At 39.8% G+C, this 72,089-nt stretch overlaps 1 protein-coding gene across 3 annotated transcripts; it reads left to right on the top strand.

Moving 5' to 3' along the window:
- The first annotated feature begins 21,194 nt into the window (after positions 1-21,194).
- Positions 21,195-70,371, top strand: znf462 (zinc finger protein 462). 3 transcript variants are annotated; one of them, XM_078271399.1, is made up of 14 exons: positions 21,195-21,990; positions 26,340-26,566; positions 46,944-47,194; positions 47,484-52,717; positions 53,311-53,445; positions 55,752-56,182; positions 57,372-57,490; positions 59,204-59,401; positions 61,683-61,941; positions 62,176-62,333; positions 63,426-63,649; positions 65,834-66,134; positions 66,413-66,545; positions 66,915-70,371. In XM_078271399.1, exons 3-14 carry the CDS (start codon positions 46,984-46,986, stop codon positions 67,129-67,131), a joined length of 7,620 nt encoding a protein of 2,539 aa, XP_078127525.1. In that variant the 5' UTR covers positions 21,195-21,990; positions 26,340-26,566; positions 46,944-46,983; the 3' UTR covers positions 67,132-70,371. The 3 variants fall into 3 exon arrangements, with proteins under 3 accessions (XP_078127525.1, XP_078127523.1, XP_078127526.1); XM_078271397.1 differs by lacking the exon at positions 26,340-26,566; XM_078271400.1 differs by lacking the exons at positions 21,195-21,990; positions 26,340-26,566 and adding an exon at positions 23,119-23,336.
- Positions 70,372-72,089: the final 1,718 nt, after the last annotated feature.

Below are 72,089 nucleotides of genomic sequence, written 5' to 3'. Positions count from 1 at the left end.
TTTTGGTTGTCCCAATGTCGAATTTCAAAGGGTGTGAGGTTTTGAGTACACACTTACCGAGTCCTTTCCGTGAGTCTGCATCGATGCAGACTTCACCAAAGGGAATTACCCACAGTTCAAAGCGTTGTGACGTTTAATGCGGAGACCATAGGGAAATCTGGAAATTACAAAGGTAAACAACAGCAAGACACACGACCACGGAACACAGACAAACCTGTTGTCCAGCTTGTAAAATAAGAGTTTGAAAAAATGTGGAATCAACGTCTTCTGTGCCTTGGCCGTGTGGAAAGCAACAAACTTAAAATGAAAATTCCCAAACCGGCAAGTGTCAGCAACGTCTTTGTTATTAAACGTCGCCAAGGTAACATGAGACATGAGACTCGTGAAGTGCTGTCCCAATCCCATTTATACCTATCTGAGCCCATGTGGCCTCACACACTCACTCACTTAGCACCTGAGATCAATTCAGTCTGTGATTCTTTAGTCCTTAGTCCTCAGGGCTCACTTTGGGATTGGGCAGAACGAAGGAGTGATAGCATGCAAGCTCCCAAATTGACACTCGTCTGGGAAATGGAGTTTTGGATAATGTTCAGATTTGGCAGCTTTACCTATATGCTAAAATATACAATGACTGACGAAGCCTAGTGACGAGTCCATAGCTGATGGTGGTAGCTGGTGTTGAATTTGTTATTATCCAGTGTCCTTTGCTGAATGGTCTCAATGTTTTATTGTTTTATTTCATGTGAATACTAGTTTACTAGATGAGTAACTTAGTATTTGACGTAATGCAGTAATGCAGGAAGTGTGCATTTAGTTTCCATGTTTATTGTGTTTCCACAATAATGTTAGTGAGTAAATCTTATGAAATGGCCACCACACCGTAACAGAGGAGTGTGATGCGTCAGATGAGAATGCAGAGGTTTAGTCATGTATGTCATGGCTGTAAAAAAAAACAATGGCTATCTGTATGTCTTTGCCAAGCACAATCCAGTACAGAAGGCATCAATAAATTGTTGGGGAGGGTTGTCATTTTGGAGGGTCATTCAACATCTATTGCTGGTGAAGGGAGGGTCAGGTCTATTTTTGGTAAAGATCCCAAAACTCTTCCGGTGGCCCCTGATATATATAATGAACAGTCTCTTGATTGATTGATTTCAATAGATATTAAAGTGCATAAAGAGATGCAAAATGACTACAAATGCGCATAATAACCACTAAGAGACGCAAAAAGGATACAAGAGACGCAACATGACCACAAACGGATGCAAAACAGTTACATGTCTGTGTGCAGGGGCTCATTGTCTCATAATCATGGCTGCAGCTATTTATTGACAATGCATTTATTTGTTTATTATATTATATTGTTTTTTGTTTTGTTATTTATTGCCAACAACCAGGGCTTTAAATGTGAGTCCTACCCATAAACTTAAAAAAATAAGGTCCTACCACATTTTTTCTTGTGCCCCCAATTCAAAAGTCACCCTTGTCTTTCTCTCAAGTGTTTTAAATGTGTTTTTAGGAGCCATTAAATCCAATACAAATCAAAATTTTCCAGGAAACAGATGAAGATAAAGTTACCACTAGATGAAGGTGGGTAGATGCAAGATGTAATAGCACCAGTGAAATGCATTTATTTATCTAATTTTAACTGTTAACTTAACTTAACTTATTTAAACTGACACACAGAGAGCAAAACCTCTTCTCAATGGCTAAACACATTTTCTGCTTTACACACATTTTGCAATTCAAAATGGCACTTTTTAAATGCACTGAACACGGTTCTCTGCATAAGACACAACACTCTGACAGCAAGTCACATGTTTGCCATTTCAAAACACTGCCATTCAAAATGACACTACATGAGCTAGTTGGCCAACATATGCGCCACCTGGCCAAACACCTCAATGCTTAATTGTTACCACTTCAATCAGGAAGTAAGCACTATAGAAAGACCACATGTGAGCACCTCTTTTTTTTCTATATATTTTTTCTGCAATTTTCTTTTTCAGTTTACTGTTTGTTGTGAGCATATTTCTGTTCAGTCCTATGTAAATATATCTGCTGTGCATATGTTGCACTGACTTGTTTGGTTAAAAAGAAAAACGTAAATGTTTCAACAGCATGTGTGTGTGTATCTGCAAATAGATAGATAGATAGATAGATAGATAGATACTTTATTCATCCCAAAGGAAATTTTAGGATCCAGTAGCTTAGACAACCTTAACACAACAAACACATATACACACATATATCACACATACATAAGAATAAAAATAAAAATCACGCACAGAAATGCAATGACCATGATAAGGTCTGTGCATGTGAACAATCTGACGAATTTTCTACAATTTGAACTATTGCTATGGCAACTATGGCAAAGCATACTAAAGATGAGAGAGCTTTTCAGTGTATAGTTGGTTAGACAAAAATCTGGTAATATGAATGAAGTGTGTGCCATGTGGTGCAAAAGTTTGATTTTGATAATGCTATTATGTAGTTTTGGTTGCAGTGCTTCATTTTGCAGGATGTATGAGATATTTTGCAGTTTGGGTGTGTGGTTTTGTGAATTGTGTTGAGTATTTTGATAAAACCACACTAGTTTGCAAAATTGTGTTTTAGCAATTGGAAAAAACTGTAAATGTAAAGTTACAGGAAACTGTTTGCAGATTATGTATGCACAAATGTACGTATGTGCAAGTACACTCTGTTGCTGTGACACATGTCTGGCAGGTGCAAGAGGGGCCAAGTGTCAGAGCAGCAGCAAAGTCTGTAAATATGAATATTAATGTACAGTAGAGAAGCTGCATTATTATGCTAAAACCACTCTGTCCTTCTGGCTGATGCAAATTTACACCCACAATGCACTGATTACTTAGTCCATAAACTTTTCTTTTAAAATACAGAGGTAGAAGAAGAAGAAAAAATACAGGATTATGCTATGGTGTTTTAAAAAGACATGATACATTTTTTAACTTCTGGCCTGTTGCACAAAGTCTCCATCCCCTGCTGGCTTCATCTGACACATGGTGTGTGTGTTTGTGTGTATGTTGTGAGAGAGAGAAAGCGAGGGTGAGGGGTCTGACAAAGGAATGTCGGAGTGAAATGAATGGCTAAATCTGCCCATCAATAAGCAGCTTGGGCCTGTGCCATAAGGGCCGCAAGCCTCCCTGCAGATGCAGCTCCACTTAAAAAAGAAAAAAAAGATACATCTGATCTTAAATTGCAAGTGTGAATGTATTGTGTGTGTGTGTGTGTGTGTGTGTGTGTGTGTGTGTGTGTGTGTGTGTGTGTGTGTGTGTGTGTGTGTGTGTGTGTGTGTGTACACGCAACTTGGTGCTCCTTCCAACAAGGATTAAGCTCTCAGACATAGACTCATCTAATCACCGGTGGCCCAAATGGAGAAAAAAATCCAATCCCCTGCCCAACAAAGTGGGATCACAAACACACAGAAGCAAATGTGAGACACAGAGCATGCCCCCCCCCCCTTGTTATTTAAAGGACAGAACTCAGACATTTAAACAGAAATGACCAACAGTAAATAAAAAAGAGATATGGACACTGTAGTGAGTGCAACACGCATTATTAGTCCACATACAATTAATAACCTGTCCCTTTAACAGCAGTGTAAAGCATAAACAGGGCAGACAACACAGGGATGTAAATACAACAGACACAGCCCACAAACATAAAAGCAAAAAGAGCTGCATAGTTTCTGCACACAGGGATCGTTGTTTGTCAAAAACAGCAAAAAGGCTTCACACACCTCACTGAAGGTAAAAGTTCCTGGGGAAATGCAGAAGTCATTACTGGAGGATCTACCATGAGCACATTAGCTTTTAGCTAGACCAAGCATGCACCTGGTGGGTGTGTTTGAATGCTCTGAAAAACTAGTAAGTGGGTCTTTAAACTTACAGATTACTTTGTCACACAACATTTAAAGTGTTCTCCCAGAAACAATGTCTCAATTTCTCTACCGAAAAATAATCCAAAGAACACGCTGAATGGTTTTCCTGGGGACTATTTCTTTGGCAGAACTTATTTCCAGTACAGAAAAAAAACTATCTGCATGGCAGTGGAAGTGAGGAAATACTGTATGTACTAAATCAAGTGTATACTTATGCATACACATAAGTTCGTACATACAAACATGTAAACAAACAGGATTGTAAACAGTAAGACAATAGGGCAATGCAAAACTGCAAATGGTGCTGGAAAAAAGTTATTTATGTAACAGGTTGCTTATATATCTGAGGTAGGTGGATATGGCAGTATATACAATGTGTTGACAGAATTTAAGAGATAGGTCTGTAGTGATGCTTGCTGCCCGTTTCCTGACTCTGGAAGAGTGTAAGTCCTGGATGGAGGGCAGGTTGGCACCAATGATTTTCTCTGCAGTCTGTTCCTGTGGCTGATCCAAACCACACAGTGATGAAGAGTGACTGCACTGTAGAACTGGATTAGCAGCTCCTGAGGCAGGTTGAACTAGCAGAGCTGGAGTTGAAAGAACAGGCTTGTTCGATGAGCCAGGTCTGCGCAGAATCGATCACCGGCAATCGCCGCCCAATGCATGCCGGTTAGATTTGTGTCCGACTTGATCCCGACTTGCTCTGACGTCATGCACACGTGGGCAACGATAACCTCATGAGATCAAGGCGGCTGCAGGTTTGAGACGCAGGCAGCGCAGTTGCTTTACACCGACTGCAAGACCCAGGCAGACCCAGGGCATGCTGGGAAATGCCGGCCTCTCAGCTGATCTAACAGCTGATTGGTTCAGACTCATCATGATGACGGTTTTTTTATATAAACCTTTTTATTGATTTTGAATTGGAGGGATTTTAATTGATGTTTGTCTGATTTAAAGGCTTATTCTGTACAAACCACATGTTATGTGGCTGATAGTTATGTTTAGAAGTCAGAGAGACTAAATCTGTTCAGATTACAGATCATCTACAGTGTGTTGTTAATTAACATCAGCAACAGATCGCATGTAGAGCATTTTGACAGCTACTCTGTCATAATAAAAACAACTGTTTTTACCGTTACTGTGTACAAGCTGATATATGGGTCTGATAACATTTTATTACATTGGAATCGGACCTAACAGGATGTGAGTGTTTCTGTGACTTCCTGTTTAGCCTGAAGGCTGCTGGAAACGGCTGAAAACTGTTGACCGCAGCTTTTTGTCTCCGCCCCCGGCTGCTGCCGCCTGCTCTCGTCCACTTTACAGGCGAGGTGCAGTTCATCTCGAACAAGCCTATTATCCTCTGCTGGGCCTTTTTACTGATTGTGTCAATGTTGGATGTCCACTTCAGGTCTTGAGAGATTGTGGATTCCACAGCTCCAGGTTGTTCTGACTACACCAGAGGGGCCAGCTGTTCAACCTCCTGTCTGTATGCAGACTCGTCACTGTCCCAGGTGAGGCCAACGATTACATTTTCAGGAGTTTAACAGACGGGTCACCTGAGGTACAGTCTCTGGTGTAGAGGGAATAGAGTAGTGGGGAGAGCACACATCCCTGGGGGGTGCCAGTACTGATGGTCCGGATGCTAGATGAGATTTTCCCCGGCCTCACCTGCTGTCTCCAGCGTGGGTCCTGTGATGTCAGGTGGCTCAACACCAGTCTCTCGGAGGATTTCATGACCACTAGTGTCAGGGCGACAGGCCCATAGTCATTTAATCCTGTGATGGTGGATTCTTTGGGGACCGTGATGATGGCGGAGCATTTAAAGCAGGAGGACACTTCACACAGCTCCAGTGATCTGTTAAAGATCTGTGTGAAGATGGAGGCCAACTGGTCAGCACAGACTTTGAGGCAGGAGGAAGACATGCTGTCTGGGCCTGGTGCCTTCCTGATCTTCTGCCTCTGAAAGAGCTGACACACATCCTCTTCACATTGCAGGTGGGGGGTCAGTGTGGGGGTGAGGGAATGGCAGGGGATGCAGATGGTTGTTAGATATCAAAGTGGGTGAGGGGTATGAATGTGGGCTTATCAAACCTTTAGTAAAACCCATTCAGGTTGTCGGCCAGTTGATGGGTCTATACAGTGTGTGTGTGTGTGTGGGGGGGAATGGGGTCGTTGCCTGAGAACTTGTTTTTCAGCTTTTCATAGTAGCTTCTCTTTGCTACACTGACTCTCTCGTCAGTGTGTTTCTGGTCTTGTTGTACTAGATCCTGACCCCACTTCTGTAGGCTCCGCCTCCTTGGCCTGACAAACTGCCTGAGTTTTGCTGTAAATAAATTGAATATATATATATATATATATATATATATATATATATATATATATATAATGTATGTATAGAATACACAGATACAAATGGTCAAAAAAGACAAATGTTTATTAGTAGATGCTGTGGCAATACCGTTCATCTATAATTCATGCCAGAGAGCACTGTGAATTGAAGTGAAATTAAGAGAAATAGTGAGGGAGGAAAGGAGATGGATCAGATCTGGCTTGGTTTTGATTTAATTCTGCGCAGACAGTGGCCAGATACACCTGGGTTCCTCTGTTCATCTGAATCCGGATATTAGCCCTGAATATAAAACATCAGAAGCCTGACAAGCTGCCTCCAGTGTTTCTGAGATAAGGTAGATCTCCTTCAGATGCAGTTTTTTACAAAGGTGCTGGCTTTTTGAGCTGCCGTGCCCTCCCACATGATTATATGCACAGGATAGAGGAAAATGAAAAGCAGAACAGCAACAATCCGAAATGGTCAGTAATGGTGACAAATACCTGGGGGACTCACTCAGTTACAAACATTTTGGTTATGAAAATGATCATGACATCAAATGTGGCCTGACACCATCAACAGTGTCCATCAACAGCAGTAAATGAATGTTAACAAATCACTTCCCACTGAGGTGTACCCACCTACACTGCTAAAGTTTTTGCTTATTTAAAGCAGATTACCTTGCGGTTCGAAAACCTCGCAGAGCTGTCATTGTTGATGTACACCAATTAGTTCACAAACCAACTGGATCATTAAGATGTTGTTTTCACTCCTGCTGCACTGTTGTTGACATCATGCTCTTTCAAATCTCATTCCACGCAACGAAAACCCAATTACTGTATGCTTCAAATGCTTATCAGATTGTTTTCAACATTTTCTATACAGTGCCTATGGGAAAAAGTGGCTGTAGAATATATAATAGACTTTCAGGAATTTAAGGTACTTTAAAGTTTTATTCCAAACATTTAATAAAACGGGTCAGTCAGGAGAAATAAAACAAAGGCCATTTCCACACAAGCCTTTAAAATCAATAACATAGCACCACTACAACAGATATAATCACACTTTATCTTCATAGCAGTTTGTAGGAATTGAAAACATTTAATGTGGCAATGCACCATATTCCTTTCTAGGAATATCTCAGAACAGGTCTTCACTGGTGTACACAGAGAACCTTTTTTGTCATGCACAATTAGAACTCATTATTAGTTAGCAACTGATTAATTCATGTTTTTTTTATTTTAATTAAATTTATTAATGTAAAGGGGGGCTTTTTAAGTGTATTTTAATTATATACTGTAGCTCTTGCTGGGTCCTCCTCTTTTTAAATTTGCATTTATTTAAACAAACAAATATGTAAGAATGGAAAGGTTTTGATGCAACTGATAGATTAATGGATAGGCTTTCCCAACTGAATTAGATGTTTCATGAATTATTATTCATGAAATTAAATGAGAATGAATGAGCCTGAAAGGTTTGGCAAAAGTCTACAAAATATGTGTCGCCGTGACACATCAGTATAAAGGGATAGGAATATATAGAAAGAGATATAAATGAGCCAAAATTCCATTAAAGTTGTTCTTTGGCTGGACTCAGGAAAATAGATTTCAGAATTTGTGTAACGTGTGTGTGTTATTCTTGATTAATATTCTCTAATGCAAAGGTGAAGCTTTAAAGTAAAGTATGGACTTTTCTTACAATCATTCAAAGTATTGTTTACCTATAATAATCATAGATTACATCACAACAATCATGGATTACACCCCATGTCTTCCCTTGTTATGACCTCCTCTCACAGTAAGTGTCACATCCTGTATCATATCACTTCCTGGCTATTATATCTCATCATAACATACACCTGATTATTTCCTTTTTCTTTTCTGCAACACTACAATATATGCAATTGTGATACTTTCTGATACCAAGAAAAGTACCTCTATTTTCGCTGTGACATTCAGCATGGCCAGTCGTCAGATCAATAACTTCATAATAATGCCCTGTGAGGATTTTGATAGAACGGGGGGGGGGGAATAGACTTTTGCAGACCTCTGCTTCAGCTCCATCTCACTGATTCAGAAGCTACAGAAAAAGACCACAGCCATAAACTTCTAAATTTAGTCGCTGCAACATTACACCCATTCTCACAGTTTTCTCAGATAAAATCTCAACCTATATACCTGCTGCAACCCTGCTGTCATTTCCACCCAGTTACATCAGCAGCTCTATGTGTAAAACCTGAAAGGATCCTGCCATTTGTTTGTGCAAAATTAATGGATGTAAACCTTTTCTTATTAATAGAGCTGGGTGTTTGTTTCTGTGTCCTGTATGTAGGCTGGGTGTGTGTGTATATATGCTGGATGAATATGAGGATGTGGATTATAGCTCTGCTAGCTCTGTCTAATAAGAACAAACTTTAATCCACACCTACCAGCTACTAATGCCTAACCTAACTTACCTCACACTCACTCACTGTACAACGTTGCACTGAGTATCAGTGTGTTCATGGTTGCATGACATAGGTTCATGTAGGGTGTTATTGCTTTATATTAAGGTTGAACTGGAATTAAAATAGATTCCTTATTATATCCTTGGTGGTAGTAGTGCACAGAAGTTGATCTCTGACATACTGTATCAGCCTGTTCTCATGAACCATTCGTTCAAAAAGCTACGAAAGGTTAAGCACTGTAATTTGTAAGCATTCCACGTTTTTTTTTGCTGTATTCACTACATTGACGACCGCTGTATAAGAACGTGGCCGGACGTGTAGGGAGGAGGTTGGGGTGGGTGCGTGGGCGTAAACATTGGACATACACATTTTCTACAAATTTGTCCAAAAGACTGTTTGACTTTGAATTCAGTTTAACTTTAAGGTGTAATAAGCATGCAGAGATTACACAAATACATGCTGGCACCCTACCAACACACACACACATACACAAGCGCAGACCGTGCACACACTACCACACCCTAGCTCACAGACTTTACACACACACACACACACACACACACACACACACACAAGGAAGCTACACAATCTGTCAGCCCATGTGAGAACCTATACAGGTTATCATATCGTTCAGCCAAAAGGACATCCTCTTTGAAAAGCCCCGCTCACATACGCACCATTTTATTTGTCCTTATAATTTCAGGCTTACTGCGACTGACAAGTGTGATGTCCTTTTATACACTGGCTGAGGGGGGAGAAAGTGCTGACATGGACACTTGTCCCATGAATTTTGTGCCAGCAGTGTGAATCTGCTGACACCACCAACTGTCTCAGGAAGAAACCTCAACAAAGAAGTGAAATTAAATCCTGACAACTTCTTCTGTGCTTCCTGGAGTTATGCCCCAGCTTTAATATTTCATACCTGCTTTTTGCATATCTTTTTATTGACAACTATGACCTTAACTGGATTTGGGAAATCAAGGAAAAAGACAACATAACAAAGTGTCCTCATTTTTGTGGAGAGCACTCCTGAAAATTATCCTGAAGTAATAGAGAGCAAATTGGATTTTCCAAATATCCATTCAGGCTGTTAGTTTTTGAGAGAAAAATGTATGTGTCACACATTGTGGATGCCTCCATTAACAGCAGTTAATTTTTCTACTCTGCAATGTTTACAAATTATATAGAAACGTTTTTTCTCTACTTCACTCATCAAGTAAATTTGCCAAAAATTGGTCTACTGACAACAAATTCTATTTTGTCTAATCTTTTCTTCCCAACTTGAGGATTCTGAATCTTGTATACAATAGCACTCTAAAGTAATATCCCTTATTTTTCCTGGCTAAAAAGAATTTGTCTTTCTGAGAAGCTGCAGCCATAGAATGGCAACATGAATCTGCTTTTTATAATTTCACACACAGTGTATTTTATTACTTGAATGTTTGATATTAAAACATATTGCAAGATCAGGGGGGGAAACAGAGCATTAGCCAGAACTGGGTGAAGTGAAAGAAGAAAGAAGAATCTGGCCACTGAAAGAAATATGGGTCACAATGTTGCCTGGAGCCTTGGATTTGATTCCTGAGATTTAACCTAAAGGAGAGATTCACCTCAAAATGAATTTCACAAATATTGGGGCTGTCATCTTGAACACGTATGGACATTTCCAGACATGATTGGCAGTTTTTTTGCCAAAAGTAGAACTAAAAATAAAATGATTTAAAGATTATTATGATTTATAAAACATGGACGGTTTTCAAACTCCCCTTCAGACGACCACAGAAGCCTAGTGTTTGTTGTGGTTTCCCTCCTCAGGATGCTACATGCTTTTCATTTATTTCCTGTGATTGCATGACAGCCTTGGTGGAGAGATGAAGTGTGACCTTGAAGAGAGTGTGGCACCTTGTAGCGCTGTGTGTGCTCAGAGATATCCTGTTTATGTCCTGTATCCATCCTAATATGATGGTTGAATGTTTTGAATTCATGATTTTATAAAGGAAATGTTATTCCCGCTGTACTTTCCCTTGTGTTTAATGAGAGCTTACAAGGCTCAAATCAAATAAAACTGGAAGGATGCATGATTAGAGCCTGGTAGGATCTGTCATCCTGATCAATATGCTGAATATAGGCTACATAGGCCTATATATCGAGCTATACCTGGAGACATATGTCTGCTCATGCCTTTGCAGATCCCCCATCGACTAATGGCAACTGACTCTATTTCTGACCATTGCACTTGGTATTTGAGCACTGAATATTTGTGCTGTATGTAGGTCTGTTGGGTGGTCCACCACTTTGGTCACCATACTTCAACAACTATTAAATGAATTGCCATGAAATTTAGTACGGGCATTCATGCTTCAAAGACACTATCCTAATGAGTTTGGTGCTCTCTTGAATTTTCCTCTAGCGCGACCGTGTAATTTATCAGAAGACAACCTCGAAGTTTGACCTGTTTTAAGGCCAATTTTTGTATCCTCCCTGTAATTTGGATCCATTCCAAAATCGAATGGCTTCTTCCTTGGTCAATGCTACACATTTACACCAAGTCTCATGAAAATCAGTAGTTTTTCCATAATCCTGCTGACAGAATAACAAACAAACAAACCGAATCAAAAACATAACCTCCTCGGCAGAGGTAACCAGACTAATGTGATGTGTAGCTGCATCTGTAACGGTGTCATGAGAGAGACAACACAACAGGTTGAGAATAGCATAGCTTGGATTCTGTGGGACTTCCAGGTCCGGTTAGATAAATGAGTAGTGGCCACACAACCGGTCAGCGCAATGATGGATCACAAAGAAAATACAGCAGAAGAAATAGGCTACATGTAGTGGTCCCAAGTGGCAGCAACATCAAGAAGAAGGAATATGAGAAGCTGGAGGAAAAACAGGGGCTGAGACAGGAACTCGAGAGGATGTGGAAGGACTGAAGTGTTCCCATTGATGATGGAAGCACTTGGGGGCCAGGACCTCAATGTTGGGATAATGGTTTCAAGAGATTTAAGGAACAACTTTCAAAATCACTGTCAAGGAAAAACACAGATCTAGAAACAGAAAGGATAATATATATATATATATAATTTCTAACACGATATAATATTTGTATGTAGAGGTAGCTGACCTCTGCTTTACTAGATGTTCATTAAGCGAACAGCAGGAGGCAGGTCAAATTTTCAAGAATGTTCCCAAAGTCAAGTGCATCTATTAGCAACCTGGGCTTTAGTTGCCAAAAGCATTTTAGTCACAATTTTAACTCTGTGCAATCAGTCAGTGGGGATGTCAGTACTTAGATGCTTTTGGGAAAGTCAGCCCTTTATGTATGAGTGTGAATCTCTGTTAGATAGCGACAGCAAGAGAGCGAGTTGAATAGATTTGGTCAGATGAAGGAAAGGGAAATGTTAGTGTTTCAGGTGTGATTGTAAGCAATGTATGTTGGTGTCTTGTTTGTCTCACTCCTGCACTCTTTACTCTCCCTATATTTGTCGAGATGCTTTTAAGGGGGGCTGACAGCAAAATGGATTAAACAGGGTTTGCTGACGGAATGCATATCAAATCTGTGGGCATGCAATTGTGGGCTGCGGCATTTGCAAGGCTTATGACTTCTGCTGAGGCTGTGGATCCATCATACCTTGCCTGCTCTCCTCTGCTCCTTGCTATTCAGATGTGAAGGAAGAGAGAAGGAGAAAGGCAAGAGGGGAAAAAAGGAGAGAGCTCTTGATCACCTGCTTTGTCTGAAGTGAGTCACCTTGCAAATATATGAATAGCAAATGCAGGAAAAGTAATCTGGTGGCACACTGGTACATCCTCCTATTTGCATACCTGCCAGCCCCTGTAGTTAGCTCCTGCATTTCAGAACTTGGCACCTCAAATACGCAATGGTATGCATATATTTTCTTCCTTTTTTCTATAACTGTGTCTCTCTCTTTTTCTATCTCTTCTATCTATTCTATCTTTCCTTTGTCTCCTTCTCAATCCTGTCCATCTTTCCCACTCCTTTATTTGCTTTCCCCCACCCCTCCAACCCGCGCCACCTCACTCATCCTTTTCCCTCTGTCTCCTTCAGACATCAGGGTGTATTTCCCCCCTGGCAGAATGCATGACAGGGGATCAGGTGGAACGGAGAGCAAATGACAAATCTCTCTCTCTGTCCCTCCCTGGATATCCCTCTCCCTCTCTCTCCATCTCACCCACTGTCCTGCCAGAGGCCCTCCTCAGCCTTCCTTCCTCCCTCCTTTCAGCACCCTCTCATCCTATCTGACCACATTGATATTCAAATCTGCCCAGGTTGCATCCCACCTTCTCTCGCTGTGAAGGTCTCGCCAAACCACCAAGGGAGAAAGAAGATGGACTAATGTCCGCACCCTGATTCTTAATTCACAGCTAGTCGTATAAAAATGACAGAGCATATGCTGTAGGTGGTCCCCTGCATCACTCACACCCAGTGGCCTAAGATCTGTGATAGAATAAGATGAAGGTGGTTAATAAAAGATTGTGAGACTGCTTAAATAAAAAAATGCTCCACCCTCGGGGTGAATTAACTCTTGTTTTCTTTCTCAAACGTGTGTGTACATTATATGTTGATGTTTCGGTCTATATGTAGCTGATTTGCAAACACAATCCCCAAAAGAGCGATGGCAGAAGAAAGTGAGAAGCAGTTTGTTTGTTTGTTGTTTTTGTTATTGACATGGTCCCACATGACATGCGAGGGGAGCCAACGTCTCACATCTGGCCATGAGCTATCATTATCTTTGCTTCCTCCTCTCTGATGAATCTGCCCCAGCTTCTTGCTGAGGAGCTGGGCTTTATTTAATGGTCTCTTTCAGCCGTGGTTTGCTAGGCAGAAGCCTCTTACAAACCCATTTAAAGAAGGGTCTATGGATTTCATGGCTCCCCGGGCGCTCTCCTTCTTTCAATAAGGTAAAGTCCAAGGCTTTATCCATCCGTCAATGGGCCAGGGGAACAGTGGATGCAGCAGTTTTTAATCCCAGAGATGCCACTGTCCACTGTATGCTTGGCTGTTCCCTGATATGAGGGCCTCTTTGCACAGCTCTCACCTGGGGACTTTTTAGTTCCTGTGGTAGAGCAGATTTATTGTTAGATGGGGATAAAGACTGGGCACCTAGGACGCCGCCTGCAGACAGAAATATAGATAAAAGGATGGAGCGAGAGACAGGAGAATCGGATGGTTCAGAAAAAACTGAGATACAAATTCAAATACATAAACCTTGCATGCATAACATCTTTTTTCATAAGATGCAGCTCAAAGTGCTTTATGTAAAACTCACAAGACCAAGAGACTACAGCCATGCTAGTGGTTTTGTGAGGCACGAAGGTGCTTTGAGCTAAATGCTAACATGCTCACCATAACAACACTAACATGTTGATGCTAAGCAGGTATACTGTTAACCCTGTTCTCTTAGTTTTACATGTGACCATAATAACATTTGCTAATTTGCACTAAATACAAAGTGTACAGTCATGTGAACAAATTAGGACACCCATGCTAAAGTTGACTAAAAATAGGAATAAAAAATCATCTTTTGGAAAGTGATCTTAATGCCTTAATTTAAAAAAAATGAGGAAAAATCCAATCTTTAAGGACACCAATTTTCTTTGTGAATGAATAATGTATCGTAAATAAATAAATGTTCTTCCTTATTGGCATGGTTTTATTTCAGTTAGCCTAATAGCTGGTTTGATTTGCATTGAGAGATGATCTTATGGAAAGTACCCCATGCCAATCTCTAGGTATGGTGAACGGTATGTGATGATGTGGGGCTATTTTAATTCCAAAGGCCAAGGGAACTTTATCAGGATGCATAGTATCCTGGATCCATGAAATAACTGGCCTTTAAAAATAAAAATCTGCCTGCCTTTATGGGAATTTAACATAGGGGTGTACTTACTTATGTCTCCTGTATTTTAAGGAAGAACATTTATTTATTTACGGTACATTATTCATTCACAAAGAAAATTGGTGTCCTTAAAGATTGGATTTTTCCAATTTGTTTTAATTAAGGCATTAAGATCAATTTCCAAAAGATGATTTTTTTATTCCTCTTTTTAGTCAACTTTAGCATGGGTGTCCTAATTTTTTCACATGACTGTAGCTGAGGCTGATGGGAACATCATTAGTTTCTAAAATTTTGATCTGATAGTGAATAGTCAGGGGATCACCAAAGTTATTACAACTCATCCTGAGGAAAACATGATTGTATTTACCAAACATATGGCAATCCATCAAATAGTTGTTGAGATATTTCAGTCTGGACCAAAGTGGTGGACTGAGAGACTGATAAATAATAATGCTAGCATGGCTAAAAATGTTAAAAACATCCAAGCTGAATAAATGGTTGCGCACAAACATGTTTACAATAGCATAGCAAAACGAAACTACAATAACAATATTAAACTAGAAGGGGACTAGGAGAGCGCAGACCTCCACCAAGGCCATGCCTTCTCTTGCAATGGTAACGAAAGAGAAAAATAGTTTCTGTTTCCGATACTGGCGGATTTGATTCAGATCTTTACAGGTTAATTGAATGGGCTCTTTCTTGCCTATGCTACACCCTTCCACCAAGTTTCATGAAAATCGGCCAGTAGTTTTTTTCTGTAATCCTTTTTCTGACAAGCATACCGAACCGAAAACATAACCTCCTTGGTGGAGGTAATAAAATGCAATTTTAAAAAACTTGGTGTTATACTGTTATACCAAAACTCAAAAGGTTCATATAATTACCGTGCTCTATTCTCTTGCTGTTTACAACAATAAACATGGAAAAGAAGGCCTTAGCCTTTTTAACAAAAGAGTGTGATTGGTTACTGCTCATTCATTCATCTTTCTCTACCTCAGCCACTGTTATAAAAATGAAAGGCTTAGTAGGTGAGGATTAATCGATGTATGATTCAGTTAGTTAGAAGCAAATAAATGTGGTCAATGTTGTCCTATTGATAAATCAAGGGTGAGAAACATCCACAACTCTCTCTGAAATAAAAGTATTTTCTATTCTCAGTCTCTTGACTGCGCCCCAGAGAGTTGCAGGGCAGTGGTTAATGGCATTATCAGAGGCAATCACTTGACTGAGGTCAGGGAACGAGGACTTGAAAGCAATAAAATTCCCCCATGATGAGAAATTATCCACCAGCACACACACAGATACACACACGCGTGCACATGGAATTGTATTTCTATTGTGCAAAAAAACATGGCAAAGCACTTTATTATAAAATCTGCAGAGAACAGTGTCTTTACAAGTTGCACATATATTTTCCACTGCAGAAAGCTGAATTGACAGCAGAATAAAAAACATACAACAAAAGACTAGTAAGTGCTACTCATTTTTAGACATCCAACAGCATGGCTCCCTGACAAGTTGTACAGACATTCATGGTTCCCAAAAGACGAATCCTAATGGGTTTTGTGATCCCTGATCTTTTTATCTAGCAGCACCAGTGGGTCAAAATGTTCACTTATCCAGTGAAATATCTCAAGATATAGCCTAATATTACTTTCAATTACCTAAAAGCAATATGGTGGTCCCTTAATCCCCCCTTGCCATATAGCACCATCGCCAGGTCTTGAATTTTGTTTTACTTTTGGTTTATGACCAAAACCTGCAAAACTACTGACATTTGAAATGCCCACATAAGTTGTTTGTTCAAGCAGCAATTACGACCACACAAATTATGTTTATAGTGACATCGCCCTCTAGTGGTGATGGGAACAAAGCAGGCAGTGGAGTGACAAAGTATAATAGCACCACGTTCCTCATAAGGAGGTTGGGGTGGTGGGAGTGTCAAACAAACCCAAAATATCACTTAGGAGACCGGGGTTCATGTCCTGTTATGGTGTGAAAAAAGTATTTTTTCACTTTACGAACAAACGTAACAAACATCGTGTACTGTGTCACATGCGTACCCGATAGTGAAGTTACATCTGATTTTAACCCAAACCACGATCATTTACTAAACTAAACCAAGTAGTTTTTGTGCCTAAATGTAACGTAGATATGAGTTCGGAAAGCGCTACTGTGGGGCCGTATTTCCTGCCACCGCTATGGGGCGCTAATTTATGAAACGCTCCTGTGGGTCGTATAAGAAGATAGGAATAAATGACCTGTATCGCTGTATGGTTTGTAGGACTTGTGACATTCCCATCAGCTGTACTTTGTGTTTAATGCTAATGTGCATACTAATATTATGTACATGATAAACATTATATCTAATATTATATCTTACTAAACATTAGCATGTTTGCATTGTCAGTGTGGGCATTTTTTGCCATGCTGGCGTAGACTTTTAGTCGTGTTAAAATCAATAGCAATGTATTTCAGCATAATGTGGAAGAACATGCACTTAAGTGTTTTAATTATACAATTCAGAGCCAGTACTGAGACTAACGTTAGCTGTTTTTACTGTCTTTTATTTGTTCCTAAATTTGAAATGTCAAGAGTTGACTTGTTGATGATGTGAGGAAAAAAGAAAGCATCCAGAGATACCCATTTGTCTGCATACAGTCCAAGTGCACAGATTGCTCGTACGCACCATCAGTACCATCAGCACCAAAGAAGCAGTCACAGCCAGGCAGCCATGAGGGAGACGAGACATAAGCGGGAGTGGCAGAGCAATCCCTCAGCTCTTTAGAAAAGCGATACATCCGCTGACAACATCTACAGATTAGAATATGATAGCTAAACGAGCTGTGGACTGCATATGCAAATCACTGGGTGGCAGTTCGCTGGTAGCCTGAAGCCATTCTGTCCTGTTTGGGCCTATTCTTTTGATATCAGGGAGTTTGTTGCAAACGGTACTCACAAGACTGCATCAAGGTTCAAATGTTAAAATGACTTTTATCTTCCTTGATATGTGAACGAATGGCTTTGCAATTGTTAGGTGCTGATTGAAGTAAGTGAACATGCATATTTGTCAATTGCTTTTTGCTGAAGGTGAGTGGGGAAGAATTGTAGTTTCTTAAAATGTTTTTTGATTGTCTTCTCTAACAATTTGCTCTTAATAACTAAAGATGCTCTATACATATGATGATTAGGAACATTTTGAGTATTTATATTTTAAGGGAAACAGTAGCATTTTCAATCTTGAAAGTAAAAATGAAACGCTCCCTTGTTTTGTCTGCCATCGCAAATTGTTGATCTCCGCAAGTGCGCTCATTCAAAAGAATATTTTAAGTTCAAATTGATAAAAAATTGCATTCAGATTACAAAGCAGGTAAATGTGATATACCTGTGTTGCTGTTGTGATTGATTATTGCGTTCTCTTTTGGATTTGAAGGAAAATTTCACTTCAAACTACATGTGCTACAAAATCCCAACTAAATAAAGACTCAGAGACACCTGAATGACTGAATAGGGTTTTCGTTCGAGACACCTCGGATTCTGGTAATTATATAATATTGTCATTACTTTTGGTAGAACATCTTTACAGATTATCATTCTTTTCATTGTCCATATTTGCATATTCCTGTTCAGAGTCATGGGGAGCTGGACCCAACATGCGGTTGACAGTTGAACACATGTGAGCACAAGGAGAACATGCAAACGTGAATTTCACACAAAACCGGCCAGATCCAACAGTACAGATGCCTGAGCAACCATTTCTGTTAATCCTGAAGACATTTATGAAGCATTTCTGACGAGTTAAAGGGCTTATCTAAATGAAATAGTAATTGAACCATTAATAATTCATGATCATTTCTCCATTTAGGCACATGACAATTTGCTGGATGTAACATTTCTGTCTGAAAGTCCTCTGAGGCAACAGCCAATGGTTTTATTTCCATTTTTATTCACATTGTTATACTTGTGTCTTGTAATTCAAGTGATCTCTCATACGGTAGAGCTGCAATCTAATTTTTTGGAGAAAAGGCAATTCTGGGGAGATAGTGTATATACTGATGAAAGAAACAATAATATGTATTGCCATTTCTTTCATCATAATCTCATAGAAAAAAATATATTTCAATTAAAAAGACATGTCTGAGGAATCCCTTCATGCTGCTGTCTGTCTTACCTGATAATATAAAAACGACATAAGAATTGAACTGGCACACACAATTCATATCAATGTTTATGTGTTTGTTGTGTGTGTATGGAGTTGTCTGTGTTGTATGAGGGGGACAATTCATAGAGATGAAAAAAAGAACAAGACAACATGCAGCACAATCAGACTTGTAGTTAGACGGTTGTCCATGAAAACCCACACTATCAGGGCAACAATCATTGTATCTCCTTGTATCTCCTCTGTCCCCTCTCCACTGGCACACAGTGGACCTCTGGTAATGTTTGCTGACCCATACAGGACTCTGTTGTTACTCAATTAAAGTCTTGGAAAGTTTTCAAGGAGGTGCATTTGAGTTCTCACCAGCATACAGTAGAGGAAAGTATGCAGTAAGTTTCTTTTTATTAGCGAAATACTAAATAAATAATTAACTGGAGATGCTTGTTTTTAATTAGGAATAACATTTTCCTAGTGAAATAGTAATTCATGAATATTAATGCATCCAAAAAGTCACCAGTCACCTTCTAAATCTGTACAGCACCCCCACTCCTCCTGATCTCCCACCGCTTAGACCATCTGAATCCCCGGCGACTGGTCTGTTTTTAGCTGTGCTGAATGGAGGCCTGGCACGGTGTGTGGGGGAGGCCGGACCAGTGGGGATGTCCTGGTGCAGTCTGTCCTCTGCTGTACGCTGGACTCCTGGCCATCCCATATTAATCAGATTTTCCGCAGCAACCATATGTCCAAGCAGCATGATAAAGCCCGGCTGCTACCTGGCACCCACAGGACGCACTGTCAACACAGTGTGTGACTGCATGGGCGTGTGTATTTCACACGGCGTTCCTCCGTAGACAATCCTTCAAAGATCTGTTGAGACATCAAAATGTAATTGGCATACATAAAACGGGTATTTTTGGTGTGTTTTTAATTATCTTGAAGATGCTCTGAGTAAAAAAGGAAATAAAGAAAAGGCATCAGAGGTAACCATGAAGGGGGAGGAAGTCATTTTTGGGCCAAGTGATCATTTGCCACAGTGTTTTTGGAAATACATGGGGCTTTGTACGTCACTGCAACAGGAGAACTGGCACTATGGACCTGCATTTAAAAAAAGGCTGATTCCTGTTTCCATCTGTCACCTTATGCTTAACAGCACATTATATATTTTATATTCTCACATGATTCAGATCCCATGGTGCCCCATATTTTAGACACTGTTTGTATCACACTGCTTAACAGCATTGTTGAGAATCTATGCCTTGTAAATTATTAGCACTGGTGACCATGATAGGAGGTTGGTGATACGAAGACTGACTGAATATCATTTCTTATCTTAGCTTTCTATTAAATTCCACACAAAATATAAAATGTATTCCACAATCCATAATTCATAATGGAATCTCGCAAGAGGCAACACCAACACTTGTCAAACATGATTAACTACGTCTATATCTTACACAAATTTAATTCCTCTCTGTGTCTCAGCGAACAATCACTAGCGAGCCTGCTCACAAGATTTGTGGCTTAAGTTTTTCAGGTGTCACAGTAGTATTGGGTAGAGGAAAACAAAGTTTTTGGGATTCAAACAACTTTTTCTGAATGGATAAAAACTTGCTGTTTAAATAAAAAAGAAAACAGTTCACATGTTTTTGTTATAATGAGACCAGATGTTATTGCCATCTACTGTCTGCAAAAGACAAAAGGAAAACACATCTAACTCATACAGCTGTGTACATCATACAGATCACAGTAATTACTATGTGTAAATATAACAAATATTTAAAATAAACATACTGGCATTTAGATGAATGTGTTATGTATTAGACTGTGTTTTATTATATTTTCTGTAAGACAAATAAAGACACCCTAGGACCAATGTAACTTTCAATAAAATAAGCTTTATTGTGAACCTAAAATCATGCATTCAGCTGCAAGAGTTAAAGATCATCTAAGGTCAGTTATACAAAAAGTGAGCTTTACATTATGCAATGCATTAATCTTAACTCGGTTTGAATGAAATTCCTTTTGACAAAAGAACTCAATAAAATCATATCAAAAATATCTTACAGTGCAGTAATGTGAAAAAAACCTTACATTGTGTAAATAATAAAAATATTTTGAAGTGCATCGTTCACGGTATAATAAGCATAACCAACCCATGGTAAATTCTTTTCAACAAAAGCCATCAAGGCACATAAACGTTCTCAGATGACATTATGGTCGCTCAATCATGCAAGGTAGACTCTTCTCCTCACTACCCACCCTCCCATGCGTGCCCCTTCTTACTGCTCAACCCCCTCCCACTAACCCATCCTTACAGTGACATACATCTGAGCAGGACCCTGCACCTTTTGTCTTGGGCTCCTTCTTTGTTAGCAGCTGGTGGACAGAGCAGCAGCATGCAGCAGCAGCATCATGACTACTTTACAGCAACAGTGTAATGACAACATACTGCAACACATCGGCCATTTTTTTCTATTCTGAATGAGGGACAGACTGCATTAAATTATGTAAAAATGTTTGGTTTTATTTGAATAAAGATGATCAACCTTTGGGGGAGTGTGATAATGATAACTGGATGGAGGCAGTGTTGAATGGGACTGTTGATTTTTAAACATAGCTTATATTTATATATTTTATTATGAGAATGTGTGACATGCACCTACAACACCAAAACAAATCCCTTGTATGTGTAAAAACGTACTTTTTCTGATTCTGATGAATGTATTTAGATTTTTTTTTTTTTTTTTATAAAATTGGGCTGTTTTAACTCTGTACATCCATCTATCTATCTATCTATCTATCTATCTATCTTGTTTTCTGTCTGGTTGAATTGTGAAACGGCATCATCACCACCAACGTGAACTGCAGATAACCCCATGACGTGGCAGCCACAGTATGGAAAGCCTATATAAAATTCACAGAGCCCGCATGTATCTAGTGGTGGTCTGAGCCGCTGATAAGGCTTTGCAGGCTATCTGACTTCAGTCTAGATGAAGGATGAGCTTCTCATACATAGACGTTGTCCATCCTGCTGATGCTCCCTCGTCTCATCGTAAACTCTTGTGCACCCTCTGGTGCTTGCTAGTCTCCCAAACTTCTTTGTGTAGCCTGCTTTGCAGATTGTCTTCCTTGTCTGTGTGGTTGCTCATTATTCAGAGACAGACGGATCTCAGGTCATCTGCAGCTGCAGCAAAGGAGAAGCAGGAAAGATGGCGATCATCCATTAGACCGACCGGGCGCACGCATGAAATACGAGGACAACTTTTGGGAGGATCGCTTGAGGAGAAGATTGTACCAGTGAGTTTTTTCCTCTTGCACTATATTTCCAGTTTCGCCAAGATATCGGCTGGGCTTTCAAGGTCTGCGAGAACGTCGGTATGGTAGATCATGGGATATAATTTGGAGAGCGCCTCGTGAATGACCTGGAAAGAGCTGATTTCCCCCCCCACCACCACCTTTTCTCCTTTTAGTCCAGGTCCAGCCGACTTGGGAGAGGAAGTCGGGGCGAGATTTTAGTCGGGTGGGTGCTCCGGCTGGCACCCATGCAGCCAAAGTCAAGTGGGTCTTCTCGCTTCCCAGTTAATATCCTAACCCTGTCGCTTCCTCGCTATGTCGCCTTCGGTTTGTTGTCAAAGTGACACAAGGAAATGGACGCGGCGGTGTAAAGAGGGTCGCCTGCGTGTTTCATCAGCATCGGAGCGGATGGTTTTGTTATTCTGACATGTCTGGTCAGGGGAATTATTGGCCCCGACTGTGCGTCCCTTCTCCGGTCGTGCGTGTTGTTGCGCGTTAGCTTCATGGAGAAGCCATTGCACGGATTGCTCTCCTCTCCCAACCAGCCTCCATTAGCGACACAGAGGAGCTGGCATATCCGCTGGTCCAGTCACATACACACACACTATGAAAGCCATGTCCAGTGTGAGGAAGCTATATGTGCTCTCCCCCCTCCCCTGCTCCTCTCTTTCTTTTTCTTTTCTTTTCAAAAAAAAAAAAAAAAAAGAAACCTTTTCTGGTGGCGATTTTGAATCGGTTCTCCACAGGGTTGGAGCTAGATATCTCTTAATGGTTGTGAAATGGTGGCTTTATATATATTTGTATTCTTATGTTTTGTTTTTGCTGTTATTGCTACATTGTTACCCGCGTGTCCCCTGGTTTGGATGCCTGTTTGCTGTCACTGGTCTCAAGTCAGGTATGTCATACTAGTAGGGCTTCACCATAAAATGGAGGAAAGCAGATGAGTCTCCAAGGAGAGCCCTGGAGTCAGACAGGCAGGATCCCTCACGCCAGAACAAAGGTTGTGTTCATAAATAATCGGCCATAACCTCTTCTTCTTCTTCTGCTTCTGCTTCTTCCTCTTCTTCTGCTTTTTTCAGCTCGGAAGTTGAGCCTGCTACAGGAAGCAGAATAACTCTGAAAAGTGAGGTTAGATCCTTTAGTGGGGCTTTCAAGGTTAACTCCATAGAACTTGCTGCTTTCATTTTGCATGAGTAAACGCAGTTTGGATTGTAAATATCTGGGATTTTTTTGGTGTAAGACTCGCAGATGACACTTTTGGACAGCATGTTTGTGATTGTGCTGTCTGAGGGACACGTGGATGAGATAGGAATTTTAATGCTGAATAATGCAGTGTTTTGGCCATGCAGGTAGTTAATGTTCAACAAAGTTCACACACACACACACACACACACACACACACACACACACACACACACACACACACACACACACACACAAATACTCTTCTATGTGTGTGTGTGTGAGAGAGAAAGAGAGAGAGATAGTTAGGGTGCAGAAAGTTTCTTAAATGGAAGTTCTCAAGATGATTCTTGTTTGTGTTTTGAAGGAGTTTTTGATGAAATTAGGGTTCAGCAGCTGTTATCTACACACTGTGATGGCTTTAAATGCAAAAGTAAAGTGTTTTAAAGTCTTCATACTCATAATTTGTAGACTAATTATTTACACAGGAGCTAGTAGACCCTGCTGTTATTGGAGGACACGTGTGACTGTTATTGCGAGTTTGTACCTACTTTGTTTGCTTGTTTCAAGTATATGAAAATACTTTAAAAGTTATTTGGACAAATGGATTTGTCATTTATTGTCATGTTGTAGTCCACCCTATGTCCTGTAAAGCCTTTGGTGACTTTTCACACATTATATCCTAAAGGTGTCTGTTGACCAGCCTGTCATGAGGGGTGTGTGTGTGTGGTTGTGGTTGTGCTACACTCTGCAGTTTCCCTGGCCACTGTGTGAAATCTTGCTGACAAGGAGACTGTGAGCTTGACACACTGTGCTGCGACAATGCTGGGGCTGAGAAGAGCACTCAAAATGGTGGCAATGCTCCTTCTCCCTGGCGTGGCAGGGCAAACAGGTTCTCAAGGAGGAGCTGATAGGGGACTGCGGGGCAGGAATCTGCTGCGGTTGACACATTTGTCTCACAGACGGGTGCAATGGATATAGTCTGGTGGATGTTCTGCAAATGAGCCCAGTGATTTAACTCTGGATGTGATTGTGCTGTTTCTTTCTACTCAGATTGTTTCAATGGTTGCTGCCTCTGTGCACTTAGAGTTCCTGTTGTAACTTTCACAAGCTTTCAACACATTCTTGACTCTTTCTCAATTGTAATGCTTATTGGTGCTACGCTAGAAGCTAATCTGTGTGCTCAGGTTTTCAGTTCAACTCACCAGCTAAGTTTGTGTGGGTCAGGGCTGTTGCTGTAGCAGAGAAGGCATTTCTAGTTTTATAGTGTAGTGTTCTAGTGGTATAGTAAACCCAGGCTGGATTACTAACAGGGCAAAGTAGGGAACTGCACAGGTGCCTCAGACTCTCAGATGCCCCGAAGTCCCCAGGTTCTTTGTGTAGCAATTACTCTGTTGTAGATTAATTACAAATTTGTCTTGTAATATACACCACTAATAGTAATTTAAAAACTGAAAAGCACAAGGCCCTAAGGTGGCTCCTGTATCTTGAGGCCCTGTTTTGTAGAGTACCTGTGTCTAAATTTTAAAGTTAAAATGATTATTCAAATAAGGATTTGCTGCTCTTTTCTGTTTTATAAAATTGTAAACTGATATAATTGTAAACTGTTGCTTTTCTTTGTCATATAATATGTTAATTAATTGAATATCTTTGGATTTTAGACTGTTAATCAGACGAAACAAGAATATGCGGCATTGGGATGTGGAAAATTACCATAGATTAATCGAGAAAATAATCATAAATTGCAGCCCTACTAAATTGGATTGAGTATCTTAAGTATTTTAGTTAATATTCTGCATACATGATGCATATCTTTAAACAAATGTGTGTTTAATTAATTTAAACTAACTAACATATAGCCAACATGGGTTTGGTTTTCCTGAGTAGAAATACTGGTTGGTTTCTTGAACTTTAGGCAAACCACATTGTTTACCCGGCCCTTCCTCTACATCTTCATATTTCTAAAGGAGCTGTAATTGGTTAAGCATACCCCATGTATAATATATTTACTCTTCATTTATTTATTAAATAGATGACATTTAGTGTAGTATATTGCAGTGTGCTATCAGATGCTGGCATGTTTTTACATTGACCCTTGTTGCTTTAATTGTAATTTCATGGTCCAAATTTGTGACTGACGAAATACTAATATCGTATCTGGATTGCTAAAGGCTTTCGAAATCAAACTGGTTTGACCTATAATAATATATAATAAGAAATTTTTTCGCAGTTCAGCTTTAAGGTGACAGGACAGAACTGAACTATGGTAGATACTTTTAGAAAAGAATTACATAACTGGATTTTTTTGCAAGGTATTTCAGGATTACGCTTAAAAAGCTCCACAGAGAGGACAGAGGATTAAACAAGAGAGACTTCTGTGATGGCTTGAACGCTGGAAGGAAGTGGTTGTGAAGCTCATCACTCACTCTGACACACACACACACACACACACACCCACACCCCTTCCTCTCCCCCATTCACTCATTCACATTGGGTGATGCACTCCTCCATTCTTCTCTACCTGGGGCAGTGAAGAAGGCCAGGGAGACGCACAAAAGCAAATTGAAATGCTCCAGTGAGTGCTTTCTTGACATGATGCATGGCTCATGAGATGCAGCCGGGCCCTGCTGCTACACTTGTAAGTGTGCTGAAACACACAGGCCCCACATCCAAAATACTATAGTCATTACAGCACAGCAAAAACCTCACTACTTTCTGCTTACGTACCCTTCCTCACTCCATAAACAAATTATTTTCTTGATTTAGACATGAAAGCACGGCATTGTTAAAGTAAAAATCTGCTGGGATCTTTTGAATAATTAAATGCTGTGTAACTTGGCCTATTTGAAAAACTAAACAGCAGCATCATGTCGGGGTTTAAATGGAACAAGGAATTGGCTTGCTAGAGGTGTCATTCCAGTTTCTGTTGTCAGTTGCCACCTTACACTGCTGCAGAACTGGTTCCTCCTCTCTTCCATCAGAACATCAACAGTTCAATGTCGCCTTTCCCCTCCTGGAACACGTAATGCTTGTAGCTCAGTATAGCTTACAGTTGTGTCTATCTGATATAGGGGGCTTGTTTTATAGAAAATGAAGATAAATTAAGCCATCCACGCTTTATACTGCAGGTTTCTAGCCTAAATTCCGAATTTGTGCCCTTCTCTTATAAGACACAGTGAACCAACTCTGTCAGCCTCGAGCTGCCTGTGGTGGAAAAAATCCTGAATTCTTTGGAGACGCCCGTTCCTTGGGCAGTGTGGTGCCACCGGACAAGGCCTTCATTGAGCAGGAACAGGAGTGGTCTTGTAGAAGGGATCCACACTGGCTCGGCCTACGAAGCAACAGAGCTGTCCAAGGACGATTAAATATTTAAGAGCATGGAAAGGAGGTCTCAGTGGTAAGTTAATATTGATGGGTCTCTCATCTTTCCCTTCTCAAACTTGTTGAGTTTCCTCAAGAGGTCGGTTTGGAGAACCTGAAGAGAAACCTCACCTCTTCTTTTATCAGATAAACTTACCAGTAGCTTTAAAAATATATCCCAAAAAGATTGTTTTTCCTCCAACGTAAACAAACTGGACTGAGTTTGACTTTGCGGGGGGTGTGCTTCCAGTGTCCTCTTTTGGTCACTCTGAAATACTCCTTCCTGACTAGCTTGTAACCTCACCCACTCCCTGTAACTGTAGTAACTGCCATGTCAGGCTTACAAGGAAGTCAGCATTGCAGTGTTTTCTGGCAGATTTCCACTGAGCACTGCTTACAAGAAACCCTTCAGTGCATCCCACAGCCCTTTCTTGTGGTCAGTTTTTTTGGTGAATTAGTGGAATTGGATACCGCTGAAGGCATTTTAATAGATAAAAGGAAAACGGGAATGAAAACAAGGTTTTAGACTTTCGACTGAGATGAGGTGGAAGCCTTCGGTAGAAGGTGGTTTTGCTCATAGCGAGATGGAAATCATTTCATAGTCATAGTTGGTTTGGTTTGAGAGCTGACCTTTGTCTGTGTTCCCAGTCATCCATATATGTTGTTTGAGATTATACAGAATTTATTTGAGGCTGCAGCAGATTGATTTACGCCAGGAAATGGTTTCCTCGGATAGATGGACTACAGGGCCGTGTGGAATGGAAGGTTTCCTGGAGTGATTGTCTTTGTGGAAAAACACTTCCTGGTTTCTCTCCAAGATCTGTCCTTGGACATCCTTTACTTGCCCGACTTTTCCGCTGTGTTTATTTTGGTCATGAACCTGTGCGTTTCAGTTTGAGAACATCTGAATGAAGCATGTTTTCAGAGACTGTGAACCTCTGACTGTGAACATTTATCGTTTATGTATTGTGTGTGGTGCAGCAAATCATTTTTTCCCTGCCGTAGCCTACTTGTGTACAGTACTTGATAGAATCCTTTTTTCTGAGAATTTTTCTCCTCAAGCTCGAGGGAAGAAACCTCTTGAGAAAACCAAATATATCTACCTATTCTTTCCAATATAAAATTGTAAAAATAATCACGCCTAAGGCTATTAATTAAATTGTGCACTTAATCATTTTTGGATGGAATATTTAATCATGTTGCTAAAGGGTTGCCCCAAAGTTTTATGCTTTTCAGTCTTTTTTTTTTAATCTATCTCATAGAAGCACTGCAACATGTTTACTGTAGAACATGTTGGATCACCTGCATTTGATGTAATCTACAGTGCTTATACCTTCAGAATGTTTTGTATGGCAGTGTGATTGAAAGCTCCGTATTTAGAGACACAATCCTCAGATCTCTCGAGGACGTTGTCTTCAGCTTGTGAAGAACAGCAGAACCGCACTCTAGGTGGCCGTCTTTTGCAGCGAACAAAAACCACACATCTCACTTCTGCTTTTGTTGACTGCCATGACAGTCAGCAGAGGAACAGACAGGAGGGGAAGCTGCTCGCTCAGGTCTGTGCTCTTAAAGTTAAACACTTCCATCTGTGTAACGAGATAGCAGAGCAAGCAGAGGCAGCTCCACTCAGCTGAGCAGGACAGTCAAAGACCTTGAGGAGCACAAAATGGTGGATGGCCATGCCACTGATACTCCAGTGTGATTGGCAGTGTCTCCTTGGCCACAGTGGGGCTGGCTGCGTGAAATGGAGTCCTCTGTGTGGAGCGTTGGCCCAGCCTCAGCTCTGATGAGAGAGAGAGAGAGAGAGAGAGAGAGATGATTTAAACAAGATCAGCTTTGATGAAAAGATTTATTTTTAGTGTTGTTAACAGGAATGAAGAGAGGGACTATGTAAGGGTATTCATTATCTAACCTTCACACCCAGCAGGCTTTAGCTGAGGGATTTACCAGCCCTCTGTTTTTGTTGCTTTGTGAAGATTTCAGGCTTGAAGGTCACATAAATTTCTCTAATGTAAAAGACTGTAAGCGGAATATTGAATAGAGTAGTATTTAAGTAGTAGTATAAAATATATATATATATATATATAAGTATGTATGGTGAGTTTTCACCATGACAACCTGAAGAAAGTAGCTACATGGAAGATGGCCATTAATGCTCGTCTCCTCTTATCCTGCTTGGTCATTATCTTCTGTGCAAAAGAGGGCAAATGTTGCTACGGAGTACTCTGTGTTGCAGCCGTCCCCCTTTTCAGAAGGAACAATCTGAGCCCTTTGCTAAACACAAAGGCTACCCTTGGAGCAAGGTTACTTGTACCATGATGGCCAGCTTCTTTCTTTCTTTTTCTTTAGAAAGAAACATGTGGCAAAATTAGCAAGTTGGATGTCTTTGATTGAGAAATGAACTGTCTTGGTTTGGAGACAGCATATAAAGAGGAGAGTGAGTGCAGCGATATTAAGTATTAAAGGCCGTCTGACTATGTGGGTGATGTCAGGTAACCATCTGTCAGACAGGGACAGACTGACACATGCACTGACTGACCTTGCAGTATGGACGATGCAGACATAAAATAGAAAACTATCATCTCTTTCTGGGATTAGCATAGTTTTGTAACTACGAGCATTAGTAATAGCATTCCTCCCTCTCTCTTTCAGCTTATCTCTCTCCCTTTTTGATGTGAGGTCTTGCTTGAAGGCCTCCATCAGCAGAATACTTTGAGGTCCAAAGATCAAAATCCTCCAATCCTCTAGTCTTTGCTCTTCCTGTATTACTGAGGTGGCACATGTTTCTTAGGGCTCATTAGGGCCGTCAGCATTAACGCGCTAATCGCGATGCGATTAAGGGCCGACGCGATGCGATTAATTGTTTTTAATCGCATGCCGGCATTTATTAATTTATTTTACACTTCACTCGGCTTTGCCTCGTGCCTAACAGGCTACTATTTTGACCCTTTGCAGCACCGTTACTTATCATCAAGCTGCCACTTCCTCGTAACACATCCTGCTGCTGCAGGCTGCAGGCATGATGGAGAAACACAGCAGCAATAACTCTGAATGGAGCGTTTTATTTTCCAAAACTCCCGGACGGCTCGTAGACAAATCGCAAGTCATATGCACATTGTGTAAAGCCGAATTAAAATATCATCGAAGCACGTCAAGCTTGAGCTACCACCTACGGAGCTAAGCATAGTAGTACAGTTAACGTGATGCTACCCGCTAGCATGCAGGCTAACTGCAGACCTGTCAGCATCGTAGAGGACTCGGGTCTTAAAGACGTACTAAGGTTGGCATGTTCTGACCTGTCTCGTTGCCGTCGAGGGGGACAGTAGTTTTCACAGATACACAGCCTGTACGACACGGAGAAAGCAGCCACACTGGAACAGCTGCAAAGTGCTGCAAACGCGGTCTCATTAACCGGTGATCACTGGACGTCAGTGAGTAATCAACATTATTTAGGAGTTACTAAACACTATATTGACTCTAGTAAGGATAGGGATTTTTAGTTTTTTAGTTAGGTACTTGGAGGAATTGTGCAATAATGACAGATTCACACATTTTTCTTTTGTTTACAGTAAATAAATAATTACAAATCTTAAAATCAAGTTCATAAAGTAACTTTCTTTGCATTCATTTGATTCACAATCAAGATACACTGGTAAAAATTGCTTTCGATTGTTAATATGTACTTAAAAACTGTTCTGAAATGCAAAATAAGAGAATTTTAATCATGTGATAAAATATGCGATTAACTATAGAACTTCAGCGATTAATCTCGTATAAAATTAAATTGTTTGACAGGCCTAGTTTGTATTATGCAATGCTTTAACTTTGATGTTAAATTAGATGATAACCCAAGCATGATATTGATAAGTAAAGCAGCTTAAAGGGCAGTAATATTGTATAAACACCCATCACAAAAACATTCAGTTCTGCATCTCCTTCATTTTGTTTCAATAGACTTGCATTCAGTCAACTTAATAGGATGGTGGTAAACCTACATTATCTTTTCCTTTACCCAGAATCCTAAAGGGTCCCCTGGGCCTCCAGCGGTGAGGTGTTTCTTTTTAATGCCCTCTGAATGTGACCAGTGAAGGCCAGGCTGCAGACAGGTCAGCAAAGCTCGCTGGATTGCAGCGTGTGATAGGCTGTGCACCTGTATTTACCAGAACTCTGAGACAATGAGGGATTACGGAGCTGGTTTCTTGAATGTTAACCAAAAAGAATCCAGACTTTGTGTTATTCATTCAGGTAAAGGTCACATATTATTCCCCTCTATCTGTGAAGCCCCCCTCCCGAAAAAGCCCAGTCTGCTCTGATTGGTCAGTGTTTCCAGGTCTTCTGCATCTGCGCATCAGCACTGTAGCTGCACTTTCTACCTCTATATACAAATATAGTTATTACATCACAACTATACGGAAGCCCTGACATGAGGGTTTTGATACTTTTACAGTATTCATATAGCACCTCGACCCGCTTTATAATAAATATATATATATATATAAAAAAATAATTTCAGTTTTTACAATATGGGACCTTTTAAAGTAACCAGTAAAAGAAAGCTAAACAAAAAAGGCTACTGTTTGTAGTTGCTTTGTGCTAGTATGCACATACCTCATTAATTCTGGGTTGTAATTGTGTTAAGATTTAGTTAGTGGCATTGGAAATCAAGAAGTGAGCTACTTTTGCTTTAGTGAAGTGATATAATTAGATTTTTTTTAAATAATTTTTATGAGATTTTCATTAAATGTCAAAGTGAACAGAGACGAGCATGGACAGCAAGGAGCCAGCGCAACATTTTTTAGATGTTACTGTCGAAAGACTCAGACATAAGATTAAATACCCTTTAATATTTTTCTGGAACATAGTGAAGACAGACTTGAAGACGTAGAGGAATCATGGCACTATCAAGATCTTATCTAGATCAGGTCATCATCCTGCTATGATGGATGGTCATGTAAAGAGGAAGCTCTAAAGGAAAAACTACCAAGAGGCCAACAGCAAGCTAAAAATAACTGAAGGTCTGTATAGCAGAGTCTATCCACAACATGCGCTTAGCAAGAGTTTCATGTGTTCTTAACACTCCTGAGCTGAGTGGAAGGACTACTTCTCACCAAAATCCTCATGTTAATTTTGGAAGCATGTGGTCCATTCCCATGACAGGAAATGGAACTTGTGATCTGACGAAACCAAGGTAGAATTTTTTGATCTTAATTCCTAAATATAGAGCAATGGCACATCGAGTACAGGTCAAACTACACAGCTGTTGTGTAGGCCAGAAAAGGAAGATACTAGTTTAAGAAATTTTTTGGGAAAATGTTTCCCTCTTTTTTAAAAAAAAAAAAAAGCTGTTTTATTGTTGTTGAAAAGAAATATCCTAAATTCACGTATGAAAAGCAAATGGTGTTTTTAGTAATGTAATAAATGAAAAATTCTAAGACCAAATCTGAAAAGGAAACTACATTTAAAGTACTTTTTCTACTGGAAAAAAAAATCTGTAGATATTTAAAAAAAAAAAATAATAATAATAATATATATATATATATATATATATATATATATATTTAATTAAATCAAAAACTACTTTTAGTGAGCTAACATAATAATGGGGGGGGGGCGGCACTTCCTGTCTCCAAAAGTGAGTCAAACGGAGCAGTCCTGCATCCTGGGCAGACCATTAGCTCCATTTTAAGTGATCCTATGTAACTTTTGATGAACAGTGGCAACATATGCCAAACACTGGATGATAGTCAATGCTAAAATGTAGTTTATTAGTAGCACAAGTAGATAAGAGTAAAATACAGAGCAATATCTATCTAAAGTTTGCTAACATTATCCACCATAAGCTACCAAACCATGCAAGGCTCTAGCAGCAAGTGAGTGTGTTGAACTGAGTTTATTTCTCATGAATTCGCCTTTTAATTTGTAAGATAAGTTAACAGAGTATTTTGATTTACATCAGATATTTGAAATGGATTTAAGATGGAGTGCTATAGGAGAATGTTTCTGGCCAAGGCCATGTTAGCTGGTTAATGGTTGACCTATTTTTTCAATGCCATATGCTTCCTGAAAGATTTATGGGAAGATTAACACCAGTGTTTTATATTATTTTACTAACTCCCAGTGATGTTTTGGACTTTTTCCACAGTTGGTTGATCATTATTAACATGATTTGGTCTCAGTATTAGGATCCAAATTTGTTGCTGAATAGCTAGTGATTTGGCTTAATGTTGCTGCTTAATCTGCCATTTTTATTCAGCATATCAGAGATTAAAAACTAAAAATATCTATTAAAAACTATCCCCAGAGTTGGAAAATATGCCTACGAAGTTTGGATGTAATTTTAGCTTCAAATAATTCTAAGTATTGTGAGTTAAAATGCATTCCAACAGGAACATGTGATGGCATTACCGTTGTATTTTCAGCTCTATTCTGCTATTTCTCTGTTGTATATTTCATGCCATTCCCTCCCTCTCATTCCATTCCAGCAGATGTCTGATGAATGTTATGACAAAATGTTTATACCGAACATTATTGATTCCTCACATCTCCTCTGAAAAGGCCTGGTCCATTGATCGGCCAGGTGGAATCAATGTCTCATCTCCGTGTATTCAGACATCATTTAAGGAAGCTCACTGTTCTGATCACAGACAGAGATGAGGGAGGTCACTGTCCAACTCACTGTTGTTCTTATCACTGAAAGGATGTTGTAATGAAACAGGTGTGTGTGTGTGTGTGTGTGTATTTATATATCTATCTCTATCTTTCACATTCAGGTGGATAGATTGTGGTGTTGTAAATTATGAATGAATGAATAATTAATTTTATTATTGTATCATGCATACAACAAAATATGCCCAGCCCACACAAGACACCATTACTTAGGACAAAGGACCAGATGCTGAAGTAACAACATACCCTAAACAAATAAACCTTCTAGTCTTTTTTGCCAAGCTTTAGAAACACAAGTCGCCAACTTATGTATATTAAATTTAAACAACCACTCCAATTGGTCATCATCCATGCACCAGAACATTTCAGGATTTTGGCCAGACATTTCATGTAAGATCGGCGTTTTTAACTCATCATAATACGGACAATACAAAAGAAAATGTGATTTGTTTTCAACTTCTCCTAGTTCACATAGTTCGCACAACCTTTTATCTTCTTGGATGGTTTTAAATCTACCTCCTTCAAGGGCAAGGGGATGGATTCCTGTTCTCAACTGAGCCACCAACGACCTCTGACATCTCGATAAGTTTGCTGTAACATATAGTTCAGGACATAATAATGTTTAATTTGAATATAAGTTCGTAGTTTTGGTTTTACCAAAATGTCTTTTGACCATATTTTTTTCAAATCTTAGTAACTTACTTCTGATTGTGTTCATGCTGCAAGTTCAATTATAACAATATATATATATATATTGCAATTCAACTTCTTCAAAAACAGCATATATGTCATTAGTCCATAGAGAATTGTGTGCTTTGGCCCAGAGAAACACCTTTTTTATTAAAGTAGTAAATTCATTCAAATGTCAAAATCTATTAGATTAAAGTGGGTTATTTTACATGTGTTTATGTGTATATATTATACAATAATCAACGCATTAGAAACCAAGAAGACAGCTAACACTGCAGTTGTATGTATAGGGCTAATGTTTTTTTTTTAAACTCAAATATACAAAAAAAATGGAAATCTGGATTAAAAAATCACCTATCCTATCCCAGAATGTCTCTGTGGAGCAGCCATGCTTTACTCCACAGTGCTGTGGAGATAGGTCTGGCAGTGCAAGACTACATGCTTACTAATACAATAATAGACTCCTGTGCAGTGTTGTGGTTGAATCTGTCAATATGTTATTCTTCTGTTTAGGGATTAGGCAGAAGCACAGTATTGGAATATGAAGGTCATTCAGGTCAGACCAGCTTTTCTCTCTTGAACCAGTGTTGTTATCTGCTACAGTGCCGACAGATAAAAGCCAACTGTGAGCCAACGAGAGTGTGAGCTGCACGCATGCCAAAGAATCGCTGCAAACCAGACACTGTTATTTTGGCTGGCTTGCATTTGAGGGCACCATTCCTAATCTGAACCAAAATAACTTCCAAAGTATGTATTAAAAGATTCTTGGGAGATCCTTTTTAGGGAATAATGCTCTGTGACATATTCATGGCTTTAATGTGTGATGAGACCTTTAGGTGAGGCAAAACAAAATCCAAGACAAGTTGATGCTGGAATTCCGACCCTTGTGTGTATTGGAGGTGGTGCTGGTAACTGTGTGCATGTGTGTGTATTTGCTTTCTTTTATGAATGTTGTGCATGATTGGCTAAGAGATTGTAGGCACATGCACATATGGTTGCGTGTTAGCCGACAGTAAGACAGTCCAACGTTAATTATGCTTCCTGGTTACCCTTGGGCTGTGGTTTCAGTGGCTGTAGCAGCCCTGTGTCTGCTCACCATAAACAATACAGCAGGGATGTGCAAGAATTGTTTCGTAAATATGTCTGGACATTTTATTTTACCTTTTTATTATTTTATTTGCCAAAAAAGCAAAAAAAAATGTATTTGGCTGTTGTTTCAGCTTCTCAAATATGAGGATTAGCTGCTTTTCTTTGGCATGTCTGGTGTGATAATAAACGGTTGATCTTTGGGTATTGGTCAGATAAAACAAAGAATTTTAAAGGACAATTCCGGCGCAAAATGAACCTAGGGGTTAATAACGGAAGTGTACCCACTCTGTCGTTCTCTGGGACATGTTTTCATGCTAATTGATTGTGTTTGTAGCTTGAACGAAGCTAGCGTGGACTGCTGTTTAGCTTACAACGCTAGTATTCGGGGCACAGGGAAAGTAAAAACAAATTGCTATTTATACCACTAAAAAGGCTCAAAATATCACCAAACTTCAACGGTAGCATAATGAGGGTCCCTACATGTTAACCGAAGCATTGAGAACTTTGTAAGTACAGACAGTTTATTGAACGAAGAGCTGCAGGAGCTCCGTGAAAGGGCTAGGTGAGAGAGAGAGCTATGCCGCAACAGAGCCTCGTACTTTGGGAAACCAGTCATGACTTAGAGCTGGCAATGCAATTAAAATCAAAAGCAATTTGCTCAATATATCTGAAATAATCACACCGATGTCAAACATAACTTGTCTAGTTTACTTACAGGTCCCACTCCGTGCAACACAGACACTCCTGTTCGGTGGCCATAGCTTCACTATGTCCGCAGGTACACCACCAGTTTCCCGAAGTATGAGGCTCTGTTACGGCATAGCTCTCTCTCTCTCTTGTAGCCCTTTCACGGAGCTCCTGCAGCTCTTTGTTCAATAAACTGTCTGTACTTACAAAGTTCTCAATGCTTCAGTTAACATGTAGGGTCCCTCACTATGCTACCGTTGAAGTTTGGTGATATTTTGAGCCTTTTTAGTGGTTGATTGATAAGCACAATAAGGAAGTACAAATAAAAACAGAAAACTGCCTGAGCTTAATTTTTTTCTCATGTTCTACTAAAAAAAACTAATTATAATTAAGATATAGGTGAAGTATTAGCTTTTGGGGGAGAAGATCAGTTTCTGATGTTACTACCTCCCTCGCTTCTGTTTGGTCTGATGACACAAAGGTGACATGTAAACATAATTGGTTTGCTTCAGTGTAGAGCTGAACTTATTAGTGGATTTATCGATGAGTTGATGGAGAGAAAATGAACCAGCAACGTCTCGTTTTGTGCTTAGACCGTAACTCAATTAATAGTTTATTAAAACTTTTTATATACAGAAATTGAATGTTCAGTTGTTGCAGATCAAACTTTTTTAATGGTTAAAAAGGACGCTAAGGTTAAGTACGTTTGCTACAGCTCAAACAGAAATTGCATGTTAAGATTTTCCACAGATGTGAAAGGAGTGACTCAGTTGTTCTGACCCTGTAGCCAGTGTCTGTGGTGGCTGTATTTGCAGCTCATTGCAGCTGGGATGGTAGTGGCAGTCAGTGAGTCTCACCTGTTATGGTGGTGCATCTCAGGAGGCCTGTTTTTAATCTGTTTTTAGGAGTTAATACAGTTAGAACCCTGTCAAGTCTAGCCCCACATACTGTAATTTTTTTAACCGATTTAGTCCTCCCTTCCAGCATGTTGAGATTTTACTTGGGATATGAAGTTGATGATTAAGATTAAGCTTGCACATTATTTCAATGTATTTTACAGTCGGAAATGGAAAACTTGTGGGGAAAATTGTACTGAAGTAGCTTGAAGGTAGCTGAACTTCTTTCAGGCAGAGCTGCAACTAATAATTGTCTTTGTCAGCGATTAATCTGGCAACTATTATCCCAATAAATTGTTTGTTGGTCTATAAAATGTCACAAAATAATGAAAAATGTCCAATTTTTTTTTAAAGCAAGAGGTGATGTCTTCAAAATGTTTGTTTTGCTCGACCAGCTGTCTAAAGCCCTAAAGTATTCAGTTTATTTTTTTTTTCAGTTTATCACATAAGACAAAGTAAAGCAAGACATTCTCACAATTGAGAAGCTAGAATTTGATTGTTTGGCATTTTTGCTTTGCCAATTCATGTTCTGTCAGTTGACTAATTGACTTCATAAAACGGTATATCTTCAACTGTCCATCACCACATTAGCCACCAAATGAAAAAAATCATTGAATAAGTATACATTTATATTTATTTTTGTGCCAAACTAATGACTACTGTTGGTCTACCAAACACTGTAATTTTTACCATTGTAACTGTAATATTGCAAGTGAAGTGTAAGCCAGCACAGTTGTGAATGATATCATCGACAGGCTCTGAATCTTACACCTAATGATGCAGTCACCAGGTGTCGAATGAGTAAAAAAAACAACTTTGACTTTGAAACCCAATTCTTACCTCAGTTTTTCTTGTTTCAAAGTCCCTCAGTTGTATCTGGTAAAGTGAATGATTAAAGGTTGGGTGCCAAAATAAATATGTCTTGCTGTTGCTTGACATGGCCCATACTTGCATCAGCAGATGTTAAATTTCAGGACAATGATTTGAGCCTTCAGATACACATACTGTGATAAGGACAGGTATTGTTGAAAAACGGCCACGGTTCTTTTAGTAGTAGTATTTGATGTAAATGCATCAGGAGCAATGCAATGCAATATTTTTATAAAATAACAGAAAAAATAAATGTTCTTTAATACCTCAGGAGTTTGACTAAAATGCCCTCCTTCCATAAAGCACTTACTTCACTATTCACTTACAAAGAAAGTGAGTTGTTTACTTTGAAAATAAAATAACTGACCTTTAAGACTGTTTAACTACCTAATGAAAAATGGTGCATGATCGCAAATGTTAATAATAATAATACAATTATAATGGGAAACATATTTAAAATTTATTTTTTTCTTAAGTAGAACTATATTTAAATATATTTTTCTTTATTCAGGAGTCTGAGTTACAGATACATTTCTAGAATCTCATTATTTTGACTGAATGTTACTTCAAGTCAAGGCACACTGCGCAGATTCAGAGACACAGAGGCTTTTTTTATTTGCACATTCAGGAAAAGCAGGTTGTGCAGTTAAATGTTTACCAAACTTAAAACAAAAAGTGTGATAACAAGGGTGGGCAGGCTCGCACACAGCATGGGAAAGACAATATCTCAGTAGGTGATCCGATTAAAATGTGCATTGACAATTTGATATTCAGGGATGTACAAACCAGTACACAAATTATAATTAAACTGAACAACAGGCTAACTCTGCACTAGTGCTTGTCAACAACATCTTCGTTACTGTCTGACAGGATTGCCTCGTAGTTCAAATACATCACAATTGTGATGTATTTGTTGTGATGTGTGTAACAGTCAAAAAAGTCTTTTTTGTCTCTTAGCATAAAATAGAATTAAAACTTTAAACAAAGGCGTTAAGAACATTGATAAGCACAATAAGGAAGTACAAATAAAAACAGAAAACTGCCTGAGCTTAATTTTTTTTCTCATGTTCTACTAACTTAAAAAAAAAAAAAAAACTAATTATAATTAAGATATAGGTGAAGTATTAGCTTTTGGGGGAGAAGATCAGCTTCTGATGTTACTACCTCCCTCGCTTCTGTTTGGTCTGATGACACAAAGGTGACATGTAAACATATGTAACATAATTGGTTTGCTTCAGTGTAGAGCTGAACTTATTAGTGGATTTATCGATGAGTTGATGGAGAGAAAATGAATCAGCAACTGATTTCATAATCAAATTAGTCGTTTAGGTCATTTTCAAGCACAAATTAGCACTATTGGGGCCTGGCACTCGTGCTCGGGTCCTAAAAATAATCGCAATTTGATATTTTCCTCATATCATGCAGCCCTAGCACAAATACCAAATATTTGATGGTCCTGCCTTCTCAAATGTGAGGAATTGATAGTACACTGAATGACAAACTCATCAACAGATGGAAAAAGAAAACATTTGCTAGCTGCAGCCACTTCAGTATACATGACATGCCTGCAGCAGCTTCACAGTCAATTTTTTACAAATGCACTATCTGATGCTGTAAGGGACCGTTCGGTATTTATGGGATGGACCACCGGAGGAAAACTGGGGAGGGTCGTGTCTTTTTATTCTTTGCTGAGGGGAGGGTCATCCAACATTTTTCAGTCCAGAGGGGGAGGGGGGGGGTCACCCAACTTTTGTATTCATGAAACAGCAAAATTTCAAAGTGGCTTGTTTGGTGCATATTTTTCCATGTAGCTCCATGTAGCTCTCTCAGTCTCTGCCCTCCTTCGCTACCAGATGGGTCTGACCCATGAGTTTGCTGTGGGGCAGGGCATAGACATATGGGGCAGGGGGAGCTGCCCCCCTGGTGGCTGAAACAGATAATTGCATTGTTTAAAAAATGAGTGGAATAATTCTGGCATGATCAGATATTTTATAAATATCTTAAATAACACAAAACAACAAAATGGTGGTAGGTAATACATCAGATTTCATATACTGCTTTAGTAAAAAAAAAAAATATTACCTGACTGACGATGGAGCAGCAGGACGCAAAATACGAAAATGACTGTTGTACTACGTCTGGACATCTTACCGTGCCAAGGTTGCAATAAAGGTTTCCTAAATGCCATATTTGATGTCAGCTTACTAATTGATTGCGGGTTTTGTGTAGATTTGGACTTTTATACGTTTATTGTATTAAGTGGCCCCTTAAATAAATAACGAACAGTCCCTAAGCTCTTTAAGAGCTAGTTTCTATTTTTATAAAACTTATGCATTTAATTGCTAATGCTCTCTCATTTTGACCAGTGTAGTGTACCATTTGAATGTATTCTTCTATTGCAGCATCCTGTCACAAGTTGGAATATTTCATGGCAGAAAGTACTTTACTTTTGTGCCCAAATGACAGGTGCAAATGATTACTGTGGGGAATACTAAGAAAAGGTAAATGCTCTGATTTTGGCATTGATGAGATTGTCATAGAATCTGAATGTTAGTTAATTACACAGAGAGCTAGGGTGCCAGCATGCAGAAGCTGTTGGTTTGCTTTGCCACAGTGGTGTGCATCAAACTTCTTGTCTCTTGTGCCTGCTATAAATGTAAGATGTAAGCTGAACTCGCGTAAACAAATCCTACTCGCACTAAGTAAGGTGTACTGCTACCTAGATCCAATACTTGATTTGGAAGCCAAGTTTTTAGACATTGAAGCCAGGTTTAGCTGTTTTGGATATACGCTTTTAACATTTACAGTTGTAGTATGGTTGAACAGAGATGGTGATTGTTTGGCATGGTTTTCTGAGCCAAATTTAATCTAATAATCATAATTTTCATTTTCTGTTTTTATTTTATGGAGCATTCTTGATGACTATGATCATTATGTCAGCTAAATATGTAGACGGTGGATTGGCTGGAGTTTAAAGATGTGTTTAGTCTCATCATACATTTGCTGCTTTGTAACACATTGTTTGTGATACATTTAACATTTGTTAATCTATCTTTACATTTGTCTCCATAGAGCTGGCGGACAGACAAACGCCTGTTCATATACCAATCCACTACAATAGCTTTGCAAACATTTTGCTACATTTTTATTATGCAGTGTGTTATTTGTTTATAAGCAACTATTAAGCACACTATCAGATCTGGTATGTTGAGTTCTCCTTGGCTGATGACATCAGAAGATGGGAGTAGCCATCTTGAGCTTCAGCTCCCTATCTCCTGTTTGTGCAAGAGGCCAAATTCTCACTGGTCCTGTGACGCAACGCTTTCTGCTCTTCAGCTGACACAATGAGATCTTTCTGTGCTGTATCTTTTGAATAAACCAGGTGAGGAATGTGGGCTAAGGAGATCAGCATTTGAAGTATTACACCTATGCTCTTCTTTCCCTCTTTTTTTTAATAACTTTCTTGAAACTAAAAATATATTGATTTTTCTCTTATGTTGTCATCTCATCTCTGCAAAAAAAAATCAATTCCATGGCTCTGGCTACCTGCTGTTATTGCCACTGTATTTTCTTTTAAAAAGCAGGCTGTCATTTTCAATCAATGGGCCATTAATAATTGACGGAGTGCAGGTTGACAAGATGCACATCCCGTCTTGTTTGCCAGTTGAATTATCGGGAGCCAGAATACTTGCCATATAATATTTTCTCTCCCCGGCTGCATGAGATGGTAGCACTAACCAACAGTTAAGGACAAAACCTCTGTCATCCTAATCAGCTTAATGCTGGCTTATTCAAAGGTCCTCTTTCAGACAGAGCAGCTGCTGTCAGCCAGTTTCAGTAGAGGGTGTGACTGCTGGCACAGCTCGCCGATGCAGAGAGACCGGTTGGTGATTAACAAATGTCAGTAGACTTTGGAATCTGGGGAGCCCAGTCTAAACGCTTTGTCCTCAGTAGCTTACCACTGAAGATATTCCAGGTGGCTCTGTCGTGCACTTACGCCGCCTCCCTTCTCCTCCCACCCTTTCCCTTCAGGCTTGCTCTCCCCTTCTGCTTCTCTCTGCCCTCTCTCCTCAGGGTTTCAGAGCTCTGAGATAAAGAAGTTCAGACATGCCTCACATTTTTAGACCCCCTTGTGGAACTTAGTTGTCACTTTCCCTCCACAAAGTGTCGGTGCATACCGCTCGCTCTGACCTGCCTTTCTTTGGAACGAGGTTTCTGACATTTTGCTGGAAAATCCCTTCATTTAGAGATAATGTCCCTGAGAAATGAAAGGACCAGGCAAAGTCAGCCTGGCAAGAGTGTGAGATGTTTTCTGCTGAGCTGTGTGGGCAGAGGGCTTGGGTACAGTACCGTACATATGGCAGATAGATTTCTGTCAGCAGCTCTCTAGTGTCAGGCTGCCTGCCTTTGAGGAAGAGGATCAGATCTGTGGGTCCATGTTGTGTGCTGGCTGAACACCTAAGCGCACATAGTCAGCTCCTAAAATGGCTGCCCTTGAAGCACGGCTCAGAGGAGGATCTGAGCAGCTCAGTTGCTGCCTGTTAGAGCCCCAGCTGACTAGATGAAAGCAGTTACACAATCGCACCCATTAACTTGGTGTGGCGCAGGGACCGACTGGCTGAAAAGACAGCCAACTCTAAGGCAGATGGTGGTTGTGTAGGAGGCTTTTTTTTTCCTCCCCAGGCATTCCACTCCCCTTCTCTCCGAAAGGATTCTCTTGATATCCATGTCAAGGAACCTGGCATTAGGAGGCAACTTTGTTCAAAACAGCAGTAAACTGCCAAGAGAGCAGGGTGGGGCCCCGTGGTGAGGCTGTAACCTGACCCTGAACAACAATGGATCCCCTGGTTGCTCAGGGACATACTGGCAGCTTGGCTGGCTCACATGGAGCTCTCCACTGGCTGACCAGTTGGGTGTGGGAAGTAGGGAGGGATTCCCAACTGTCTCTGGCTGGATCTCACTTGAAATTTCTTTTTTTTGCAGTTTCCAGATTAGTGGACTGAATTTGATCCTTGTATTAAAGCTATATTTCACTATATCTCTGTTAAAATCAAAGCTGATTTTGTGACACAATATCCAATTTTCTTTCAGTATTTCATCATTTGTTTGATTGATTGGTTTTTGTAGTGAAAGTAAATTACACTTGACCTGTAAAATGTGTTCTTGTTCACTTAAACATTTTAAAACAAGTATCTCATTATTTAAAAAAAATGAAACTAATGGCTAAAATTTGAATTAGTTAGATCTATGTCAACACATCACATTTGGAGCTACTTTGCAAATATTACGTGCAAACACATTTTCTATAACTTTTATAATTTTATGTTGAATATAAGCAGCGTTTTTGTTTCAAGCTAACATGTTAATAAACCCGTGGCAGTTTGACTCTGACTTGTGTGGGCACGGTTAGGGCACTGCAAGGGCAAATATTTTAAATTTCTCCTATCTAGAGCCTGGCAAACTTGTGGCCAGAATTGAAGACATTAAAAGAGAACTGCAGAGATTTAGCTTTGTACTTCTATCTAACATTGTCGGACTCAGGATGGACACCTACATCTCCCACATACAGTGCTCACCAATACCTGTAAACAGAATTTGATGTGTAAAATCAGCTCGGTTCCACCTTAAGTTTGGAATTGCCATGTCAGCATACGTGTCACATTAACTTTAAATAAATCTCATCTGTAGACAAAGAAAACAAGAGGCCTATATGGTGTGCTATATTTCCTATGATTCACAACCTTTTACTTATTTACATACTTTATTGACCTGCTATTGACTTTATATTATATATATAAATTTCATAATATCGAGCACTGAAATTTGTAAAAAATGTTTTCTGGCCTATTAATTGCAACATGAGGCTGAATAAACAAATATGTGTTCTCTATAAAGCTCATTGCCCTAATGAAAAACACATAGGGGTGCTGTATTTATGCAACGCTCGCTATAAAGCTGTTTAATAATGAGAATGTAACTTAGAGGCCTAAATCAAAGCAGTACAAGTTGATTATGATAGTATTATAGTGTTTATAGAATGATATTTAATTGATTTCTGTAGTTTTTATTTATTTGGGTATTATTACAGCCACTAATGAAACCATCTTCTGGCATTTCAGCAAGAATATAAGGAGAACTGATGTTTATAGTAAGATTGGATTTAGTTGGATTATAGACATGAATCGTGGCGTATTGTGATGTAGAGTTTTGACCATTAAGAACAATGGATCAACAAAAAGTCATGCTTGCAGTGTGAACCATTAATCCTCTTTGTATATATGTGCCCATCAGTGTGTTACTATTTTCAGTAGTAATTTCATTTAAATGAAAGTTGTCTTCCTTGTATGTCAGCATGGGCCATAATCTGTGATGTCCTTAGTTTAAGTCGAGAAATTGTCAAGTTGTACAGTAAAGGCAAAACATTGGCAAAGAATATCTTAAAATACCAAAAGGTTTGTTACTTTGTCAGTGCACAAAGAAGTTTGGCACACAAGCGAAAGACATAAAAAAAAAAAAAAGTTGTTGCACGCTGCAGCTTCTGTGCTGGTTGTTTCTAACAGCTACAAACTGACATGCAGTGTACACAATCTGTGTTTGGATTTGTGTACACACCCTAGTGTGCGCACAGGTTTCAATACGTTCACGTTATTATTGTTTTAGACTTGTAGTTCAAGGTTTTTTTTCTACAGAGTACATTATTTAGGGTACATGCAGGGGTGGAGAAATGAAAAAAAAACATACTATAGCAAGCAGGTAATGAGGAGGAGAATGGCCACCTGTGCATTCACAAGTGCTTTAAGCCACCTTGAAATGCTGTCATACAAGGCCCAGCTGTGCGTAGGTTCAAATATGTTTATACCTGAAGGTGTCCATAGTGTTTATAAATCCACTTTTAAACGTACTTATAGGTTTGGGGATGTAATCATCTTGAAATGTGGAAACATGCATTTGTACCACAGGGTGCACTTGGTTCTGTAAAATGGCCTCATACTCATACGCCATAATGCATCCATGGAGAGCAATCGACAGACCTAATGAATCCCACTACAAAGCCATACCCATAACATTACAGATCCTCCATGTGAGTTGCATCTTTCTGCATGGGCCTTGGATATGAGCAGTTATGAATGGGGACCTTGTTATACATATCATCTTTGTAAAACTCACAACAGTTCCTGTAAAGACTGAGTCAGAGAGGTGCTGGTTCAATTTCTGTTAAGCGTCCATTTCTTTAATTTTCATGAAGCTGGATTACTTTTTAGCTCTCTTGACATATTCTTACTAGGGGTGGTACGGTTCACGAAATCCACGGTTCGGTTCGTATCACGGTTTTAGGGTCATGGTTTTCGGTTCTGTACAGTTCTTGTTATTTTTTCTTTTTAATCTTTAACACTCCAGAAATATACTTCAGCATATGATATATAGCTAAAATTACAATACATGCACACAGTGGCAGTTCTATCTATTGTTTTATTTCCGCTGTCATAGGTAACGTGAAATCCAAAATGTTCCCACACACCAGCCTATATACGACGCTGGAGCATCCTCCAACTCCGGGCAGCCTTCCTTATCTCTCCACCTTGACATTTTTGCATGTGACGTGACCTGCAGCAGCAGCAGCACTCCATCTGAGGAGCGGTCGGCTCGGCGCCTCTCAAAATCTGACGAAAATCTTTTAAACTGACCTTTGACGATCAAAAAAGCAGACAGATTCAGCAACTGTATGGCCTATTTCTCGCTTAAAATGTTTTCAGAAACACTTTTCGGTGAACAACTTTTTGTAAAATACGAGATCGTATTCAGAACGAGACGCCCTTTAGAGTCTGTTTTGAAATTCGGGAGCAGCAAGAACCACGTGACGCGTTCGTCCAATCAGCTGTCATGTGTTGCGTTCGTCACGCTCATCCCCCTTGTCGTTTCCAGTAAGTGTTTCAACATAGGTGTCGAAAGTGGGCACTACGGCAGTAAGTGGTTAGTGCATTATTAACAGTGTACTGACGCACCGTGCAACGCACACATGCTGCGAATCGAGAGAGCGCACCGAGCGGTTCGAATGTTTTTTCATGAACCGTACCACCCCTAATACTTACAGTATAATTAGCAGACATGCAACAATAATATGATTCACTCACAATGTTATTACTGCATTTTAAAGCTAAACTCATGTGGTGTTGGAGTAATATTATGTTTTGATTTGTGAGCCAAGGTTGTAAAGTGTGCCCTTTTAACTACCCATCTCAGAACTAGCGTGAGCTACAAATGCTATTTGTGATATTATATGGTTTGCAAGACAAAATGACAATTGATAAGAAAGCGATGATGAAAGAGCTGTGAAATGATGGCCACATCATCAACTTCCATTTCTCTGGCCAAGTCCAAACTGCAAAGAGAGAAGCCTGCATAAAGCTTTCATCTCTCCGTTGATTCATTCAATCTTATTTCAGAGCAGTTGATACAATCTGATGGAATAGTCTGCTCTAAATACTGAGCTGTGGAGCTGCTCTCCAGCTGTTGCTTATCCCAAGGTAATAAAAATGGGACAATCAGGCCATAATCCCTTCTCTGTTCTCCATTGTTCTTAGAATGATGCTATGCTAAAAAATGAGACCTTCTTAGTATTCTGAGTAACATCAGCATCTGCTGAATTCTCCTCTTTGTCATGTTTTGTATGGCTTTCTATCAGAGTTTGTGGACAGCTCCAGTGAAAATAATCTCAATTTTATATGAATTTGTGACTCTTTATCTTTGTGGTTTTGTCTTGATAATGAAACAACAGGAATTTGTTGCGCTTTTGCATTAAAAAACAACAACATTTCTTTAGTACATGTTTGGGAATATAACCTTTTATAATATATTAATATAATATTTCCGTGACATTTCAGCTTTTATTATACCATCTCATCACTTCCACATATTATTCAACATCAATGCAGCCATAAAGAAATGCATTCAGAGTATGTTGTGTCTTCATATATCCAGATTCAAATTACTGTTTCCCTCCAGTGCCAAATTTTCAACAATGTGCTACATTTTGGACCAAATTCTTTCAAATGCAACTTGAAGAGGCTCTATAAAGCTAGCAGATGAGACTCCTTTGAACACATAATCATGATTATTTGAAAGCAGTATATCTTTTGCTGGCCATTGTCTTTTATGTGGAAAATGTGCATCATCCAACCTGCACTTGATTATTATTTGTTCACAGCAGGAATTGCCATTGGTAATCATGCTTGATCATTACCAAGCTCATTTTTCACGGAAGGGCATGTTCACTACACTGAATATTTAAGGATTATAGACTAATATTATGCTTGCATTGTAATAGCTCTGTACATACGGGTCTCCTTGCTATAGTAAATACCCTCAATAAATGGCTCATGAATATTTTAACACAATTCGTATACATTACTTTTATTTTCAATCACACCCACTTAATTAGACATGTATTCTGCCGTGTACTCTTTGGAATATGCTACAAGTCCTCATGAATTTTTTTCTCTCTCTTTTTCATTGCAGGTTTCCCTGATTTTCCAGGGAGTGCTCCCTCTTTTCAGTAATGGAGGTATTGCAGTGTGACGGCTGTGACTTTCGTGCCGAGTCATACGATGACTTGAAGACCCACATTCAGGAAGTGCACACCGTTTTCCTGCAGCCTGCAGACGCAGATGAGTCTGACTCTCTGAAAGACGAGGATGAAGATGAGGAGGAAGAGGAGGAATATGAGGACAAGGATGACAAGGATTATACGCCTCCTAAAGCTGGAATGAGTATGTCCACCACATCAAATCAGATGTTACAGTTTAATTTGTTATGGATTAGGAAACACTTCTGTTTTGGTTTCAAATAACTCTTCATAGTAGGAGGATTTCATGGAGCTTAACATGTATGAGTTGTTGCTAGTTTTATTGACTGAAACAACAGAATGTTTTAATAAAAGCAGAATATTACTTTACTGGTTTTTTTTAAAGCGAAACAACAAAGTTTAAATAACAACTAAATGTACAAATGTTCTATTTTTCAGCAGACATCTCACATACTTTTTTAAATCTTTTTTAGGCCCCATCTCTACTGACAATTCCAACCAAACACAACAAAAGCAGACAGCTGAAACCCACCTGCCGTTTTATCAGTGCAAGTTCTGTGTTCGTTACTTCAGATCGAAGTCATTCTTAAAAAATCACACCAAAAAAGTGCATAATGTTGTAGAGGAAGATTCAGATGCAAGAATCTCCTCCCAGACAGCTAAGCAGTCCAGCTACACCATTATAATGCACAATGACCATTCAAAGGTGTATTCTTGTCAGTATTGCACATACCAGTCTCCACGCAAAGCAAGGATAATGAAACACCAACTAATGTATCATAGCAAGGTTCCCTCTGAGAGCACTGGAGATCCTTCAGAATATGCAGAGACCAGAGAGGAATTAGACTCAGCCAGTGTGCTCACAAAGGGAACATTTGCCTGCGAATGGTGTGACTATCAGACTGACCAGAAGGATAGCTGGACTAATCACGTGGTGAAGGAACACAGTGACAAGGTCAAGATAGTTTCTTCTATTGCGGAGCTGGAAGGGGAGTCAAGTGCAAGCTCACCCAAACCAGATTCTCCCTCCGCTTCCCGAAGCCCGACTAGATCAAAGATGAGTTTAACTGATGTTTGTGAAAAGGAAGAGTCTGTAGGAAAAACAGCAGAAAACATGTCAGAGAAGACAGTACCAGAGATCTCTACTTTTCAATATGCACAGATTCGTGCAGTAACACCCAACAGCACAGGTTCCTCCATTTTGTCCAAGAGGTTTGCTTCAGCTGACATCTCCAACAGCGTTGTAGGGATGGATGCCAATGTATTTAATGAGGAGGACTCTCGTAGCAGCTTAGAGGATGATGATGAGGAAGAGTTGGGCGACATAGATGATCCTAGCTATACTGGGACCCTGTCAGCAGATGCAAAGCAGCTTTTAACTGACGAGGACAATAAATTACTGGAGACTAAAGGAATACCATTTAGAAAGTACATGAACCGTTTTCAGTGCCCCTTCTGCTCCTTCCTCACCATGCACAGGCGGAGCATCTCCCGCCACATTGAAAACATTCACCTTTCTGGTAAAACCACAGTTTATAAATGTGATGAATGCCCGTTTATTTGCACCAGCCCTCTTAAACTAGGCACGCACAAACAGAGCCACATGTCCTCAGATTTAGACACCATGGACTTAACAACTGATAGTCCAGATCCTCACAATGACAATGCTACAGAGCCAGTTAACGGGGGTAATGTAAGCTCCAAAGTCAATGGAAAAAAGGTAACCAGCACACCGAACGACCAGCAGAACCCTCATCGCTGCACGCTCTGCAGCTTCTCTACCACCACTCTGAAAGGTCTGAGGGTTCACCAGCAGCACAAGCATTCCTACTGTGATGACCTAGATCCCACTGTCTTTGAAAGCCAGCTGACTGACCAGACCGACTCTGAAATAGATGCTTCTCCAATCTTTCTACAAAAAACCCAGACCTCCATTTTAGGACTTGCCACCAAAAAACCCTTAGTAACAGGGAAAAGAGCCAGGAAGTCCATTAATGACTTGCCTTTGGATTTGTCCTCGGTTAAGAAGAGAACTAGAATTGATGAAATTGCCAGTAACCTTCAAAGTAAGATAAGCCAAAGCCAACAGGACATGATCATAAACCTAGATGATATGGATGATGAAGATGCAGGAGAAAATCACACCAGTTCTGATAAAGAGGGTAGAAACCATGACAATAAAAACCCTGTCTTCAATTATAACGCACAACAGCTTCATGCAAGAGAATCAATGATCACTCACGAGGGAGGCAGAATAGGGAAAAGAAAAAGCAACCCTAAGTCAAAACCTAGAAACCTTCCTATATCACTGACTCTCTCAGATGATAGTGAAAACATCTCTGCTGAACCCAGCGACAGTGCTATTCAAGAGAACGCTGATTATTCAGAGGAACCGGGAACTACACGTTTCTACTGCAAACACTGTGATTACCACAACAAATCAGCTCGCAGCGTCAGCACCCATTACCAGAGGATGCATCCTTACATCAAGTTCAGCTTTAAGTACATCCTGGACCCCGAGGACCAGAGCGCGGTCTTCCGCTGCTTAGAGTGCTACATCGAATACACAAATTACAACGATCTGCACCAACACTACATGGATCACCACCCTGAAGCAAGCAATGTGCTGAACTTCAACCAACCAAATCTGGTATACATGTGCCGCTTTTGTTCGTACACAAGCCCCAATGTCAGGAGCCTAATGCCCCATTACCAAAGAATGCACCCTACAGTAAAAATCAACAATGCTATGATCTTCTCCAGCTATGTAGTGGAGCAGTCCCATAAAACGGGTGAATCGCAAACCCTGAGGGAAATATTAAACTCTGGCCCCAAGAATTTGAACTCAGCCACATCAACCCCCAGGTCATCCTCCAGCCCAGTGCTGAAAACGGTCTCTAAGACCCCTGAAGCCAGTGCTGAGACAGACCCTCTCAAAGAATCTGTGGGTGGTAATGTTGTCGTCTATGATTGTGATGTGTGTTCTTTTGCTAGCCCCAACATGCACTCTGTTTTGGTCCACTATCAGAAGAAACACCCAGAGCAAAAGGCGTCTTATTTCCGTATACAGAAAACCATGAAGGTCATCTCGGTGGATCAATCGCAGTCTGTTGCAAACTCTTCATATAATCTCAGCATGGCTACGACTCCAAAACAACCAAGCACAGAGCTGTATGGATCAGATGAAGAAATGTACTACTGTAAACATTGTGTGTACAGCAACAGATCTGTTGTTGGTGTGTTGGTCCATTATCAAAAGAGACACCCAGAAGTAAAAGTGACAGCAAAATATATCAAACATGGCGCCCCCACCCCCGGTTTGATGAAATTAATGGATGAATTGCAAATTGCGGCTCCCAAACAGTTTTTGAAGCAGTTTCAAAATAACGGTCACGATGGATCTAACAACACAAGCCCTAAACCAGGAAGTGGTGAAAAAGGTGAGGACGAGCTGTTCTTTTGTCAGCAATGTGATTATGGCAACCGCACTGTAAAAGGAGTGCTTATTCATTACCAGAAGAAGCATAGGGAAACCAAGGCCAACGCTGACTTTGTGCGTCGTCACACTGCAGTTGTCCGTAGTCAGCGCGAGCGTGCACAGATGGTTCAGTCAAGCAGTGTCTCTTCAGCCTTGATCCCAGCCCCTCCAGACCCTGAAAACACTACGCCCCTGCGCTCCCTGAAGTGCAGACACTGTTCCTACACATCCCCCTATATCTATGCCCTAAAGAAGCATCTGAAGAAAGAGCACCCCACTGTGAAAGCCACAGCTATGACCATTTTACACTGGGCTTACCAAGATGGCATTCTGGAGGCTGGTTACCACTGTGAGTGGTGCATTTACTCACACGCTGAACCCCAAGGCCTGCTGCTCCATTACCAAAGACGCCATCCAGAGCACAATGTTGATTACACATACATGGCCAGCAAGCTATGGGCTGGTCCGGAGACCACTCAACAAGGGGGCAATATGGAAACTAAACATTACAAATGCAGAGACTGTGCCTTTGAGGCCTGTACAATATGGGACATCACTAGTCATTATCAGGCAGTCCACCCTTGGGTCATTAAAGGGGATGAATCTGTGCTTTTGGATATTATCAAAGGAAATGGCTCAGCTGATAAGATCCACCAGCAGGTTGCCAAAGAACATGCGTCTTTCGATTGCCAGCCTGTTGATGATGATGGACCACTGGTCATTGTCACTACACCTCAAGAAAGCAATCCCCCTCCTCCCCACCCACGCCTTTCCATCTCTAACAATCCTTATCAGTGCACTGTATGTCTGTCAGAGTACAACAGTCTCCATGGCCTCCTCACTCACTATGGAAAGAAGCACCCAGGTATGAAAGTAAAAGCTGCAGATTTTGCACAGGAGGCAGACATCAACCCCAGTTCTGTGTATAAATGTCGTCACTGTCCGTATGTAAACTCCCGAATCCACGGTGTCCTAACTCACTATCAAAAGAGACACCCATTAGTGAAAGTCACTGCAGAAGACTTTGCTGATGATATAGAGCAAATCCCTGACTTAAATGAAGGAGATGACAAGTGCAAAACTCAAAGGCAAGGCTATGGCGCATACAGATGCAAAATGTGCCCGTACACACATGGGACACTGGAGAAACTAAAAATCCATTATGAGAAATATCACAATCAGTCGGCTTCTGAAATGTTCTCTTCCTCTGTGACATATTTCTCTCCTGGTAAAGAAACGGAGCCAGTAGCCGAATGCAGTGCTGGTAATATATCAAGCGCAGCAAAGGTCCAGGAGGTCAGTGAATTGGACCTTGCCCACTCAGAGTTACCCATCAATAAGACAGAGAAACATGCTATATTCAAGTGTCAGCTCTGCAAATACTTTTGCTCCACCAGGAAAGGCATCGCTCGTCACTACCGTATCAAGCACAACAATGTCCGTGCTCAGCCAGAGGGTAAAAACAATGTCTTCAAATGTGCTCTGTGTTCTTACACAAATCCTATACGCAAAGGTCTGGCAGCACACTACCAGAAGCGGCATGATATTGATGCCTATTATACCCATTGTCTGGCTGCTTCCAAAACTATGACCGAAAAGTCTAACAAAGTCATAGCACCCCCGCCGTCAGAAGGGGACAATTCAGAAATGAGTGAAGAGTTGCGTTTGGCTGTGGAGAGACGAAGGTGTTCTCTTTGCGCCTTCCAGGCCTTCAGCAGGAAGAGCATTGTCTCACACTACATTAAACGCCACCCCGGTGTCTTCCCCAAGAAGCAGCATGCCAGTAAGCTTGGCCGCTACTTTACCGTTATCTATGCCAAAGAACCTGAGAAGATTGCTGTCAGTTCAATAGCAGAGGATGACAAGGAAATGCTGGAGGTTCAGCTTGAAACCGAGCAGGACGGAGAGGTTGAATGGCTGCCTTACAAGTGTCTAAAATGCTTCCGCTTGTCCTTCAGCACAGGCGAACTGCTTTCTATGCACTACAACGACCACCACAGTAATGACTTGAAGAGGGACTTTGTGGTATCGCCCGATCACGGGGATGAGGACTCTGAGTTGTACCAGTGTTCTCACTGTGAGCTGAAGTTCCTGGCTCTCCCGATTCTGGCCAAACATCTATTGAACCACAATGAGGAGTTTCAGAAGAGGGCCATGAGGCTGGAGAGGAGGAGGCAGCTGCTCAGCAAACAGAAAGCCGCAGAACTGCCCGAGACCAAACCTGAGAAGGTGAGCGAAGATACGAGTCTCCCTTACAGCTTGTACATGAAAGAATCAAACCGGCGTGATTTGATTTTCCTTTTGCTATTAATATCTTAAAGCATACAATAAATCTTCTGATGCTGTAAACTACTACTGTCTATCATACTACAACTGTTCCTTAACTCATTGGAGTCATGGGCTCCCATGATTTTAGAAAACAGTTCACAGAGACATAATTTATCACTGAGAGTATTGTATATTTTAAATTGCCCCCTCACTGTCACCAGAAATATTATAACGGTGATAATGAGGTGTGATAATTAATTTCATAATACATTGATTAAAATACCATTTAATGTATATTTGAGGACAGTGGCTGTCTCTAACTTCATGGTGAAAATATAAATCTCACAGAGAAGAAATAGTAGTACCTTCTGACAAAATACATTAGCTGGTTGTTGGCATATTACACACTGATATTAGGTTAAATCATATAATTTAAAATAAACCTCTTTATTTCAAATCATTTTCAAATACATTTGAAAAAGATGTCAAACAGAAAGAAAACAAAAACTGTGAATAAAACGGCATATTTTGGTCATGTTTCTCTCTGTGAACAGGAAAGCCCTGTAAATAAAGCTCCCATAGGATTCAGGTGTAACTTCTGCATAGAGATGCACCCCACCCTCCGAGCCATCTGCAACCACCTTCGGAAGCACGTCCAGTATGGAGAGGTCAAAGAGGGACATGTCAAGGTAAATGGAGTTGGATTTATTTTTAAATTTATTTCATACTGTTATAGTATTTGTTTTATTTAACTGTGGCTTTTGTTACATTAAGTCTGACATATGTTCATATTAACAACACACATGTCATTGCTAAAACATATTTAGGTAAAATAATGTAAACAATAATTATGACAAATATAAATTAATATGATTCTTTATTTATGGCTAAATTAAAAACAATTTTCTTTTCAAAACGGCATCTGTTGTTTACTTGTTTGTAAAATGCATTAAAGGAATAGTTAGATGAGAAGAGTTCTCATATCTGTCCCATAAATAAATATAAAGCTATAGCCAGCAGCTAGTAAGCTTAGCGTAGCTTGACATAGTATTAGTATGCATTGTTTGGAGATATCAACATTATATATTCTTTAACAATCCTTAAAGGACCCACTTTGGCTGTCCCTGGTGTTTTGGTCTTGTAAACTAACTCCTCATCTTTGTAGCTCTGCAGTGATCTGTTTCACGGGACTTAGGTTCTGTTTCTCATTTTGTTTATTACTGAGGGTGGCTTCTGGGTAGGCAGTCTGTCAGCTTCCCCCAGAGAAAACAAGCAACGCTGTCCCATTGCAGGGGGGGGGAGGGGAGGGGGTGGGTGGTATTGGAGAACAGAGTGGTGAGCCATAACTTTTAGGGCAGCGGCGGGTAACTATTGGAACATTAGTATTCCACTGAGGCTGCCAGTGAGGGGAAAAGGCCTAAGGATCCAACGCCTCACCCAAATGAAGGACTGGTTCTTCCATCAGACACTCAGTCTGTCTTTTATGTTTTTAAGATGTATTCTGTTGTAACTTTGACTTTTAGGTACATTCAGTATATGGAATAAAATGTTAGCCTGTAAAGCAAGTGGCAATCATGGCAGTAGCTCAGCCCATAGGGAGTTGGGTTGGGAACTGGAGGGTCGCTGGTTCAAGTTCCTGTATGGACCAAAATACGGAGTTTGGACTGGTAGCTCCTGTGCACTGCCAAGGTGCTCTTGAGCAAGGCACTGTAAGGTAGAAATTAAAGTTGCTTTTTATAGTATTATGAATACAGTTTCAACTCTAGAACTGCAATGGTTTCTGATACAGTTGGATTAGGCTGACAGTGCAGTCAGGGCAGACTGGATGGCAAGGTTGGGCCTGTGGATGCCACATCTTATTTATGGCTGCATGAAGTGCAGGGTCAGGTCCTTCCACAGAAAGAATGAGCTTCCTTGGGGCAATAAAAAAGTCATGGTGATTGTCTGTCTACTTGTGACAATTACAGAAACCAGCCAGTACTCCAGCAGATGAAGAAAGAGGAAATAGATGGAGTTTTGTTTAGCATTTAGTTTGAGTTGTTGTTGTTGGTAGATGTGTGAATGTGCAAGGTCTTGTTTTAGGTCCTTCCATTTATTTTCTGGCTGATTAAGCAGCATCATCTAGTAATTAAGTTTATTAATCACAGGAAACTGGATGCATATTGTGATTGATTTTGTTAAGAAGAATTTTATTCTTATACGGTTGAGAGATATATTTAAAAAATGGCGGACAGTTGGGAATGATATGTAACAAAGCTCCTGGACAGATTTCAGTGGTTTGACTTGACTTTTCATGTCACATTCTATTTGGATAATGCAATCAACTCAATATTAACTAAGTGTGGTGTGTCAGTAAATACCTGCAGACTACTGAGTTTCAGGTCAGGAATGGAGTTGGCCTCAGGTAACTGTTAAGGCTTGCCTACGCTGGACTCGACCCAGTCGTGTTTTTCAGTAATACGTTCTTGGACAAGAAACACTTTCATTTACAGGCTGACACCGCAGCTTAAAGTACTTTGGACAGGTGTTTAAGGAAAGTGCATTACATATAAATACTTTCAGGTCAATGATATTTCCACGTTGATCTTCCAACATTCAGTTCTCCAGCACATATGTATCCAATTGACATTACAGAGCGTAAGTGAGAAAGCTGTAACCAACACTTAAATGAAATGATTGCACTGATACAGCACATACAGAACCAGTGTTATACCGATGCTTAACTGTTGCTTATGTGCTTTTAACATGATTTGCCTGATTTAGGAAAAACAGTTAGAGGTGCCAGACCTTAAGTGATACTTTAGTGAACAGCTATATTTGTCATCTGGTAGCTGATTGAGTATCAACATTGGACTATCCAAATTAATCGTTACCCTTAATCATTCTCCTTTTATTGCTGTGTAGTGCATCCGCATAACAAAAGGGCTGTGACAGACAAAATCAACAGGCACAGAAAGTTACTGATCATCTGAAACTTCTCCTTTTTGTTTTGCAGCAGGAAGTCAGCGAGGTCCCCCTGACCCTGCCTTCAGAGAGCCTGACTAACGGCGACCTCGAGGGGGAAGAAGCAGCTGAGTCTAAAGCCGATGGCATCGAGAGACCCGCGGCTACGATAGTCGGTCAATCCTTGGTTTCCACAGCTTCTGGTGGTGTTGCCGTTGCCACTGAGCCACTGCAACCAAAAACGGATGCTATTGAAGGAAGGGCAGCAGCCCTCGTGGCTGCAGCGAGGGCCGTGGTGTCAGAGGGCGAACTGAAGCAGCGATTAGCAGCAGGGGGTCACCCATGTGCCCAGTGTGACCGAGTCTTTATGTCCATGCAGGGACTGAGGTCCCATGAGAGGAGCCACTCAGCCATGGCGCTGTTCAGCAGAGAAGACAAATACAGCTGCCAGTACTGCCAGTTCGTCTCACCGTTCAGACACAAGTAAGGAGGGACGAGTAGAGTCTATGAATGACACCTCTAACACTGTTTCTACATTAGAGTGCCCTGTGTGTAGGAATAAATTAGAGTAAATTGGGCAACTTTGCTGTTGATCCATTGATCCTTCATTGCTCTTTCATCAATTCTGACTGTCCAGTTTCTTTCATTTGTGCTTTTCAATAAGGTTAGTTCCAGTTGTTGTACAAATTATGTATATAATATTATAAATAAATAAATAAATCAATTTATATAGATATATATTATAATAACATAAAAAAGCGTTATTTTTATTTTAAAAAATAACGCTAGATTACATGCATGCATAATTTTCTTGTATATCCCACATGCATGTGAAGGCAATTTAAATCCAGTGTGAGAATGGCCAACTATATTGTGAGGTAATTATAGAATATAAATACCTCCCAGCCATACAATCAATAGTGTGCAATATGTAGCCCTGGTAGCAGTACATTTTAAACTCTCACCCATGTATAGCTTACCAGTCTTCTACCAGCTGTTGTACAAATCAACTGGATTTTAAATGTGTTATGTACAGAGCACAATTTTACACCTCATTGTGTTTACCCTTTCACAACCCCTTTGAATCCTCAAGCTTCGCTAAGACTTCCTGCCTCCTAGGAGAGTAAGACAAACATTACAGCGAGGCAGACATTTTGGTAGTGTGATTTGCTTTATCCATCACAGAGACACAGGGGAAGAGAGAGGCCTCATCTCCTCTGAGCTCCCAGGTGTAATCCCTCTGTACTGTATGTGCCCTGACCCAGAAAGAAGCTGCATTCCCATGCCACCTACGAGGCTGGCATTAAAAACACAGCCACTGTCCCCACAGGCATTCACACGCTCTCTCCTACCAGGGGATTGTGGGTAGATGAGTTTACCCCACAGCTCCTTGTTCTGTAGTCATTGGAAATGTGCGGCTGTTGTTTGTGAGGTTTACAGAATTGAGCGCTTTAGATGCTGCTGAAAAACCCTGCTGTCGAAATCATCAAAGTGGATGCTGTTGAGTAGAGCTCTCTCTCTTTCTTTCCTGTACTCTATTCTTGTCACTCTCTCTCTTTATCTGCTATCATTTTGTCCTCAATCCATCTATTTGTTTTCCCGTCTTTTTATCCCCTTATCTCATACCCTCCCTTCTGTTTTTTTCCTTTTGTATATTTTGTCTCATTGGCAGTCTGGACAGACATGTGCAGTCTCACCACGGACACCACAAGCCCTTCAAGTGCAAACTCTGCCCCTTTAAATCTGCCTATGTGAGTCGCTTGAAGAGCCACCTGCATAAGGCACACACAGGTAAGCACACAAACATACATACATTAAATCACATCTTACTGCTGTATCCATGACTAACAAGGTATTCTTGGGCCCGAGTAGCAGCCTCCTGTTTATCATCTTCCACATAAAGATGATGTGCTTGATTTAGCTTATCCTGCACAGTGTAAGCAGTGGATTAGCTGGAGGAGCAGTTTCACCATTTACCAAGTACATTAGATACACCTAATTAAGCACATCCAAAAGATTCATATTTGGATTCAGATTTTAGCACAAATAGCCCAGATTTATTTATTGTTAATATTGTTTATTTGGGAATATGGTGATAAAGCCCTCGGCATGTCTCAAAGGTGAATGGCTACAGCTGTCTTCAGTTAGATGTAATCCTTCGCCTGTGATCGTTTTCTGTTGTTGAGGGAGCCAGGCGGCAGACATTCAAGCAAATGTAAAAAAGCTTCACCTTGGAAATCAATACATGAGCAAAAGAACAATCTCAAAAGTGCCAAACTAGAAAGACCAATTTTTAAAAGGCCGTTCAGTGCTCTCAACTGTCTGAACTGATTGGAGCAAGAAACAGCACCAAGCGTTAACAACTGCTGTGGATAATTGGCACAAACCAATTTTGAGTTGCAATTACATTTGAAACGTGGAGTTTTGCGATTTTGTAGACTTTGTGAAAACAATCAGCATTACATTTTTTATCATTGTGGCTTAGTTCTTGTAGTAGTTTGTAACCTTGCTTTCAGTCCAGCAAGCATAACATACTTTTGATTGATTCATCCACATTCAGGAGCTGTCTTATTCCAAACATGTTCTTACCAGAAATAGTTCACTCAGGAAGTAGTTTCCTTATTAAAACCACTTCTGGTTAGAATATGTTGCTGTCTCATCACATTTGGTTGTAATGGCGCCACTCCTCATAATGGCGCTTGCATTAGGTTGTTTAGCAAATATATCCAGCAATATATCCAGCAACAGCTACAGGAAGCAAGATGCTATAAATCCCCCATGGGCACATTCAAAACTCCACCAAAACTCCACCAAAGCTGCCAGAAACACACACAGTAGCCGAACAGCATCAGTACAGTCACACACTGTAACAGCATGAATCAAAGAAAGTAGTCAGTATTATGACTGTAATTTATGAGTCAGAGATTAGCTGTAAGCATAATATGAAATGTCCTTTGTGCATGGCTCACCAACCTGCACAAAACTTTAAGCGAACAAGCTTCCTACTAAATATGGAAATAAGTTCCTTGATAACATTTACCTCCCCTTTAGACTCGCCTCCCTCTGGCAGTGTGAGACTACAGTATATTCATGTTTACATTTAAAGCCTTTTATACTTACAGGTAGTCAACTAAATTATTTGTAGTTCCACAATGTAGCACTTGTGTTTCTTACATACAACTTTGTAACTTCCAAATTGCCCACAAGGAAGTTATATGTTGAGGAGTTGGAATGTGGATCATGTTTATGTGTGTTACCTCAAGACATTTCTAATAAACACTGCAGCTCAATATTTTTTTCTGTCAAAATTACGCTAATTAGTCCAAGAGGAGCACTAAGTGACATATTTGCTACAGATTTGCTCCGATGGGAATAGCTTTGTTTGCGGTGGAGGATGTGTTTATTATAAAGAATATTTTCAGATCCTAATCTATTACTGCCTTTGTACAGTTAATTTCATACCGCGGTCAAGTTGTTGACCTTTGTTTCTCGATTTTCCTCCAGGTGAGCAGTACACATACAAGTGCTTGTCGTGCCCCTTCTCCTCAATGACCATCAGTCAGCTGAAGGAGCACTCTCTGAGAGACCATGGTGAGGCCCTGACCCTCCCCAAACTCCGGGCTGCTACCCAGGCTGCTCATGGCGCCCTCAGGCCCTCGCGGCTGGCCAGTAACACAGAGCAGACTCCCTTGGCCCCGGATGGTATGAGATCCTGCATAATGTCATTTTAATAAATATAAGATCATATGATAGGCTTGTCAGGCCAGATTTGGAAAATCTCAATTGAGCATCAAAGCAGAATCTATTGTAATGCAGAAACAGAGTTTCTTAACTTTGGAGCCAAGAAATGTTTTTAGAAACAGGCCCATATCATGATGTCTATGTGGTCTGTTTAATATGTATATTAGGACTGCAACTATATATTATTTTTATTTAATTGATATAATGAATAATATTGTATTTTGATCTATAAAATGAATTGGTTTTTAAAAATATCAGAAAATTCATTATAGCATTTATGCATTATAATTCCTCACAGTCCAGGAGATGTATTCAAATATGTAGTTTGCCCATTTAATTTACCCTAAGAAATTCACTAAACTATCATGATATGACAAAGGAAAGCATCAAATAATCACATCTGAAAAGCTGAAACCAGCACGTTTATAAAATGTATATATAAAAATTTATTTTTTGATTAATTTCCTGTTGATTAATTGACTAGTTATTGCAGATATAGCATGTATATAATCTATATAACACACATCATGCTCTTGACTAACCCAATTTAAGAGCTATTTCATTCGCATTCTAATTTTGAAAGGCAACATTGGGACAAAAAATTGTAAAAAAAAAAAAAAGAAATTGGTGGGACTTTTTATCCAAAGCGGTTTAATTTTTATATGATTAATGTAACACTTTAAATTTGCTATAAATATGGAAAATCAGCAGTTTGGGTCAACAATTAGGTGTCATAGTCTTTGGTAAGGTGTTGTGCGCACATACTGAATAAATCATATGAGAATTAAGGAGTTTGACTGCTGAGATTTGACTACCTCAGCCTTCTTTAATGTTGATTAAAGAAGACACTTTTCTTTATTCTTAATATTCCTATCAAAGAGACACCTTCACTTTAGGTTGGTGCAGCAGCTATCTCACTGATGTGATGCCATGTTTTAGGTGTTTTAGTGGCTGTGCAGCCGCTGCTCTAGCTTGCAGACTGTTCTTGGCAGCAGCTGTCACCTTGCTGCTGGAGCTGTGGAATCTTCCCTGGAGCTGAAACAGGGCAGCATTCCTCAATGCACCAACCACCACCACTGTCAGCTGTGCCCTACCAAGACAAGTGAAGCATTGACAAAGAGCAGAGCTGACATATGGAATGTCTTTCTACCATGCTAAACTAGCTACCTTCAGTCGAATGTCTAAAATGCTGATATTTGAAGTGGAGTAGGGGTTTGTTTTGAAAGGAATAACATTTGAGTGGCTCTAAAACTATGAATGCAAGACCCAAGGTCTTTGAACGCCAACCCAATCCTCACATTTTTATGCTTATTAAGGTCATTCTTAAAATATATTTTAGACCTTCTCCAACTCCTCTCATTTATGAGATTTAATCGATTGTTTTTTTCCAAATCCAAGAAACATCACAACCTTACGACAGAATTTGTTCTCCATCTGCCATCTCATCTCTATACATCTTCACAATGCAGAGAGGATATTAAAAGCATGAATCAACTGTGGCATTGTTTGATTCTTCTGAATACCTCTACCGCTTCTTCCAAAGTGAGAAATTGGATCTCAAGCTTTCTATACAGTAAAAGTTTAAAAGAGAGGTTTTTTTTCTTCCATGCTTCTTCATACTCTGAGTGCTGAATGAGGCATTTTTCACATGGATAGATATTCTATTAGTGTCACACTGTGGTTTATTTATTGATGTGTTGGAGGCTCAAAGTAGGGCGAGAAGATGAGCTTGCTCAGTAGTATTATAGACACTTGAGAAAGGGAATGAGGAGGGAAAGAGGTAGGGGACAAATGATGACAGTCATAGTTATACTTCTGTATCTGAGAGTGGGGAGGGGGACATTTTGTCTGAGCACAACTAAATTCCTGATAGTCCCAACTGCTGTCTGCTGATAGCCTCTTGTTAAATATTATGTATACTGTATGTACAGAATATATTTTGTAGAAGAAACAATCACTTTATTTTTGATGTCGTTTGGCAAAAGTTCTATAATAATCTTTCAGTATATTGTAATTCAAGTGGTCTGAGAGAAAAGTAGACTTCTGCAAATCCTTTTTACTTTTGTATTCAGGCTTCAGAAATCTAGCTGTCACAGGAGACTTTGGCCAATCACAGGTCATTTCCCAAAGAGAGAATGTTCCTATTGGCTGGCAGTCTCACTCTCTTTTTTTCATATGAATTTGAACTGTATGTTACAGTGTAATACACAGGTTTCTCTCAATTTCACTGCCCCTCTCTAAGATCTATCATACCTAGAGGAGCCAGCGGATGTTCGTCAGCAGCTTAGTCATTACCAGCTAGCCTCCCGCAGTCAAATTTCTTCCGGCTCAACACCTGGTGGCTCAACAGTGGCTGATAATCGACCAGACAGCATCCTCACTTGTGAGTTCTGTGAGTTCAGCTCTGGATACATGCAGAGCCTGCGTCGGCACTACAGGGACCGCCATGGTGGCAAGAAGCTCTTCAAGTGCAAAGACTGTTCCTTTTTCACCTGCTACAAGTAAGGAAAGACTTGAGATAGTATGTCATATGCAATTTATGTGAGTATAGATGCTATGCAAAGTGTATAAACTATGTACATTTATTAATATAAAATAACAGTAACATACATTCCTAATAAAAGAATTTCCAATTCCAAAGAGTATTCAACTGTAAAGATACTAAATGGACAATCACTGGATAGAGTCCCTCAATGATTTAAAGATCCTTTGCTCTGTCTCTGAATCTATCTCAGGAATACCTTCACCATGCATGTGGAGGCCGGTCACAACAACAACAACAACAACAACAACAACGCACCTGACCACTTCTCTAAAGACCTGCGCTGCCCTCTCTGCCTCTACCACACAAAACACAAGAGCAATATGATTGACCACATTGTCCTGCACAGAGGTACACTTCATGTAAAATGGAACCAGAGACATAGTAACATTTTAAAGGAATAGTTAAACATTTTGGGAAATACACTTTGTCTTGTCGAGTTAGATGAGGAGATCAAGCTCAGTATAAAGACTTGGAACAGGGAAACAGCTACTGCTGGACTATACCCAGGTGCAGTGACTTCCTGGAGGGACAGGAAGTGGCCAAAAGAATGCCAATATATCCGACTCTGAATTACAGTTTCGTATGGTTTTTCCCACTCAGCTGCTTGTAATTATGGTTTAAACAGTATGAAGTGAACACAGCAATAACCTCCTGTAAAATTGCAACTTGTCGTTGTAATGCTTTGATTTTTGTATGGATTAAATGCACGAGAAACAACATGTTAATGTTAGCTATTTACCCCTGTTTTTAGTATTTATGCTTAGCTAAGCTAAATGGCTCAAACATCTTATTTACCACACATACATGAGAGTGGTATCAATCTTCTCATCTAACTCTCAGTTTCTCAAAGCAGTTTCCCAAAATGTCAAACTATTCCTTTAAATGCCATCACCGTCTAATAAAAAACCTCATAAAGGCAACAGTAATATGGTGTAACTAAATGGTTTAAGGAAGTTCTACAAAGCTAGCTTATCAAACTTATTTTCTGTGTGGTTGACAAACTGAACACAATTATTTTTCTCCTGACAACATTGATATTCATCTTGTATTCCATTATAAGAAATGTAAACATAGTGCAAACAAAGTAATTACAAACAAACTGTAATTATGACATACAGCATATGAGAGTGTTGAGAAAACGGGGAGAGGGATGGAACTAATGTGACAAGTCGATACAGCTTGTTGGGGGGTGTTTGGATAGTTTTTATCTTCAATTATTTGGAGGAAGTGTTGTGTTGAAACCGACAAAACCAAGCAACTGGGATTTGTGTGTCTTTGTGTGTGTGTCATATGATATTTCTCCTGCGCCCCCACATCTCCTTTTCTTATTCTGTCATTAGCTCTTGCTGCTCTTCTCTCCCTCTCCCCTGCTCTATCATTACTTCCCTTTCCTTTTTCCCACCTAATAATCCACTCCACTCTCTCCTCTTCCCCTACCAGAGGAGCGCGTTGCTCCGTTGGAGGTCAGCCGCTCCAAGCTGTCGCGCCACCTGCAGGGCCTCATATTCCGTTGCCACAAATGCACCTTCACATGCTCCAGTGACCAGGCCCTGCAGCTGCACCTGCAGAAACATGCTGAGATCAAACCCTACCAGTGCCAGCTCTGTTATTACGATAGCAGTCAAAGGAGCCAGCTAGAGGAGCATCTGCGCCTTGAGCACAAGGTCAGTGGGAGTCCAAATATGATACACATGGAGTTTTGTGTAACTGAATTGATGTACCTTACGTTATTGATTTTTACAATATAATCAGAGACTTTCTGGCTTATGTCCGACGGAGAGTCTTATTGAACATGGTTTACTTGTAATCAGCCTGCTGGGACATGAGATGTTTACATTTTACACACTTAACATTCAATTAATTCAATAGGGTCTTTGCTGGTTTTAATGGAGGTAATCGTGAGGTCTGTGCCAATCAACGGTCTATATTCCCACAGTGTCAAGATTTGATCCCAAATCTAATTTACATATCTTAAACAGCTCTGGATTGTAAAACAAAAAACTCATATCTGGAAAATATTTGAATCCCAGTTACCCAACTATTTAAAAGAAGTTTTTAAAAGAAATTATCTTTATAATTAGGCAAGTAAACAGCAACTATTTATTCCACGTAGAGTGCAGCAACAGCACAGGAAAAGACTCCGTTTATTTGGGGATTTTAGGTTGGTAACTTCAGTGCTGGAAGCTCTTTGCTGTGCATGTTCACTGACTGATGACAAAAAAGGAGCTGAAATGTAAATAAGCTACTCCCTGCAGCAATTTCAAACTAAAATCCATATCAGCCTACCTTGAATTTAGGCAGGGAAAACCTCGCAACTATCGTTTATTGTGTGTGTGGTATAATTTTTTGAAAATGTGTAAAACTTTATTAGATAAGAAATTATTAGAATATTACAATTATAGTCGGTTGCTAAGTCAATCAGGAGTATGAAAGTATGCAAGTGGCTCACAAAACACCTCTGTTCTTCCATCTTTTCTTATGTTTTCATTTAAACGCCCTTAAGAGTTAATATAAACACATGGTTTCTTAAAACAACATAAAATAATTGCTACACAAGATTATAAAGCCAAAATTCAACTCTATGCTGCACCTTGATAAGGAGATAAAAATACCAGTGACTACTGAATGATACAGTGGAATAAGATGACTAGGCGCATATCTATCGGATTGCTAGAGCTTCAGTATATTCTAACCACATCGAGGAGAGAAAAGGTTTAGTCTCTCAGTCTGTCTTAATGGGGATCATTTATGTGATGATGTGAGAAGGCAAGTGGCATTTTAGATTACATTAAACTTAAAAGGGCAGCACGATTATTGTTTCTCAATTCTTTCTTTTCACATCCCTGATTTTACTCAGGGCATGCTGGGATAAGGTCCAGCCCTCTTGTTACCTAAAATAGGAATAAGCAGGTATAGATGATGCATGAATGGATAATTACCATGATGCATATACAGATAATAAAAAATAACGTATTCAAAGGTAACAAAATCCAAGAAAAACGTTGTTTTGACTTAAGTTTGGCTGACATGAGGCACTGTGAGGAGCGAAGATGTGCAGGTTATTATTACACACCTTTCTCATTCAGATCATTTGGCAAAGAAGTGGTGCTATTGTGTTATCGTGAAATCAATATTGTTATCTTGATGTTATGTACTGTGGATCAAGGTCACACTTAAAAGTTGCTGCACACCAGACAGATGTGTTGGATTGAAAACTCTTTCTTTGGAAGAACCCTAAAACAAATGAATCGGACACACTGGTAATCACTTGTGCTCAATTTTTTTTACGATCGGAAGACCGCATATGTTTACATATGCTGTTTGTCTATATGAATTTTAATTTGAGGTATGAGGACAAAAAAAATCATAAATAAAGTGAGTACAAGTTATTAGCCGTGTGCGGGAGTTTTTGGTCCTTTTTATGTGTAGCTGAAGGCCAAAAAAGGTCTTGTAAAACTTGTATGTCCATTGTTGACATGCAGTTGAAAGGAAGAATGAGAGAGCAGGGCTCCTCCTGGTTGAGACAGAGAGCTTATTCATTGTAGAAGGAGTGGAAGGACAGACATTGTCGTTGCTGGGAAGGATGTTGCAGAGCTACAGCTGTGTGGGAGGTGGAAATTGGTCAGAAAGCGTGACATCATTTGCAACAAGATTCATAGGCAATGGAATGAGCTGGTTCTGTCATCAAAATATTTCATCTTTGTTAAATTTTTGTTTACTGATCATCTTATGCTGCATTGTTCTGATAGAAATACACCTCTGGTGTCTTGTTGAAGAAAAAAAGACAAGATAAATACTGCTCAAAGCACACTATACCAAACTGATTAATACCTCCTGTTTCTGAACAGGTTATTCGGAACTTCGAGCTGATGGGCCGCGTCAACCTGGACCAGCTGGAGATGATAAAGGAACAAGGGAGCAGCGCAGAAGAGGAAGAAGAAAGAGAAAGCTTGGAGATGGTTGAAGATGGGAAAGAAGCTGCAGAAGAGGAGGATGATGAAGATGAAATGGAGATTGTGGAGAACATAGTGGAGGAACAGAGAGAGATGGATGATGAAGAGATAGATGACAACATCAAAGAGGAAGAGGAGGAGGAGGAAGATGAAGAGGAAGTCAGGGAGGTGGAGGAGGAGAAGCCTGGCCTACAAGGTAAATACTAATGAAGTCATCTTTGTTGCTCTCCTGTGTAACAAATTATCTACTCATATTCATCCCTACTCTGTTGACATAGTCCATACCCAAAGGATAATTTGCCTTATACTGTCAAATACACAAAATCTTTTGGGATTACATTGTCAATTGGTATCTGCTGAAAAGCCATTTTCTGTTGTGTTCTCAGTAATTTTATATCAAATTGTGATCAGTGTGAAAATCTCCTGTGACCCATAAGTAAGAGACTGACCAATCATTTGAACTCCATTTCCCAGAGGTCCTTGCATCTCCCACCAGCAGCAGCAGCTCTGCACCGAGCAGCGCAGAGAAGCGTCTTCCCTGTGAGTTCTGTGGCCGCTGCTTTACCAACAGCCTTGAGTGGGAACGTCATGTCCTTCGACATGGCATGTTAGTATTTTTTTACTATTTCTCTTCTTCTCTATACTCTCATTTTGTGTGTGAGGTTGTGTACTTTCCTTACCCACGGCACAGTACACCATGGTCCTGTTACCTGTCTTTCTGGTCTTTGTGCCAACAATATGGACTAACGTACTTTGTGCTTAGGGCTTCTTGGTAAACATTGGCATTTATTAGTGTGTGTGTGTGTGTGTGTGTGTGTGTGTGTGTGTGTGTATATACGTATATATATTCAGTATATATGCATATTCAGTATATATGCATATTTAAAATTGTACCCCCTCTGTCCTTAGTCTTATGTTTGTTCATATCTTCCCACATGTTAAAAGCACTTATTTCTGCTCCCTCCCTCATTGCTAGGATGGTAAACAACAGTCAGATGGACACCAGCACCACCTCCGCAATAGAAGCCTCCGCTTCATCTTCCTCTGGCTCCGCCTCAGCCTTGATGGACACAGGATTGCACCTGTCCAGCAACAAGGAAGGGAACCCTGCTGATCTATCACTGAGAAGTCCAAGCCAGTATGTGGAAGACAAAGAAATGCTCAACACCAAAAATGATCAACAGTTTGGTTGAACTGATTGTGGCCTCTTGTGCTAGAAACTGATAACATTGGGTAGGATCAACACTGAGTTGGATCTTTAAATAGGACTTCAAAGGAAACAAAAAGATTGAAACTGAAAAATAAGTGACTTCTTATGAGTTGGCGCATTACTAGATTTTAGGTGTTACATATTTAAGTGTTAGATTGTGCTGCATAAAACGGCTGAGGTCTTTAAATGGGCAGTCCCCTAGGACAGATCTTAATATATTGGTAACCAATAGTGAACAGAACTCTTTATTGCTGACATTCTGGTCAAATCTACAGTGAAAGATCCCACCTAGATAAAAACTAAGCTATTTATAAAGAATGTTGTCCAAAATGATTAACAAAATTTAGTGTTTTATTATTTGAAGCACCTTTTACACTCCCCCAAAACAGGGGTATTTTAAATGTACCCAAAATAAATAAACAAGATATGAAAGCATGTAAACCGTGGCCCACTGTAGAGCTTTTTCATCTTAGCCTTGTGTTAATTGTGTAGAAGTATTCCTTGAGAAAGAGTCGCACCTTATCTATTTTAGTAAAACCACAAATCATGTTTTCTTCATTCGTAGAAATACTGACAATTTCCCCCAATGTTTGTAGCAAATTGCTATATTTTAGGTCCCTTAATATTATACTACGTATAAGCCTTCAGCCTGTGGCACCCTTTGCATTTTGACTGTACTATTTTATTGTCCCGATATTTCACTGATGAAATCATGAAAATAATGGGATTAGTTTAAGTCTCCCATCCCCGTAACATATAATGGTGTTTGTAGTCCAGGTTAAACAAGATCACAGTTGACCTATGCACTCAGCAGATCAATATAACAACAGAGCTATGTTTAATGTGTCACGGCTGTATCCATTTGACATAGGTATCTATTAATCTGATCATAGCAAAGGTTAGCCTGGAACATATAACTACATGTTTTTACAACAGTGGCGGGATATTTATCATTGTGATCAATAGACAGAGATTACACTTGTCTTTTCAGTGCAAATTTGACAATTGGATCTGCCAGAATCCAGCTCTGCACATACTGTATGTGCATCCCCAAATGACTATTTAATGCAAAGTTTGGAGGAGGCTGACCACCACGGCTGAGTGTTGAAGCCAGTGTGCTAGTGCCTTAAAATGCAGTTCCTCTAATGGCCACTAAATGGCTTTAATTGCTTTAACCGCACAATATGTAATTTTCTGCCGCGAGGGTTCTCTTAATCAAGAGATGGAGTTTTGAGTGACGTCATGAAGTAGCTTGAGGGTGGGATCAGGGGAGTTGTTGTCTTCACCACACGTCATTGCAGTCAGCTTCTCCCGGTTAGGATTTCTTCAGTGTTCATCGGGTTTTTACCGGGAGCCGAATTATCCACATAGGTATCCGCCTCTCCAAAACAACGGAGCAGGTGATTAAAACCAGTAAAAACACTGAATAAAACAGTTTCACATTAAAAATCTGTGTTTTTCTAAAGCTGTTTGGCAACAAAGGACGTCTCGGACTAAAATCTTTCATCCGGTTAAGATATATAGTAAAAAAACAACCAATATCTAAAAAGTGAATAGTTAAAATGTGGCATAAAACTGGATTAAAAAAATATTTTTGGTAGACAACCACAACACTGTGCAAATGCAACCTTGATTACAATTTCAGATTTCTCTGGGTTTGAAAATTGTTGGAAACATTTAGGATAATACAACTCACACAAGTACACAACTCAACAAAATATATAACATTGGTCTTGTCATTTTTAGACATTTTAATGTGGAAAAAGTTACATATTATACCTTAAAAACAGGTATAATATGTATGGACAGCTGGTTTGAAGTAACCAGGAAATCAATTTCCTACAATAATTTATAGCCTCAGAATCTAATTTCACTTCTTCTAATGTGTGTCTTAGTGGCAATTTTCACAGTCATTGTTTAAGTAAAATCAGATTAGATGAAATTAGATTTGACTTTATTGTAATTGCAGCAATTGAGTGAGTACCAGTACAAAGAGATGTGGTGTAGTGGTATTTAGCCATGGCAATAGCTTTGGTTTATTTGCCAAGGGATTGAGATATCTGAGATTTCTGTCGGTCCAATGAAAGTGGATGGAATTGAATTTGTTATACTCACAGCATTAAAGAAAATGCAGTTTTCACTGGAACTACTTTCTACTAAATAAATAGTCCCTGAAAACTGTTGATAATGTGTTCTGCGTGTACTACTAGTGTATATTATCTGTAGTGAAAGGAATATAAATGCTGCTGAGTGTTGTTTTTTTATGCTGTGAGCATCACAAATGAAATGTCATGCTAAACTGGGTATGTGTGGAGCAATGTTTGCTTGATTGACAGATGTCTCTGCCTTTCACAGTCAGCCCTGGTGATTACCTCAACTCCATCCAGGTCCCTCCACATCACCCAAATTCAGATTGTTAGGCTCCAAATGACTGACAGGCTGGCATTAAGCATTAAACTCAAATCTTGGCTTCAAGACATCCCTTTAGAAACTTATGGCTGATGCCACAGACATGTTTTCTACAGTCTGTGGTCCAGTTGTGACGCAATAGACACTGAAAAGACAAGTGTAACCAAGTCGAAAAGCCCTAAAAACCAATTGTTTCCACATGTATAGAGTTTATTTGCCACTGGGACTATATGTTGAACATTGACTTATTTTAAAGGTGTCAAATCGCCCAACTTAAACACCTTTAAATTATTTATTGGCACAACTGTCATAGCCTGCATATGTGTGCTTCTTTTTAGACAAAGTTCTCATGTTATTGTTATTACTGACAAAAGGCAGAGATTGTATTTGTTGGAAGTTGCTGCTTGAATGCCCTAAAGCCTTATAAGATAATGAATAGCAATTATTAAGACACATTTATATTCAATTCCAATAAGACCAATAAGCAACGTTAAACAATCGGAAATAAAGTGGCTGATAACTAAATTACAATGTCGAATTCGTAAAGGAGCACAATTAATGTATTGTGTTCTTGGTACCAAAACATTTACCAAGCCCGCTGTGTTGCTGCTGTGATTGTCTTTCCTGAACATTGAACCATTGATGGAAATAGGAAATTTGGGTTTGGAACCCAGGCGAACCACGTTTGCAGCCATGTATAGAAAACTAAATTACTTGTTAAGTGTTTGAACCGTGGTGTTTCAGAAAGGATACTTTAACCCTTTTTTCCTTTAGGTGTTCTCATTTTAAAAAAAAAAAAAAAAAAAAAAAGAAATCTAAAGATGATAGCTAACCCTTAAGGGCTTTTTGAGTCCCCAATCCAACATTATTACGCTGTTGTACAATGTCTGGTTACAATGAAAAATATCTCCTTTTTGTACTGTAATGGGAATGAGCAGAAGAGCAGTGTGGTTGTACAATATTTAAACACGTGAAGGAAAATGATGCCGTTCTCTACTAATTTGTGGCCATGGCTTTTATTGTGAAGAAGAAGAAAAAAAATTGTTACTTTGGGTGCAATTACCTAAACTGCTTGGTCCTTTTCTGGGCTTGGCCATGATCTGGTTTCCTAGTCGACCCATAGATCCCTCTAAAATCTAGCTGACTCATGTCCAATTCAACATCTGACACTCCAGTAAGAGCATCAGCTCACTTGCTCCAAGTAGGCCTAACTTTAGTCTACCCAGTCAACAAGAGGTGGGAATGTAGCAGCCCCACTATGCTCCTCAGTCCTTGTAATACCTTAAAAACCTGTTGAGTTGGTGCTGAATCTCAAAGCCCTTTTCTGTTTTTCAGGACCAGCTTGTAGCTTTTTGAAAGTAAAACTGTTTGAAAACTGTTGTAGAAATAAGCTTTGTAGGGCAGCTTGTTGCCCAGCTTGAAAGCCCAGTGTAAACAGATGATAAATTGGGACAATCTGGGTAATGAAGCTGTCAACCCAAAATTGTTTGTTGTTCTGTGATTATTTTAATAGAAAATGACTATGAATCCTTCACTGTGTGCAGTCTCTAGACTGTAATATTCCCAGTTTACCCAAAGTTAAGCCTCTGCTGACAACACACTGGATACTTGTATATATGTTTAGTTTGTTTCCGATGCATTTCTCTTTTCAGACTGTTGTCGTCATAGTTTGACACTAGAATCTCTCCTTCTTGCCTTTCTTCCCATATAAATCTGATTACCTGATGGTGGGTTGTGATGTTGCCTAGAATGATTGTTTACAATTTTATTCCATTTATCTCTGGATATTCTGTAAATATTGTAATTCATTGTCTTTTTTTAACTTGATAATAAAGTTATCAGATAACGGTTAATTGCATTTATCTCCTCTTTGTACAGACTTATTGTGTAAATTCAATTAGGGCTCTGAAATGTCACTTTTCCTTGCTTAACACTAAGATGTTAAGGGTTAAATTGTGAAAACATTCTGCACTTTTTACTTATATTTTTTCAGACTTGATATCACGCATAATATCACTTTTATGTATGATTAAATCATTGAATTATGCATATCAGCACACATTTCCTTGACAAGCAATCTTCCTGAATAGCAAATTCAGTAAGTGAAGTGCTTCACTGTTAAGGGCAAAGTGATGCCAAAGGAACAAGAATTAGGAAGTGCTGTTTTTCCAATCAAATCACCTGTCTATTTTTCTATGAAACTAACATCAAATTTGATCAAATTAGTACTTCATGTTGTTACTTGCAGATTTGTGTTGGATATGGTTCTCTAGAGAGGAGCCATTTTTATTAGCTTCATTCTGTTTAAACAAATACAGCCAGCCAACACAAATATCTGCCTCCAGGTGCAGAATACTTACTGTAAGAAGGGTTGCCATAGCTGTTTCATCTTGGACAAACAAATATAATTTGGGAAATCATGGTAAGTCATGAGCAGGTCCATGAGCAAAAGATATGTTAAACCATGCAAGCATCATGACTCTGGGGCTAGCAGTTGGTCGGTCCATGACTTTGGTACAAATGGAAATATTA

This window comes from Sander vitreus, chromosome 16, assembly GCF_031162955.1.
Source record: "Sander vitreus isolate 19-12246 chromosome 16, sanVit1, whole genome shotgun sequence".
Classification (NCBI taxonomy): domain Eukaryota; kingdom Metazoa; phylum Chordata; class Actinopteri; order Perciformes; family Percidae; genus Sander; species Sander vitreus.
Note: the sequence above shows the minus strand (reverse complement) of the source record. Positions and strands in the feature narration are given on the sequence as shown.

Bases quoted from the DNA above. Each gene is read 5' to 3' on its own strand.
- znf462 (XM_078271397.1), top strand. From the start codon at position 46,984: ATGGAGGTATTGCAGTGTGACGGCTGTGACTTTCGTGCCGAGTCATAC. The intron at 52,718-53,310 runs GTGAGCGAAGAT...CTCTGTGAACAG, and splicing joins CCGAGACCAAACCTGAGAAG to GAAAGCCCTGTAAATAAAGC. The intron at 63,650-65,833 runs GTCAGTGGGAGT...GTTTCTGAACAG, and splicing joins ATCTGCGCCTTGAGCACAAG to GTTATTCGGAACTTCGAGCT.